Source organism: Liolophura sinensis, chromosome 1, assembly GCF_032854445.1.
Source record: "Liolophura sinensis isolate JHLJ2023 chromosome 1, CUHK_Ljap_v2, whole genome shotgun sequence".
NCBI classification, from domain to species: domain Eukaryota; kingdom Metazoa; phylum Mollusca; class Polyplacophora; order Chitonida; family Chitonidae; genus Liolophura; species Liolophura sinensis.
This window is the reverse complement of record NC_088295.1, coordinates 73,127,321-73,188,268: the sequence shown is the minus strand read 5'-3', so window position 1 is coordinate 73,188,268 and position 60,948 is coordinate 73,127,321. Positions and strand designations below refer to the sequence as shown.

General features: G+C 39.5%; 4 protein-coding genes across 6 annotated transcripts in view; 2 read left to right on the top strand and 2 right to left on the bottom strand.

Moving 5' to 3' along the window:
• The first annotated feature begins 2,311 nt into the window (after window positions 1-2,311).
• LOC135461700 (tetraspanin-9-like) lies at window positions 2,312-13,970 on the top strand. Its single transcript, XM_064738899.1, has 7 exons — window positions 2,312-2,604; window positions 4,044-4,292; window positions 4,856-4,930; window positions 6,636-6,743; window positions 7,316-7,525; window positions 11,445-11,528; window positions 13,002-13,970. The coding sequence occupies exons 1-7, from the start codon at window positions 2,548-2,550 to the stop codon at window positions 13,065-13,067; spliced, it is 849 nt and encodes a 282-aa protein (XP_064594969.1). The 5' UTR covers window positions 2,312-2,547; the 3' UTR covers window positions 13,068-13,970.
• A 2,310-nt stretch (window positions 13,971-16,280) lies between these two features.
• On the top strand, window positions 16,281-34,146 carry LOC135461354 (hemicentin-1-like). Of its 3 annotated transcripts, none has more exons than XR_010443353.1 (14): window positions 16,281-16,388; window positions 22,545-22,883; window positions 23,305-23,577; window positions 25,893-26,150; window positions 26,588-26,860; window positions 27,144-27,476; window positions 28,177-28,287; window positions 28,513-28,540; window positions 29,037-29,080; window positions 29,288-29,309; window positions 29,689-29,768; window positions 30,102-30,183; window positions 30,642-30,698; window positions 31,103-31,175. XR_010443353.1 is itself a non-coding variant. In XM_064738396.1 (14 exons), exons 1-14 carry the CDS (start codon window positions 16,352-16,354, stop codon window positions 31,183-31,185), a joined length of 1,989 nt encoding a protein of 662 aa, XP_064594466.1. In that variant the 5' UTR covers window positions 16,281-16,351; the 3' UTR covers window positions 31,186-34,146. The 3 variants fall into 3 exon arrangements, 2 of the variants coding, with proteins under 2 accessions (XP_064594466.1, XP_064594467.1); XM_064738396.1 differs by lacking the exon at window positions 30,102-30,183 and adding an exon at window positions 30,383-30,433 and having other exon boundaries at window positions 31,103-34,146; XM_064738397.1 differs by lacking the exons at window positions 29,689-29,768; window positions 30,102-30,183 and adding an exon at window positions 30,383-30,433 and having other exon boundaries at window positions 31,103-34,146.
• Window positions 34,147-35,107: 961 nt separating this feature from the next.
• LOC135476337 (hemicentin-1-like) lies at window positions 35,108-49,459 on the bottom strand. The gene is made up of 8 exons (XM_064756338.1): window positions 48,859-49,459; window positions 43,493-43,537; window positions 42,853-43,155; window positions 41,201-41,467; window positions 40,432-40,767; window positions 39,589-39,750; window positions 38,536-38,669; window positions 35,108-37,841 (listed from the first exon to the last, which is right to left on the bottom strand). The coding sequence occupies exons 1-8, from the start codon at window positions 48,893-48,895 to the stop codon at window positions 37,698-37,700; spliced, it is 1,428 nt and encodes a 475-aa protein (XP_064612408.1). The 5' UTR covers window positions 48,896-49,459; the 3' UTR covers window positions 35,108-37,697.
• Window positions 49,460-54,063: 4,604 nt separating this feature from the next.
• The window catches only part of LOC135463853 (equilibrative nucleoside transporter 4-like), a 7,228-nt gene continuing 343 nt past the window's right edge, over window positions 54,064-60,948 (bottom strand). Inside the window, exons 1-7 of the mRNA XM_064741311.1 lie at window positions 60,814-60,948; window positions 60,310-60,384; window positions 59,553-59,791; window positions 58,540-58,741; window positions 57,698-57,885; window positions 57,127-57,367; window positions 54,064-56,081 (exon numbers count right to left, since the gene is read on the bottom strand). The exon at window positions 60,814-60,948 is cut by the window's right edge and continues 343 nt beyond it. Of these exons, the coding sequence (XP_064597381.1) occupies window positions 55,927-56,081; window positions 57,127-57,367; window positions 57,698-57,885; window positions 58,540-58,741; window positions 59,553-59,791; window positions 60,310-60,384; window positions 60,814-60,948 (1,235 nt within the window). The 3' untranslated portion in view covers window positions 54,064-55,926. The remainder of the gene's footprint in view (window positions 56,082-57,126; window positions 57,368-57,697; window positions 57,886-58,539; window positions 58,742-59,552; window positions 59,792-60,309; window positions 60,385-60,813) is intronic.

Here is a 60,948-nt window from a genome sequence, read left to right as displayed (position 1 = left end):
CACGATATATTGGAATGTGAACATGTGAACAATGCTCTCTTTTAGCTAAAAGTAGATACTGAGTGAAATTATCAGATTTCCGAGGATCAGACGTTTTAAGAAAAAGTGGAAATATTGGAAGCGTAACACCCAAGTCTGACAGGTTTCTGTGAACACGGGAAACTCGGTGCAGTGTTTATGTTAAATTTCTGGTCAGCGGAAATATGATTGTGATCTGCTTCCGGCTACTGGAAACGGAAAATGTTGCGATTCCGTGGTCAAAGACGATCACTCAGGGCATAAGTAAATTTTCTTAAATAAGGTGTGCTGCATAGCATGTATCACAACTGCGAACATTGGTGTTACAAATGGTTTAGTGTGTTAGGACCATTTAACTTATCGTTGATGTCAAGACTTCGGATCTAGATCATACAGACAATTTGTCTTTAGTATCCTGCTCAGTGAGCTCGAAAAGTGAACATACCTGATTTTTCATTAAACATGAAAATGAAACAAGTCACTGAGGAACAGAGGAACTTGGAACTATTTATAGCCTTCACATATAGACCATGCCTGTTGAAGGCCTCAACGTACCAAAGAGCAAGCTGTGTGAGCTAATTATAAAACCGTGATATTTTCTTTAAGAATATCTCAACCTACGTAAACTTTTAAAAATCATAAAACTCACAGAAAGTGTAAATTGGTAGTTTACTCTTAAAAGTCATGATAACTGTGAAAACCAACTGCTGTAATGTGCTTATTAATCCCTCCCTAGATTGCACCCCAATTGGGGCATTAGGGCTATTGGTTTTCTTAACATATATATAAAGGTCCATATGCCTGCATACGCAGAATTCGTTACAAACACTGGAGCACAAATTACAGACAAATGTTAGTAGGAGGTTATAAACTTTGAACAGAGGCAGGTGTATTGATAGTAGGTAATCTACCTCAGTAAGTTAACCCCCCTAATCAGTGGAAACTAAGAAAGCAGCACTAAGGGCATAAAATGTTATACGTTTTGTAACTTTATAATCTGAATTTGGTTTAAGCGACAGGAATGATAAGAAAATGGAGAATCAAAATGTGAAATAAAAAATTTGTGGATGAATTCCCCCCATGAGGGCCTCTAGTATCCTTAAATGTTTAACGATTAGGTGAGTAGCGCCTCAAACGTAGTAGTGGATCGGGGAAACCCTGTTCCGCCTGGCATCCAGAAACTGCCACCATAATATGAAGGTTTATTTCATGTATTTTGTGTACTTTGAGCCCGATGTCCATAATCTAGCCTACACTGAATTGCTTCCACTTACAAGAATCATATGCAAATATTTTTGTCCTCTTAAAATTGTACCCTTCGTGCCGTCCTGAGTGGTCTGTGAGTGAAATAAACAATGTAGAATTGTAGTATATCGAGGAAAATGAATTAGGTGTCTAATAAGTTGCTTAAATCTGGCAATAATGTTAAATGACAAACGATAAAACGTGGACTTAAACGTGAGCATGGGATCCAATTTTCAGGTCGATATAGTAACAGCTAAAACATAATGGGTACATGTGATTTTTAATATCTTACTTATTAGGGATCGTGTTGTATACTGGGATGGCGGCACTTAAACTATCGTAAGATGCACAGCTAAAATAGCTGTTGATGTTACATCACCATGTTAACGTAAGTCTCCGATGGGAGGAATATCCTCCGCCCAGTTTTACAAAGTGGTATTCGACATTTTTTAGTGTACATTTGTTGTACGATATTATTACAGTGCTATTGTTCTATATGTGCCATTATCGTACATGTACGACGTGTTTGCGACCTGCATCCGTAATTAACGTTGTGAGGCCTTGATCCAAGATTTGCGTGTTGTTTATTAGCTTAAAACAACACGCCTATCAAGTGAAGACATCGTCCGTGATGCTAATTATTTATACTTCATCACCAAGTCCGCCAGGGTGAATTAAATCGAGACGATAGACAGCATTGGCAGTTTCATTGATTAACTTTGGAGGGTGGAACCTGCTCTTATTTGACACCTAATCCAAGGTTGTTGTATGTTAGTATGTGGATCGGACTGGAGATAGAAGAATCACTGCCTGCACTGGGGGACCTTGTTTAGGCATATGACCAAGGTTTAATACCTAAACAGAAAAGACATTGAAGTCGGTCATGGGATGTTACCATGTACAGTGTCTTTATGTTTGGCAAGGATAATTTCCTTGATATTGTGTGTAAAGGCAATCAGTACTACCTTCATGTTGGGTGTAACAGTTAAGCGCCGCTGGATTCAGCACTGGTACTAAGTGAGCAATACACATGAAACTTTGACGTGAAATACTATCGGTTGGCTTCCGTCCAACTGCCAGACAATACTGTATAAGTGGACATACAGGTTTATTATAGCGAATATACCCCCAAGGCTAGGCCATTCTGCGTGAAAAGAGTCGTACAGGTGGTAGACGATCAACAAAGTAACCGTGTCTAAGATATAAGTGTCTACCACTGTGCCATCAGCAAGGACAAAAAGCCGCCTCTTGGGTTTTAGATTTAGATTTTTGGAATATACCAAGATGGGCTGCTCCACTTGTGCCAAGATATTTCTTGTCTTGATCAACATCATCTTTGTGGTAAGTTTCTTTTCTGTGTATGTAAGTCATGGCTGATTCGTTTGGTTCTCTGAAACCATTTTAGCTGTATTTACTGTTTGGAAAATCTGTTTAGCTAGCACACTGTTCCTCTATGACGAAGGCTAAAGGGCGTTTACTTACCTTGTGCCGAGTCGTGGATGTACCTTCAACAGTGTCATATACTATGGACTCAGTTCTTGGCGGTGTTTTTACAACTAACAGATGCGTAAAAGAATTGACCAAGCTGTCAGCGCCTGGTTTTAATTTATAGCCACCGATTACAGAAATGTGGTTGGTAATACACGATTACATTTTAGATCCATACCTTTACACAACAAAAGAAAGTTTGATCGTCAGTGAGAGGCCTGTTTATCTCTTCCGATTAAGTAATTTACAAGGGAAATCTCTCTGAGTGCAGCGCAGAACTGTGCTGACATGATGTTTTAGCAGTGTTGGATTTCGCCCAGGAAGAGGCAGAGGAAATAGAACATATACACGTTTCTGATGTACATGTCTTGAGAGATTTTGAGACCAGAGTGATGATACGAAATTCATCCGATATAGCATCATCGAAAAGAAAATCCCAAAAGAAATGTTTTTTGTTGACTATTAAATTTAACGGAATCCTACCTGTTGGCTGCAATAAGCAGAAAACGTATACTACCTTGTCTTCAACAGTGCTGTGTTGGGATGTTAGGGGCACGTGTAGAGTTCCATAAACATCGTGTGGCGGGGATATGAATTTATTGTATCTCTGTAAGGATTTATGCTCAAAAAAGAGAGCAGAGTGTACCACACTATGAGACGCCTAGCAATAAGTCAAATGTAACCCCCGGGCGGCTAAACGGACGATCTTGTGAGCTCCTGATTTCGGGTTTATACAACCGCTAAGCTATCTGCGGACAGTAGGGTTTCATACTTCATGTCAAAGATAGGGGATGTTTAAAAAACACACATGGGTCTTACATCCGACCCATGTACGGCTTATGTCCTGATTCATAACAGATAACAGGAGACTGTTAGACTGCTTAGAATAGACTGTTTATTTATTTAGTTAGTTAGTTATTGTTGTTTCATGTCGTACTCAAAAACATTTCACTTATACGACAGTGACCAGCATTATGATGAGTATAAAACGGGCAAAGCCCGGGGGAAACTCAGGTTCATCCGCAGGTTGCTCGCAAACCTTCCCACGTACGGTCGGAGAGGCAACCAGAATGAGCTGGACTTGAACTCACAGCGACCGCAAAATTATTTTGTTCTCTTCCTTGAGAAGAAGGATACACTATTTTGTCTGAATTATACAGTATGTTTAAACACCTCACTTGCCAACCTGAGACTCGAATATCCCACAGAATAAAGTTATAATAAATCAGTGTTTAGATCGATCATTCATTGATGTAATGTACACACATGTCCTGTGTTTTTAATTCCTATAGCTGATCGGACTAGGTTTGTTGACTGTGGGCTGTATGCTGAAGCTTGGACAGGTCGATTTACTGAATGAGCAGCTGATGAACTTGATGAGCAGTGTTGACGGAAAAGTCATTGCTGATGGCAGCGTAGACTTGGGCAGTTTGGTCGGTAAGGCTGCAGTAGCACTAATCATATCCGGTGTCATCATCTTTATCATTGGCTTTCTTGGAATGTGCGGTGCCATGTGCACTATCAAGTGGATGCTTTGTCTGGTAAGATTTCTTCAATGTGGTCACTATTTCATTGTGAATACCAAGTTCTGTTTTCCTCGATTAAGACACAAAATACAGAATCGCCATAAATGTAATGGATTTATTTATTTATTTATTTATCTATTTATTTATTTCTTTGATTGGTGTTTTACGCCATACTCAAGAATATTTCACTTATACGACGGCGGCTAGCATTATAGTGGTAGGAAACCGGGCAAAGCCCGGGGGAAACCCACGACCATCCGCAACTTGCCGGAAGACCTTCCCACGTACGGCTGGAGAAGAAGCCGGCATGAGCTCGACTTGAACTCACAGCGCTAACGCGCTAACCAACAGAGCAGGGGGGCACCCCTGTAATGGATTTAAGATAAAGGGCTGTCATTTTAAATAGGTACTTGATAATAACAACAAATGCCATTGATAATACGAAAGCACTGCTTTAATGCCACTCCAACTCGGCTGACTTCTCGACAAGAACTTCACTCATACGCCCCCTATGTTGTCATTGTTACTGTACATCTGGGTGAATAACTATTGATGCAAGCGCTTTGTTGTATTTCCAGTACGCTGTCATCATAACAGTTATCATTTTGGCGGAAGTAGTCGGTGTAATTCTTCTTTTTACGATGACAGCTCAGGTAAGAGCAAGACCATAGCTTACGCAACCTTCTTACATCCGAGGTCAGATGCCAAAGGCTCTACCTGTACAAGTATATTCCTTATCACGTGATCTTTTTCTTTGTTGTCGCTGGTTATTTAACACCTTTCAGCCAGGTAATCAGTCCCAAGCCTCTTTCCTAATCATAGTTTATTTCTCTAATAAAGATTGTTTGTGTCATTCAGAATAGAATTATCTTGTCTAACATGCGGCAAAAACAAAGTCAATCTGATCTGATCTTTTTGTACGATTTAATCTGAAACAACTCCTAGGTTATGACATACAGATACGATCAGGGTAAGACAAATCATTTTCTACACCCTTAAACACGTTCTCAGAAAGTTACTTACTTCAAAAAAGGCTGTTTTGTGCATTTAGATCAGACAGAGTGATATTCTAAAAGAAAACCTTTCTTTAATACGGCCTAGTCCGGCGGCCAGGTTCCACGAGGATAAGTATCCTCAAACTCCCAAACTATGACAGGAGGCCAGTGCACCGAAAAAGAGGCGAGTCGAAAAAGTTTAACTAAAATTTATGGCTACAGAATGTTAATCTGTTTTGAAATGAACTGTTACTTCCATGCTAAGTGCACTCTTCTATATATGCACACTATTGGTTTTAATTTTGACCGGGGTTTTGTCACACATTTACAGCCTACTTCAAGATGAAAAATCATCATGAAAAAAAAAGCTTCATGAAAATTCACAAGGAGAGCATAAAAAATATTTGCCACCGTGTTCACCCACTAATTTATCAGATTATTTAGCGCATTTTTTCTTGTTGTTTCTGTTGTTTTCTTTTTGACATAAAAAGGTTGGAAATTACAAGTTGGCGTAGAATACATTCCTTCTGAAACTCATTGGTCGTTTGGCGGGGGTTAACATCGCGTTTAACAACATATGCCTCTTATATAAAACCAAGTGATGACAAACTACCCATGTAGTAACCGTAAACTAACAAAGTTTATCCCCTTTTAATATGTCCAGCACTGTGCGAGGAAGTACTAAGACGGCTAATTCAGAAAGCTTGTAGGTATGACGCTTGTACCGCTCTGTCACAGCAGTACGATTTTACTCCACTGAGCATTGCAATCCGACATGTGTCATATTATCGACAACTTATCGACACTATTTGAATGCTGATTTCACTCATTCACCTAGAACACTTCTTGCGTCTTTCCAACATCAGTGAAAACTGTTGACTAATTTGCTTTTCATCATTTCATTATAATTTCGTACTTCTTGTACTTTCTTAGTTCTTTCGTGGTTTGTGTCGAACGTCGTTTGAGGTATTGGTCTTGTGATTATTGACCCAGAACGTCCATTTTAGTTTACATTTTGTCTATCGACGCATAGATAAAGAAAGATATTGGAGCCATTCGACCACCACTACCATTTAAACTCGCTTATTACAGTCCGGCATGGTTAGAACCATTCTAGCCCTACTGTATTTTCAACTCGCTTATTCCAGTCCGGCATTTCGTACCTTTAAACGAGACTCTAACACCGGTTCTACTACATAACGACCTCCACTTGTCCCCACAGCCTGAGAGTAAGAGTGCCAATGCGGACAATAACTTGGGATAATTTCCAACAGATTTCTTATATATTCATGTACCATGCTGATGTATGTGTGTTTTGTACACTACTTAGTATTGTGTTATTTTGTCATTCTTATTTGTACAGATTGAAGGTTTTATACAGTCATTCCTAAGAGGCACGTTGAAGAAATCATACGCCGGGGCTAAGTCAAACGATGCCGCTTCTCTGGCCTGGAATTACGCATTCACCGAGGTGCGGACATTCCCTGCTATCTTAAGTTTGTAACGTATAATCCACTTAACACAACACTTTCATAATTTGAATTGAACGCTAAATGCTTTTGTTGAAAAAATATTATTTCCCCAATCCGTGTCTAAGAAAAAAACTACGTTAAATCTGACATATTACACATTTATACTATCGTTGTACTATGTACTATCGTTGTCTCTCACCTACAGTATATTACGGCACTAAATGAAAAATTTTCCATTTGCATATCCGCATAAGCACATATCCATGGACTCGTGTCCACCCTCCAAAAAAAACAAACAGGTTTAATACGTAAGACAGTGTCAGTGACATGGGGAAAGGGTGTGTGCAGGGAGTGGGCTGGGGTTTTGTGGGGATGAGCTGTGGATGGGCTGGGGTTTTGTGGGGAGGAGCTGTGGGTGGGGTGGGGTTTTGTGGGGATGAGCTGTGGGTAGGTTAGAGTTTTTTGGGGATCAGCCGCTGGTGGACTGGGGTTTTGTGGGAATGAGCTGTGGGTGAAGATGTCTCAATGCATTTGAAATTTATTTATTTTAACATATTCGATTACGTTTCAGTTGCAATGCTGCGGGGTTACTAATTACACGGATACTCACCTGGCCACCAAATGGAACCGGACCGTACAGGACCCTATAACTTCTGCCATTCGAAGACTGGAGACTCCTCTGACGTGCTGTAAACTTAACGGGACTTTCCCTGACTATGAGCTGCCGTCGTCCTATGACTGCGCCGTGACACCAGTTCGGCGCAATTCCAACTACGACACGGTCAGATTTTCCCTATACCCTAAAAATTTTGAGCTCCAATAGCCTTTCTGTGTACAGTTTATCTTTGTAGACAGACACGCAGTAAGTGAGTTCGAGTAACGACAACAGACTGGGTCTCCTTTTTTGTAACTTAAGATTCTTAGTTTTGCCAGCAACAGAAAGGCACTGACTGAAGTCTGTCCTAAGCTATTCGACTTCTTGACCAGCTACGGCACAAATTAAATCTCTTGGTCAACAGCGTTGTTAGGGTTCCCGCTTTTAGTGTCTTACGATTTCTGGTAGCCTGGTTGCCATGGAAGCCCAGTAGTGTTGCAGTGAAAAAAATTAGGATTAATAAGTTGAAATTTCCACTTCTAGAACATTTTTCTGGAAATTTCGACAATGACACGCTGTCAATGACACAGTTTACGGTAATACACAATGTTAATGTGGATGGCTTGCTCTTAATCGTGATACCAGCACCATGATATAAGAAAGTCGAAATTTCTACGTTTTTCCCGAAATTTCGCATTCCTGTTGGGTCAATCACACACTCTTATGACACATGGAGACATCGTATGTAGTAATACGCAAGGTATGTGTGATTGGTTTGCTCCTAGTCGCGACAGCTGCATGACACAAGAAAATCCAAAATTCGACATAGGAAACGTAGGAAAAAGTCGATTTTACCTCCATTTTTTTCATCGTGACACTAATGTTATGGAAGCCGATAGAGGACATCTCAATACGTCGCTACCTCGACCTTTGTAAAACAGGACCTGGCAGCGAGGTAACAAGGTAACAAAGTAGCGAGGTAGCGATGCGAGGCAGCGAGGTAGCGAGATTAACATAATCTAGCTAGCTTGCTGCCTTGCATCGCTACCTCGCTTCGCTATCTAGCAACCTCGCATCGATACTTTGCTGCCTCGCTGTCTTTGCGAAAAACTTTGCTGAGTGAGGTAGACAGGTAGAGAGGTAGTGAGGCAGCGAGGTGGGGAGCAGTTATTTTAATCACTTTAGTGTCAGGCTGAAGCATACACCGTGTGTAAGTTGGGTTCTTGCTCCCCGGTGCCTTATTACGCATTACATCACTTAACACGACTACATCACTCATGTTTCAGCGGCTAAGGAGGTTAGCGCGCTAGTGCTTCCACTATAATGTTGGCTACCGTCAACAAAAATCCCAGCACAACTGTGTAAATTTCCCAATATGAAGTATACAACTTAGGCAAATCACCCATTCAAGTTATATGACCAAAATATAGATGTTTGCTTAGTAATAACCCAGCTAAATTTTGCCTTCATATGTAAAACATAAACTTTATGATTAAATAGACCAAAATTAGAATGGATAATTGTTAAGATGGTATTACGTTACGTGCGGAAACTGTAACGAATTCATACGTGAGTCCTGGTTGAGAGCACATGTGATCCTCTATGTATCATTAACATTAACACGTAATGATTTTTTTTTTTGATTGGTGTTTTACGCTGTACTCAAGAATATTTCACCTATACGACGGCGGCCAGCATTATCGTGGGTGGAAACCGGGCACAGCCCGGGGGGAAAGCCACGACCATCCGCATGTTGCTGACAGACCTTCCCACTTACGGGCGGAGAGGAAGCCAAACACGTAATGCGTAGCAGAAGTATAAGACTGAAGTTAGATTTGTTATATATTTATTTAACTGATTGGTGCATAACTGCGTGCTCAAGAATTTTTTTTAGAAAGTTACATTTGTGGCAGGGTGATTTTCCCCACTCCTCAGTGTCTGATTTAAAAAAAAGAAGATATTTCAGTGTGACGGGAGTTGGCTACCATTTTTCCTTTTCATTACATATACATCTCTTTAGTATATCTTTGGAGCTTTGTAAGTCTCGTGTTTGTCTAATAATAGGAGCAGAAGTTTAAAACAGAATTGAAAAAACAAGTGGCCTTACGACTGTGTCTGCAGTTGTCACTCACAGCTATAGTCAGTTTCCCTTCTTGAGGTGCATAGTTCACTATGCACAGGTGCATGTAGCACTAGGGCCGATTCCCGCTTTACCATAACAGGTTCTTTATTTTGAAAAAAAAAAAAACAATAGATCAAATTTAAGATTCCTACCATTAACCAGTACTGAAACATAGCGTAGTCAAGATTAATTTGACGGATGGCGATATATACCCACATAAAAATGCTTTCCCAGCACCACCATACCTTCTTCACCCCAATATCCATAGTTTCCCTTCACATCTCAGGTAAGCACAAGTACTGACCAAGCTGAGACTACTATGTAATAACTCCAGGGCCTGGCAAAGTGATTATAGTGACTGCACCCAACCTCGCTACATCGCTGCTTCGCAACTTCGTTACCTTACCCTTTGCAAAGGTCGAGGCAGTCAGGTATCGATGCGAGGAAGCGAGGAAGAGAGATTATGTTTAATTTCACTACCTCGCTGTCTCGCTGCTTCGTATCGTGACCTCGCTACTTCGTTACCTCATTACCTCCCTTCGCTTCCTCGTTACCTCGCTACCTCGTTACCTCGCTTCGCTATACTTCGTTACCTCGCTGCCTCGTACTGTATTACAAACGTCGGTGCATGATAGTTACAAAAAAGAAAAATAAAAAACAAATGGTAAGAATGAACAAGGATAAACTGAATTTGAACCTGAGACTGCTAGGTTTTACAAAAACTACTTTAAAGAAAGGATACATTGGATTGGGACGCAATTGTATTGCACCGTTTGATTTCCCTTAGTTAAATCTGGGTCGGGTCATACCAAAGACTTCAAGAATAGTACTTGATTGATGTCTCGCTTGGCACTCAGCACTGACTGGTTAGAGCAAGAAAACAGGACTGGTTGGCTCGGTGTCAGAATAATGTGACTAGATGAGGTGTGATATGTGGTGTCTTCGGCATCACACTTCAATGACGGCAGTACTCTGCCCGCATGGACTCGCCCTGCCTCAAGAAGACACAGGAAATGTAGACACACCTCACGAATCCCAGTCGTCATATGGCTGAAAAACTCCTCAGTACGACGTAAAACCCTAAGCAAAAATATATTCAAGGGAATAAAAGAGAGCGCTCGACCGTTCACATATCAGTGTTAGTTTTCAGCGCACAGGACAGCATGCATTTTTTTTCAAAATAGGGAATATCTGGAAATAAACAGAACGATGTGCTTAGTGTGAACTGCACCATTGGACGTGATGACAAAAACACAAAAAATACCTTTTACACCTGCGTTGTTTTGTCTATAAAACATGCACAACATTATTTTAACTAACACCTGAAATAATTTTATTGATGAATGAGGATAAAATAGTTCCGCGCGAGGTGGTGACGAAACGTAGAGAAGTCTACGTTCATCGAACAGTTTCCAAAAAGTCAAGCTTCTCCAGTGGTGGCAGTGATGTACCGCGATCGTACAGATTTGCGCATGCTCTGTAAGGAGAATACATTCATTATTTAATATTTTGGCCTATTTTAAACTCTGCCGTGGGGTCGCTGCAAAAACGGACGTAACTGTGGCGTCGTAACGTGATAGCTCGAATTTCATGAATCACAGTCACCGTAGAACGTTTACTTGTGTCCCAAGCATTAAAAGCACATGTATATGCTGCACTTGATGTTTGTCATGGAGATTTACGCGACATTTTAGGCATAAGAGCTCTCGCTTGCTCGGACGGTTAACGTAGTGTATTGGCCTTGGACCAATTATGTCCGAATCTAGCTCACGCCGCGCTTTTTTCTTTTTCAGGTGTATGTACCCAGGAAAGAGCCGTGGTTTAATACATCGATTTCCTCCAGACATAAAACTGAACACCGCCATATTATTGATAAATAGTATAAATAAAAAATAAATGGTGACAAAACATGGTTGATTACTGTCGCATCATATAAAAACGTCAGAAATGTTTGTTACCCGTATTTATTTTGTTTCCACATAGGATTGCTACAGTGCTGTAAAAGACATCGTCCTGGGTTACAAGGGAATCTTTATCGGGGTAGGCGTCGGGATACTGGTTTTGGAGGTAATTTTATATCCACTTGAAGTTTTAAAATTTGCTGAGCAAGGTCTCATTCCACCATAATTCTGGCGAAAATCATATAAATGAAATATTCTTGAGTGCATTGTAAATCAAATAAATAAATAAATAAATAAATAAGAGAAAGATGAATTGAAAGCACGTATCCATGTCGTGTCTTTATAACGGATCTGGATTACTTGCCAGAGTTGTCACATGCATGCAAACTGAAATGAAATTACGCGCTGGCACATGCCTTGTTACAACAGTTCAATTAGCAATGACCATACAGTTAATACAGGAAAATGAAGCTTCCGGGACAACTGCGCCCACAGCATGAACCGGAAAACGAAAGTAATACAGCAAATAATTCGCAGCTTTATCATTTTCCGCTTTAAACATAATGACAGATGGATTGTGCAGATTAAATTGGATATTTAACTTTGATGATTTAATCAGCTTGGTCAAATTACTGATTACACGAATAAGTCCTGTCCCAGATTTTGGCCGACCTTGTGACCTTGAGCTTTCTCGGATCAACACAATTAACGATTTGATCCAGTTGGTTGGATGAGTTGTCATCGTATTGTAAGGTGTACATGTAATGTAGACTGGATACTCTATGCGGAGAAACAAAAAAACTGTTTTGTGATTTGATTTTGTAGCAATCCCAAGGTGGCGTAAGACTGAACAAAAATTGTATTTACATATAAACGTTGAACGATGTCCCAATTATGAAGTCTGAATATAGTAATGTTCTGGCCATAAGCTTCGGAACATATTCAATTTAACTTATGTTAGTCCACAACACTGATGAAACCAACAAAATATTCATGACTGGACATTGCTGAAAGCAAACATGGAAAAGATTTAGAATTTTTTTTCTTTATCCAGCTATATTCCGAAATGTATTTATTTATTTATTTGATTGATGGTTTACGCCGTACTCAAGAATATTTCACTTATACGACGGCGGCCAGCATTATGGTGGGAGGATACCAGGCAGAACCCGGGGAAAACCCACGACCATCCGCAGGTTGGTGGAAGACCTGCCCATTTACGGCCGGAGAGGAAGCCAGCATGAGCTAGGCTTGAACTCACAGTGACCGCATTGGTGAGTCATTACGCTTCACTAGCGCGCTAACCAGCTGAGTCCGAAATGTAGGAAACTGTAAGTCAACAGTATAGAAATGCATACAAAATCTTGTCGTTGATTCATCAGATTCATATTAAAGAATCTTTATATAAAAAAAAAAACTGAAAGAAACATTTTACGTACAGTTTTCAAATGTCTATCTGATGAGCCTTCTTCATTTTTATCTATCCTCCACTGGAATCCTTAAAATCCTACTAATGGGCTAAGGAACAAGGTAACGGAACAATTAAAGTACACATTAAAAATACTGTCACCGTATATGTATTTTGATCACAGAGTCATTATATACATTAATCCAAAACATTTCGCTTGTCTATTCTCAGCTGCTGTTGCTGATATCGAGCATACTGGCGTATAAATCGGAAGACTCCAAAGTTGGGTCCATGTAAGGTCCAAACTGACCAGCGTACACAACGTGGGTTTTTATGGTTGTTGGCCCAAACTGAACATCGTACCAGACGTGGATTTTTGTGGTTGTTGGCCCAAACTGACCACAGTACCCGACGTGGATTTTTGTGACTGTTGGCCCAAACTGACGTCGGTTTTTATGGCTGTGCATACGTCACTTACACGTAGTGTATATATATGCATATATATATCTCTTACAACGATGGATGGTCAATCTTCTTACCGAAGAAAACATGAGGTCATCCTAAGTCATATTTATTCGCATATCCAGTTTATGTAAGCAGGGTACCCTGGAAACTCCAACACACGATGCATGGCGATACATAATTTAATATTTCGGGTTTTGTTTATATCATTTTCAAAAAGGAAATCCTAAATTCTTGAAATTGGTTTACATACAGAACAAAAATACTGAATCCTGTATCGCCGTTAGTCAATTGCAGGAGCACGCCTTCTCTACTTAGTGAACTTTATTAGTGGAAATGGAAACAGCTAATATAAAATAATTTACTCTTATGTTTTGCTATACTCGGATGTGTCTTTATTTTCAGCCTTGTTCAATCCACATAAACATTGTTTTGATTTTTGGTATTTTGTACACTTCTGTACCAGAGCGAAGGCTGAACCAGAAATATATCTTAGACCAAAGGAAATCCTAAGGTATCTGATCACTTCAATCCGTTAATTTTTGACCTCTCTCATTTTTGGTCGGACTAGTTCGTGCCAAAGTCTTTTTGGTCGAATGGACCAAATCCTTGTAACAGTGTACTGTACAAAATCGCTGTGTAAATATACAACCTTTTCCTGTATTTCACGACGGATAAAATTACTGGCACTGTAAATATTTACAAATTGAGTACATCTACGAAAATGTACTGCGCAAATACACGTAACTGCCGTATGCTTAAAGTATTGACTTAACATCAAATTACGTACATTACAGCTGTAACTTTACAGCATCACTAAGTTGGTGCCTTTACTGCACTTTTTCCCACAGTGAAATAAATACATGACGCTGTAAATTTACAGCACCTAGCTGATGTTACGATTCAGCTAGTTGTAAACTTGAGAGCTGTCTGAAGGGAGCTGTTCGTCTATTGCAAAAATGCACCGTGTAACCCAAACTGCCAGCAATTGTATTGTGAAATTACACCATTATACAGGACATAGAGGGTATAGTTCTCATTAACCTAACCTTCCGTTTATTCCCCAGTTGAATCTCAGTGTATACCAAGCATTGCTGTGGCCCACGCTTCTGTACTAAGTAAAATAAGAACAGCGACGACAGTGTGATAGTTGGGAAATGATCACACGTAACAGGTGGAATACCGCGTCTCGTCAATTCACGTCAGTTAGGCTTTACTCTAATTGATCACGTATTTGATGAAATTGTGGCAGATTTCACGCTCCATAACAGCACCATTGCTTACGCAGAATTAGGTAAAAAAATGCACTGATATAAGGGTATATGAGTATACATATATACATATAGGTAAACATATACATGTGCCATTTAAAACTATGCTAATGTGTACAATACGATAACAGTTTCTGATGTCAATGGTTCGTCAAGCCTTTCAATTTTACATGTAATATTTCAGCTTTCCTTTCAGCACGGTTGCTAATCACAGACCTGCATCTAGGACTTAGTGAATCCGTTTTATCATAAACCTTTTTTGTAGATAATTTTGCTGCTAGATAAAGTATATAACCAAAAGAAGACATGACTTACACTTACGTTACGGTTAATGCATCCACAAAATTTAGTGCCAGGAAATGAGTCAAGATTTACATGACGTTACACGAAACATGCTTTCACGAAGTGTAGTTCCAGAAAATCAGTCAAGATTTACATGACATTACACGAAAAATGCCTTCACGAAGTTTAGTGCCAGGAAAAGGGTCAAGATTTACACAACGTAAGACGAAAAGTGCGTTCGCGAAGTTCGAAAATTGTGTGTATAATGTGTTTAGAGTTCCTATGTTCCATACTATGATTTTAGCACCTTAAGGTTATATGATTTACATGACGTTACGGATAATGCATTCACCTGATGACAATTTCAATGTTGTTAACAGATTATAACATTATCAGACGACATGTTTAAATGACCTTACGCTAAGTTTGGTAGGGATGTGTTTACAGTGTTTCTTCATCTGATGAATTTTCTTCAACTAGGAAAACAAAAGCATGCGTTTTAGTGTTTCGCAGGTAGTTTTCACTCAACTCACAAGATGCAATATAACATTTAATATTTTGAATTGTTGGTGGGAGAACAGAATGTATAAAAAAGCAGCTTTAAGTATCATGTCATGTAACTTAAAGAACTGTATTCAAACCTGTAGACAACACGACTATAAAATTTCTTTTCACAAAACTTCGGAAGTCATATTTCTTGTAATTCTTCTCGTAAAAGTCGTCTATAGTTTTGTTGCCATAAAGTGACGTCATTTACGGGAAAAGTTACAAAAAACTGATTTCGAACTTTTGTGGAAGTGGCTCCTGACTGGCAAATTAACTTCTGACAGGCATTGAGTATAATGAAGTCACACAAGCAACGTTAAAACAAGCAGCAACACAGAATTAGACCATTTGTCACTTTATATATACCTGAGCTAGGGTTATATTCTAACTGCTCATGTGAATGCTGAAACAGCACCAAGCTGAACGTGCCCTACACTCCAAAAATGTGTTCTATTATTACAATATAATGCTTTGTCATACCCAACATAATATCCTAACAGAATCTGTATGCAATAGCAGAATACATTCCACCATCACTCAGACAACAGGCTTTCTGTTAAAATTAACAGATTAATTTTTTGGAGTGTAGCACTATGGCTTAAGATGGTAACAAAAATGCAGTGATCTTAAGTATGGAAGCCGGATAAGGCCATCATCGTTCCATCGTGATGGAGAGATTGTACGATGGTGCAGTGATGGCCTTATCTGTCTTCCATAAATAATGCAATTTATTAGACATCATTTATACAGAATTACTCAAATTGCTGTGAGCTAGAAAACGTCTGTATGCTATGCGCATATTATACAATTTTAACGCATTTGTAAACCACAACTCATGCAGACAATGCGCTTGAAATAGGGAAGTTTCAAAACCCCTGTCACGTGATTTAGCTTGAATTGTTAATTATAATATTTGTCAGCCATTACTTTCTCAGTGCACCTAGCATGCACCAGTCGGTACGCACGCAGCCTACGGCTGACCTGATTGTTGTGAAAATAACACGGTCATAATCCAGCAATATGAAGTCATCCGCTGCGGTTTACATTCTTCATATCGGTGAGTTTTTGCTGATTCTCTTCAGAATTTTCAGAGTATCTGTAGTATAACTGTTAAAAAAAGGTATCGGAAATGTCATGGCAACAAAACATTTACTGACGCCTTCTCGTTAACATTTTAGGTTAAGGAAAGAAAAAAAGACATTTGTCTGCTATATTGGGAATTATGGGAGAAGGATCTTTAAATAGCGCCAGCCAAACGATTCCAAATTTATTCTTCCGAGAGCTGATATAAGCAACGAATACAATGTAAGGGACCTCCCACATATTGTCATGTAATTGCCAAGCAGGAACAGGGAATACCTCTTGCTTCAAAGGGGAATTCACATCGGTGGAGACTGTATTTGCAAGGCATTCTTTATTATCAACTGTTGTCCCGGCATTACCCAAGCAATCGTGTACGACAAAACAAGCCTATCCGCAGGTAGTATCAGAGTGATGCTAGAATATATTCTGTTATTGCAGCGGATTACAGTGTTAGTATAACACATATCTGTGTAATTCAACATAACCGTTTTATTAGACTAACAGAGTATTATGTTGAATAAGACACAATATTGTGTTATAATAACATTTCAACATCACCGAGACAGTTAAATTTAAGAGATTAGCTCTTTTCCTTTTTTTTTCCTTGTGTTTTACGCCGTACTCAAGAATATTTCACTTATACGACGGCGGCCAGTATTATGGTGGGCGGAAACCGGGCAGAGCCCGGGGGAAACCCACGACCATCCGCAGGGTGCTGGCAGACCTTCTCACATAAGGCCGGAGAGGAAGCCAGCATGAGCTGGACTTGAACTCACAGCGACCGCATTGGTGAGAGACTCCTGGGCCATTACGCTGCGCTAGCGCGCTAACCGACTGAGCCACGGAGGCCCCGATTAGCTCTTTGAATGGCCAACCAATAATCAAGTTGCATAATTTAGCAAGCCACCCGATCAGCTTGTACTGTATGACTAGCCTTGGTGTATGTTGTACTATCTAGGTAATGGTAATGTTCAAGCTGTGACCTACGAAAATTCATGCAATGTCCAAGTCGTAATCTGTGACTAGCTTTTTACCAAAGCCGTATAGCAAATTGCCGGGACTGTACTTTAAGACTAAGCGTTCTTCAAGTTGTACTCTAAAGCAACCAATTTCCAAGTTGTACTCATGGCAGGCCACGCAATGCCCAAGCCGAACTCTGTAACAAGTTCACGCTCAGCTAGACCATGAGCTTTGAGAGCGCGTGTTCGAAATCAGCTCTCAGGGCTTCTAAAAACGGCTTTACGTCAGGTGTTTTTGTCAGGAAGAGCGGTGATTTCCCTTGGAATCTATTCTGTTTCCTTCATCTGTTAACATGGCCGTTGTCATAAAATGAAAATTTTCCGTATACCGAACAAAAAAATCAGTAAATATAGACAGACTATTTGGCCAAGTCGTATAGATAGATAAATAAATAATGAAAGGAGATGTCAAAACGGAAAACTTTATATAACCAATGTGTTACACCCAGGATCGTCTGTAAATGTAAATAAACGACATTCACCTACAGGCAAACACACACACGTTTGAAGTTTGAAATACTCGTCACAACAGCGTATTTATTGTACAAACACACCAAAGTACTGTTAAACAGCATGGAGTAAATCCAGAGCACCACGTCTATCTGTGTTTGAATAATCAGCATTACACTTTAGCGTCTATTCCTTAACACACGCACTGCATTTTTGACCTCACTGAACCCGTTACAATGACAACAGTCAATACTTCACTGATGGAGTCTGCACAGCATTTCCACAACATTTACATCCTGGTGCAGTTCGTACTGCAGACAGCAGTCATTTAGACTATAATTAAACATTTTGAGCTCACTGAGAAACAATCAAACAAAGACTTATTCCGTGAAAAGCCCTTACGAGAACCACTCGTCTCACCGGAAGTTACTGATTCAAATGTCCGCTCGAGCCCTCTAGGTTCAACGAAATTACCGAAATGTAGATAAAAATCTCTTTCGTGGCGGGTACTTATCTGTACCGCTACCTTAGGCACTCATGTAACGTACAATCACAGTAATTACTCTTCTTACAGTTTACATACCTATAAATAAACGACATTCACCTATCAGACAAACGCACACACGTCTGTAGTTCAAAATACTCGTCACAACAGCGTGGTGCTATGGTGAATATCCTATTAAGCCACTTACAAGAGCAACGAAAACGGACTTTACAGGCATAGTGCTTTAAACTGAGCATATAACGAACAAAAATAACGGGGGTTGTGGTGGGGGTGGGGGAGGTCAACCATTTACACTGCAACAAATGCATACACTATGTCCCGCATATGGTTTGGTTTAAAGGCTGCAATGATGTATGTATATCAACCTACAAAGCTTTTATGTTATACTAAACGATCTAGGTCATGTGTAATCCCCAGTAAAAGTTCATTTGTTATGTCCGGTTTTGTTACAACAACAAATGAATAAGTTCCTGTTTTTACGATTTGATTGTGCATGTGTCTGTAAACTGACATGACAAATTATAAAGTGAAAATAATTTCACATTTCTGCGAAGTGTACTAATACATGTTCCATATACAGTTAAATGATACACGCTCAATATGCCAGCTCACTGGAACTGTGAGGCAATTTGATGGGATAATTTGTTGACATAGGAAGGGTAGAAGCAAACCCCACACCGCTATGACAAACTCCAATGCTCCAATTATACAGCCCAAAGAGAGATATTAATATCAGACTTGATGATGCGCAATGATATATAGGCACTCATTACTTGAGACAAAAAGTCGCGGTGACAGCATGCCTTGTATTCCGCATATTATTCGCCCCAACAACATCAACATATCACGTCAAAGTATACTAACACTGGGCCAGAGATCCAGTGTTTGATCTATACCCTTATGCTGAGTATGCAACCAGGAAGTACTATGTTTATTTATTAGCTTGCTGTTTAACGTCATATACAAGAATTTTTGACTTATTCCATGGTTGGCTGTTTAATGAACGGAGGAAACAGGAGGGTACGAGAGGACTACCGATTAATGGCCTTTTCCACTTATAACGGATTGAACCCCCAAGTCCTGTGTCCTATCACCTGAAAAACAGGTATCTTAATCACTCGCTCACGGCCCGCTCTCTATTGCAAATTTTAACGTCTTAAGCATGACCAGACGAGGAATGGAACCTGAGAATCTCAACCAAGAGCTTTAATTTCAAAATAGATGTCTCCGGTGTTCCATGAGAGTTGCCTGTGCTTGACAGGCTAGGTTTAGACTGCACGACGATTGAAAATGAAACGGTTTCAAAGCATTCGCGCTAGACTCAACTATGTAGGTTAGCCTAGTTAAAGTAGGCTTGGGGAGGCTGCTGAAAAAAATAATAGACGCTGTGCACAGTCAAGTATTGTCCTTGACTATAAAACTCGATGCTCATCAGTGCTCCAGCTGATAGCTGTATATACATATATTGGGCATATGTTAGTAACAGAAGTTATTTAAAACAATGCTTTCAGCACAATCCGTATCCAGGATCGCTCATCAGAAAGAACCTTCCCGGCGTTTCCTGACGGTTAAATATGACGGGTGGTGTATGGCATCACAATATGCAGTGAGATATCTAACAATATCATATCATATCATATCATGTCATACCATGTCAACAATATCATACTTCATACTTCATACCACTGATATGAAGTTATTAAAAACAATGATTTCAGCACACTCCTTATGCAGGATCGCTCCCCGTCTTTAAATATTGTATTATATGTATTCATTTCTTCTTGAGCTTATTTGGTCAAAGTTTGACCTACATTTTTCCCCTTTGTGTACCTGCAGTGTAATTCAGTCGAGCGTTCTCGAGGCTTCGGTGTTTATGAGTTTCGTGTCATTGTAAATAGGGTATATATTCTGGAAATATTATCGAGGATGTAAACATGTTTACGATCAAACCATCCAGAATTTTCTTTACGTTGGTCTATAAATATAATCGACGGAGTGAAACTCGCAGTCATTTACTCAAGTCCACCCAGAACCAGTCATTTACTCAAGTCCACTAGAGAGCAGTCATATTCACTGTCATTCAGTGTGAAGAATTTTACCGGGTTTGGAGAAATCCGCTTTCACGCTATTCGACATTCGTCATTTGTACTCCATTTTCTCTACGTAGCACTTAGTGAGGTTGTGTTTCGCTTGATAATTTTTTGAGAAATTATCTTGGAGTTTGTATCTCTCATTGTCTCATTGTGCGTTTACGTAAATTTCATTCCAGTTTACCCTAAAAGTGACTTTGTGTACATTTCCGAGGAGTGAAAGATACATCGCCAACTCGGCATCACGGACGCCACTGTCAACTCTGAGAAGTTGCAACTCCCTCTTAAATGTGGATTCTATATTTAGGGGCTGGTAGGGGCTGCGAGGCTCAGTTGGTTAGCACACTAGCGCAGCGGAGTACCCCTACGGGCCTTTTACCAATGCGGTCGTTGTGAGTTCAAGTCCAGCTCATGCTATCTTACTCTCCGGCCGTGCGTGGAAAAGTCTGTAAGGAACCTGCAAATGATCGAGGGTCCCCCCCCCCCCCCCCACCCACACCCACCCCCGCCCCGTGCTGTGCCCGGTTTGTTCCAACCGTAATGCTGGTTGCTGTCGTATAAATGAATTATGCCAGAGAACGGCGTAAAACACCAATCAAATAAATAAATAAATGAACAACTAAATAAATAAGTATATTTACGTGGACTGACTTACCTGTGGAAGCCGGAATATTCCATCCGGATTGGGACGCTGTCTTCAGTAAAACACTATATTTTTTGTAATTAATTGTATTGTTTTGTATATTATTGTCAGTTGTATTATTTGTCTTCTTATTTCAAATTATATGACTGGTACATATAGCACAGATGGTGGAGCGTCCGCTTCGGGAGCGGTAGATCCAGGGTCAATCCTGGGTCGAGTAACACCTAAGACCTTAAAAGAGGAAGTTGTAACTTCCTGGCTTGGCGTTCAGAATCAAGGGTATAGTGCAACGACTGGTTGACCCGTATCACTATAATGGCTCGGGCCGGGCAGCTTACTTGCCTTAGTTAAGGCAGTTAGTGAAGCAGCTCTAGATAAAAGAGCGGTGGAAATCCGTCCTGCAACAAGGAGGTACATCACATGTACACTAACGATTCCTTCGTTGACAATTGTTAAGTACGACGCTAAACCCCAAGCACTCCCTCAAATATATGTATTGAGCTTATTTAATCGCCTTCGTGTTTCTTTATTTGATCTTGTGTAAGGCTTATCGTAGGTCTGAGATTTGAACAAGCCAGTTGTTTATAATCTTTACTCTCTGATAGCATTCTTACGTCCATATTCAACGCGTACACATGCCCATCCACTCCCGCACATTTTTATATCCTCATTAATGTAAAAAGAATCACAGCGTGGACCCTTTCTCTGATTATAAGTTGTAGATAAATTTCATGATTGAATGACTCTGCTCAACGTTTACCTCTTTATTTCATCTCTGTCAGAAAATAAAGTTTGAAAAAAAAAACGGCGGGAAAGTTTGCACTTGTACCTTAAACATGGATATTATTATGGCATCATCATTTCTTTTAGTTATTCCTACCTCTTTCAGAAAATGCAAAAGGAAAATTTGGTTCAATGTCTTATATACATGTATTAATACATTAAATGTTATTATACCTCATTGGGTTATTTTTTGTTTCCACTGGTCGAGAGACGGTCACATGATATTCTGCAAAACATGATGTACAACGATCACGTGCCCAAGGAATGCAACGTCACGATCACGGAGTAATATCTAACGTTCACGAGGCAATATCCAACGATCTCGTGCTGATATCCTATGATCACGTGCGTTTATTCCACGGCAGTTATCTCCCTTTGTTAGCTCCCCGGCGTCTGCTTGTTCGTAAAGAAACAACGGCTTACGATTATAGCTCCGTTATCGACGTACAAACCCGATGATTTAAGCACAATCCGAAAAGGTACACTGTTTTTATCGGTATAATAAAAATGTGGTACATGCTGTGGGATGGGATATGAGAATATGACTTCTCTCAAGCTGACAATTCCCCATATCCCAATCCCACATTATGCACTATCTGTATGATATTTCTCTACGAACTGCTCTACTTGTGACTTTCAGGTATTTTGCTCTGTGACCTCATGCAGGCAGCGCCTTTCAGTAATGACTCATACATTGAGGAATATGAAGGTAAACGGGTTACTCTCGTTTGCTGGAAGGAATCGGCGACAAAACCCACTGACATAGACTGGATGAAGAAGATAAAAAATGCCGCAGATGAGCGAGTCGCCACTAAACTGCTATCCGGATGGATATCCTACTTTAGGGAATGGGATACAGGTCAGGTGACATTGCAAGATGACTACAGTCTGAAGATTGATCGTCTGACATACCCACGTGATCAGGGCACTTTCGTTTGTAATGGTTTTGAGATTTCTGCTGTTACGGTCAACATCTTGAGTAAGTTTGTTTCCCAAATGATTTCATATGGTTTTGGTCCAATTCGTCAACGATTCTTTCAAGAGCTAGACTCTTAAACACTCTTTAATACTAAGAGGGCGTCATGTGTATAATTAAGTATATAGGGGCTTGTTTAGTAGGTAAGATACCTCCTGTAGATTTGTGGAAGCGTGGGATAAAATGTATTGGCCTAAAAACTTTGAATGTATGGTCTTTTTGTATGGACAGGGATTCTCATACATGCGCATGCAAAGATGTTAGACAAGTTTAAAACGGTGAACCTGAAGAAAAATACATTATGTTTATTTTTGTTTGTTTGTTTGTTTGTTTTTTTTTTGGCTTCAACTTCTCAAAAAGCTTCCCACTCCAAGCTGATGTATTTACAACTTTCATTGAAGTATCGGTGGCAACTGGTTTTCAGGTAATCCCAAAGACGTTCAAATCCTCGGCAGTTGGATGAAACAAGGAGTCAGATATCTCAATGTCACACACAGTCAACCCATAACACTTGGCTGTTCCACCAAGGGAGGTAAGGCACCTTCTTCCTACAGATGGCGACTGGGAGATCGAGACATCACGCGGACGTCTTTCCAACAAAATTTGACTTACATCTTCAACAAATCTGACAACGGCCAGCTACTTAAGTGCATCATAGGAGGTGGGACCGAGGGGAGTGTACGTCTTAATGTTCACTGTAAGTGCCATTATACATTGAAAAAAAGACTGAAACCTTAGCTTTATGGCTGTAGGTGAATACGAAAAGTAAACGTTTTGACGGATATCACTGGTAATTGTCTGATCTTAAAAATCATTTAAAAGTAGCTTAGTTTAATCTTATTTTATTGACACTTAATCAAAGGGGCTGTATTTTACGTTCTTCAACTTATATAGTCTCTCGTTATAAACATTTTATACAAAAATTAACTGAGGATACGTTTATAATCGAATAATCTAGCAGAAAGAAAACAATGGCGGGAAAATATAACAGGAAATTATGGACAGGTGGGAAAAGTATAGGTGGAAAAAGTATGAAAAAGAGACAAAAAAATAGAAAAATGTAAAAAAAAAAAAAACCGGATAGTGCGACGTAGTTTTGGAGCGAAATGAAAGTTTGAAGATTTGATTCGATATTATCAAAATATGTCTCCCTGGCATGTTTAATCACTTAGCAGAAGTACTTCTACAGACTTTATATTTAGTTCTGTCCGAAGGTTTCATTGTTCCATTTGCATTCCTTTCCAGCCTGTCTTTTTTTTTCTCGTCATGTTTCTTAACTCTGAGTCAAAACATGGTTTGTTCAGTGGTCGAACAGTGATTCATGTATATGGAATACAATGTTTTCCTAATTCGAGCAAGTAATCCGTAAAAGCTGATGTAGTAGATTCGAAATCTAGCGAAGTGTCAAAGAAATTTTTGCAATTTATTTCTGCTAAAAGGGTATTGGATTTGTAATTCTTAATTTGTCCTTTTATGCCCTAACAATGCCTGTATTAATTTCCATAAGGAATCTTGCTCAGTGTTTAGGCTTTCAGTCAAAGCTTTTCTATTACATCGCCATTTATATTTTATTGCAATTTGTGATAAAACTTGTGGCAATTATTCTTCGCTTGGCGGTCAACTGGAATAGTCCTAGTTCTGGTCAGGGTGGTGTAAGCATACTGTTTTTATTCTATTTTTACTGCGTTATGTTCGATATAATGTTAGAACGTGTCAGCAGCTAGCAGTATATAGATCTTTTCACAGCTTGTGGGACCGTGGTGACTTACGTGTGGCCGTTGGCACAGCTTAACGTTTATAGGGAATCACTAGTTTTCCACCAATACGCATATTTGAACGGCTTCGTAACCCTTCACATGCATATTTGTAGGTAACATGCAGGAAAGTTCACCAGTAACTTGCCCAAGGTCGGTGGTTTAACCCAAAGCACACTGGGTAGCTAAAGAAAATACAAAATTCTTGACCATGGCGTGAAACAACAATTAAGTAAATAAGCAAATATAAAGATATTTGCACTGGGCCTGTCTGCTAAAGAGCTGGATATCATCATAATATCTTCAAAACAGTCTTTAAAGGCAAAGAATACATTAGCATAGAGAACATGTCAGATGAAAGGCCATTACATATTGTCCGGGCAAATAGTTTGATTTGTTATTTTAGAATATTTTTCGTCAGCTTTTTGCCACTTGACCCACAAAGACTGCTATCTTTCATCATTCAGTATGCAAAATCCATTTAGAGCTATGGATATAATTAAGACGTACAGCATAAAGAGAAAACCAGAGCAGCGACGACAGTGTGATAGCTGGCAAATGGTCACACGTAACCAATAAAATCGGGCCTTTTGTCAATTTACCTCATTTAGGGGTTTATGCTGAAGCCCTAACATTCCCTGCCTTCAACAAATGAACCTTAAAACGAACTATTTCCACCCAAATACATTGCTGTGACGTCACTGATACCTTCCGGGTCCCAAAAGACCACCATAGAATCATATGTTTTAAATGCATTTTAGTTGGTCCCAACAGACCACCATAGAATCATATGTTTTAAATGCATTTTAGTTGGTCCCAACAGACCACCATAGAATCATATGTTTTAAATGCATTTTAGTTGGTCCCAACAGACCACCATAGAATCATATGTTTTAAATGCATTTTAGTTGGTCCCAACAGACCACCATAGAATCATATGTTTTAAATGCATTTTAGTTGGTCCCAACAGACCACCATAGAATCATATGTTTTAAATGTATTTTAGTTGATCCCAACAGACCACCATAGAATCATATGTTTTAAATGCATTTTAGTCGGTTAGAGAAATTCTAAAAAAAAATAAATCAAACTATTTTCTTAAACAAAGTTTAATAGTGATTCTTCTGATGAATGCTGTATTTTAGTGTTTTCTTTGCCTTTAAGTAACATGTATAAAACCTGTTGTTCCAAGGTGTAAGCTATGGTTCTTCACGCCCAGCCTCTAAATGACCAGGATATATATGTATATATATTACAGACGCCCCCTCCACGCCAGCTATGATATCAAACAAGGGTCTTGGCCTTGAGGTGATTGAAGACGAGGACATAATCTTCAAGTGTGAATCAAGCGGTAATCCCGTTCCGTCCATTACATGGCTTCGGGATGAACAAATCATAGGTCACGGGAACGAATACACCATCAACAAAGCGAACAGATCAGTCGCAGGAACCTACACGTGTCAGGCCAGCAATGAAGTGGACGTGGCCGAAAACCATAAACAACTTGTGGTGAAATGTAACAATCAAATATTTCACTAAACCAATTAACAGAAGTAAAATAATGCCACAATTCATTTTCCTTGTTTATAAATTAGATACTTTGTTATTCGCCGACTTTAATCATTAATCCGAAAATGAGTATGTTATGTTCCAGTGGGGTTTACCAGCACTCTACTAAGTGAAGCAAACCTTGTAACTCACGGAACAACAGTGTCCTCTACCTATTTGAATAACAATGTCAACTATGCTTACTCTTGTTAGTACTGAAATCAGCTGTAGGTACTTAGGTAGCGGGCACTGCTACTGATTTGCTTCCCTTAGTTCTAACTTAGCCCGAACCGAGAGTTGGTACATATTTTTAAAAAAGGTGTCAAAATACGTATACGGGAATAACTGACTTGGGACCCGAGCATACATGTATATTGAACACCACATTCCTGTCTATAATTGCAGATCCACCGGCTGTGTCTCTCGTCTACAGGCCTGAGCACAAGCAGCTGACTTGTGAAGCTTCAAATGGGCACCCCCAACACTACAGCTTTGAACCTTGGACACATAAAGTAAACGGGAGAGAGTTTCCAACCGAAGGAATATCTAGAAAAACGGGCAAAACTCTTGTCCTAGATGTTAGTAACGTCACTTATCGCAGCTCTGGTGATTACTTTTGTTACGTCACCAATGGGGTGAAGGGACGTCAGACGTCTACAAAAGAGATTCAAGCAATAAGTAAGATATAGGTCAAAATATGGCGTTTAAATCTATTCGTTAAACGTATACAAGAAGTCCTGTAAATCCACTTCGAAAGAATATTGAAATCCGATAAGTTTAAAGCCACATTTATCGGCGAAGCGCTTCAGAATAAATAAATCTAAGAAAAGCGTAAATTTAAGGAAAAAGAAACAACAACAAAGAGAAAAAGAAAAGAAGAAACCAAAAAAAAAAAAAAAGAAAGCAGAAGAAAAGCAACCTCCTAAACGGTAGAGCTTCTAAAGTGATATTTTGTCCACAGGTGCACCAGCATTTGCCAAACAGCCCAGGGTGTTTAAGGGCAAGGTCTCAGAATCACTGGACATCCTAATACGCTTCTGGAGTAACCCTTCTCCCCAAATAATTAAGTGGCGTAAGAAAGGTGAAGGGAACAAACACGGACCCTGGGTTTCAGGCACCATCAGAAAGAAGGGTGTACAAATCGATATGGAGTTTACAGACTTTCTCGCTCCTCTGAAGGGTTACGAAGCCGTTCTAACTCTGCAGACATTTGAAGAGGCTGATGCGGGGCTGTACACAGTCTTGGTAGAGAACGCTCAAGGTTTCGCTACATATGATATCGAGATTATTATCGGTAAGTCATTTCCTACTCACTCATGTTACTATGAACAAGGGCTCTTCGTTTACAAATATATCCCTGTATTTGTTTTTGTGTGTGCCTCTTAACACATGTAACTGTACTTCAAACATTTTAATACCTTATTTAAACTGAACCATCTGGTGTTGTTGCAAGTTTATTTGGCCAGTTGTTAAATGTCTATTTTACTGTTGAATTGATGGTAAAGCCACCTTGCCCTCAATTCGTATTTGACAGCTATTTTAATGTTTTGTTAAAAGTCCGTACAAGTTATAAAAACATTATAATATTTTGCGGATAACAGAGTATTGTCGATTCGTATTTTATCCATGGGAACCTCCGTGGCTCAGTTGGTTAGCGCGCTAGCGCCTCTGATCCAGAAGCCTCTCACCAATGCGGTCGCTGTGAGTTCAAGTCCAGCTCATGTTGGCTTCCTCTCCGGCCGTACGTGGGAAGGTCTGCCACCAACTTGCCGATGGTCGTGGGTTTCCCCCGGGCACTGCCCCGTTTCCTCCCACCATAATGCTGGCCGCCATCGTATAAGTGAAATATTCTTGAGTACGGCGTAAAACATCGATCAAATAAATAAATAAATATTTTATCAGTAAGCTTTAGCTGAAACTGTAATGAAATCAGCTATGGATTATCCCGCTGGTGATTTTTACATCGAAGTCTACATGTTGTCTAATTTACACAGAAGGAGATGATGTAGCCCTTACGTTGATTAGCATGTTGTGCGCTGCGAGTCTCATCATAATGTTCATTACGCTGAAAGTACTAGTGAGCTGTGGAGTTATTTCCTGTCCAGGTTAGTTCAGAACTAAGCTAACTTTGAGCTATTCTGACGAACAAATCAAAAAGTGTGCTATACGTTCTGATCTTAAATAGTTATTTCTGGTAAAGCATGAAGAAAATTGCAGCTTAGTAATACTCTGTATGTATTTGTTATGACCATAATTTCGGTACGAATTTGTTATTTTTTAGGCCTGTTTCTGTTCGTTTTATTACTAATTGCTAGTTTTGTTTATTTCAGACTGCAAGTGTTGCAAACGTACTCAGGCGTAAGTCTCTCGTTTCTCAAACCTCATACATTTATGAATACCAGAAAATCGGTTTAATCTTAGAAGATTTGACTCCAGATCGGCTCGTGGTCTATTGGTTATAGGCGTTTACGATTCAGGACACAGGAGGTATGGTTTCAAAACCCCGGCGTTGGACAAATTTTTTTTAGATTCTCTACTGTCATACATAAATAAAAAAATGCATCCGCATTTTCATTCTTGACGAGTGTGTCTAATATAAAAAGAACCCGCCTAAAATAAGTCTGTGGAAGCGTTGCACCGGTTTGCACTTTTCTGTAATACTTCAGATTATCTGTATGCTTGTTTTCGTACATAGAGTAAACTGATAGTTCACAATCACGACAGCTTACAACAGAGATCGGTGTGTTTGTAGTCAGCTTAGAACGGACTTGTTTGGACAACAAATTATACACATCACGTATTGGGCAAATAACAAAAATGATAACCTTGGCAATTTTCCATTTCCTTCCCACAGACCAACACCCGAGCGCACCGCCAAACATCCCGATTTTGATACCGGTAATAATGATATTTCTTCTGTTTTCTACTTTGTTTCGTCAAATTTAAGAGCACCTAATTATTTTCATCCCATTCATCTTGATATGTATCTTGCCAAATTATTTAAAGTTAGTCTTTTTTACAAAAAACAAAATAACACTACAATGTACGTAATTTTTAAACCGTCCTTTTCTTTGTTCTATGGCTCATTATTTTTTTCTTTTCCAGGTCAAATAAGACACGCTGACCCGTAAGTACATTTGACACACATATCTTTTTGTCTCGCACGACTCCCTCCATTTACAGCTTATCTTGCTTCCCTATGCCGATTATTAATCATAACAAGTAGGCAGCTGTGAGCTGTTTTACTAATTTGATTAGTTATATGATTGTTGTTTAATGCCATACTGAAAACTTTAGTGGTCATTTCCATGCGTGGACATAGCTGCGGTGCCTGGAGTAAACGACTGAACTTTGGCGAGTTACCGACGAACTTCTCGACGTGTGACATTTAAGTAGGCAGTAAGTTAACTACTCGGTCACGACACGCTCCCTTTTCTCATGTATTATGCGCTCTGGAGAGATATCAATACACAATCTGCTTTATGAAATCTTTCCATTTCTTTTAGATGCCCTAGTCATCCTAGACAGTCAGTGCAGATTACCTTACCAAAAGACCTTAGTATCAGGGTCAACGAAGACAGCTCAGGTAAACACCGTTATAACAGTTAGCCATTCTTCATGAGCTCTTGTGTTCAGAGCCGTCGTTACGTATGGCAAACTTACAAATTATTGATCTGTGCTACGGCATGCCCTTCTTGCAGCGCATGTTTCTGGCGGACTCTGATAGGATTGTGCGGACATGCCAACATTTTAAAGACACTTGTAAACGTTACTTCCTATTGCTTTTTTTCGAAAAGCAATACAGCATATTGCTGCATGATAATTTTGAAAACGCAATCAGCTTGCTATAAAGTTCGGTTCGCTATATCATGGCATTACCTCTCTTGTGACATTACTTCTTTGTTATCGTATGTTAAAGACAGCAACCTACACCTACAGTCTCCTACATCTTCATGAAATTGTACTTGGTCGCCTAGAAGCTGTTAGGCCTGTCTAACAAGGTAATTTGTCCATTAACGTACTATATATGAAAATGACATACGGCTTGTAGAAAAATCTGTGGAATGGTCACCAGTGATAGGTATCTCCAACGTCAAACCCAAAAATGTCTTGCATTTAGAACATCAACAACATCCCGTTATGGAATTTCAGTACAGTAATTTGCTTACAGTGCTAAGTTAACTTGTACCTCTTCCACAGACCAGAGGTATATGCCTATGGGATCGCCCCCTGCTACCCCAGTCTTACCAGGTACGTTGCGTTCATCTGTATGCATAGGATTGCTTGTAGATTGGCACAAAAATGAGTTCTTGCCACTTGTGAAGATATGCCACAGGGCAATAAATTTTCATTGTGAGTTGTAGTTTGTACCTCAGTATGTTACCCATCAAGTTTTAGTTAATTTTCGACAGTGATTTGTATTTTGTGACATTAACTGATTAATGTTTAATTACTTCAGATTCCGCTCAACGCTTGTGTGACATTGTAGATTACGTCAGAGCCAGTACAACCCAAGGTACGTGGACAATCTATATATTTTATTGTCTTCCTTACTCAGTTTTATTAATGTTTTTAAGCCACGGTGCCACGGGGTCTGTACGTTGCTACTATTTAAACATTTACATGAACGATTAGAATAAATTACTAACTGAGGTAAATTAAAGAGAGGTAAGATTTCACTGGTTATACGTGTGACCATTAGCCAACTACCACAGCGTCGTCGCTGATCTGATTTTGCCCTCTATTCTGTAGTATTTTATATTTTCAAATGGCACAAGAAAATGATAAATGATTTTTCTAAAGCAACAAGTACCTGCCTAGTTCAAGTGTCAGAAAACGACACGCCCGTGTGATAGTAGCCATGAATTTTTACCTCATATAAGACTGACTCGTTGTTTGTTCTTCTGTTCCTGTTTATAGCTTCCGCTCCCCCGATCACCGAACTCACAGAATCTGCCTATGAAGATGTAGTGTATGCTAATGAAGCTGGATTGATGAAGTAAGAAGGGTGTAGCTTCCGGTGGCAATGTATATATCCAGTGAGAAACAATCTTGGTGAATGACGAGTCAATATAAGGTCTACTGTTGAGAGAAGAGTTTCCTCTCTTGAAGGATGTAACAATATCGGCATATCTGTAAACGCAAAATGACATTTTAGCATCATTTTTCGGAGCACGGTAGGAATGCAGAAAACAAGTATTCATAAACACAAAATTCCCCACTCGAGAGAAGGAAAATTTTTTTAGTCAAGGGTCAAGCTAACTTGTAAGCGTTAATTCTTCTTGAGAGTTGAAATTCATGTCCCAAAATTGAATAAAAGAGGAGTCTCGTTGTGTACATATGGCCGTAAGAGCCGTACTTAGTTGTTAACTACATTCACCATATTCAAATGAAGTAGTACCTTCATGTCAGGATATTGGCAGCACTGGTATGTGCACTGCAATCCAAATATGTTTCCAAAGAATTAGATGAGTTCTTCTCAGGGGTGATGTAAGTTTCGTGAACGTGAAACCATTATAAGCACATGTTTATCTTTAGTACTGTGAGTTTGAAGGAGTCACTCCATAGTGACTGATGTTAAATCCACCAAAAGTAACGAAAGAAAAGAACAAATATGTCACTGTATCGGCTTAAGAAGATATAGTATGTTTATTGCAGACAGGTAGAGATGAATGACAGGTATTAGAAAATTAGGTCAAAAGGTTTTGCCATTGCTGTAAGAATGAATGAATGAATGAATGAATGATTATGGTTTAATGCCACTTTGGCAGAATTGCAGCCATATCGTGGCGACCATTGCTGTAAGAAAACAGAAAGCATATTCACGCCAGATGAGCGTAAAACCAGCAATACATGATTACAACTGCATATAAGCGTTCGGATGTGAGAGAAGTAAGTTACACCGACATGCTGACTAAGACTCTAACGTGGACTTCATAGCTGTAGGCCTCACACACCACATTCATAACAACTGCAAATAATTCAAACTCTATTCCTGAGTGGGTTAATTGCATTTCGCAAGTTCGAAATACGGGACAGTGTGACCTTTCTCTGAATGGAAAAAAAATCACATTGCTTAATGAATATAATTAAAGACGTTGCAGCATAGAGGGAAAAGCCAGAGCAGCAACGACAGTGAGATATCAGACAAATGGTCACAAGTAGACGTTCATATTTATTAGATGCCACTGGTCTAGAATTACTCAGTATGCTGAGTTGTATTCACATTTAACCTGCCATAACATTAAACATTGCAAAGGGGCCAGGCCTCGGAGTGCTGAGTCAACCAGAATCATGCTTTTTGCAGGAATACAATATGGTTTAGACGTACAGCATAGACAGAAAAAAACAAGAGCAGCGACGACAGTGTGATAGCTGGAAAATATGATCACACGTAAGCGGTGAAATAAGGCCTTTTGCTAATTTACCTTGGTAACAATTCATGTTACAATGAACCATAAATAAACGTTTCGCATGGCGAGGATTGTTGAGGTGCATGTTTTCGTAATGTATAAATTACTTCCCTTTTCATGGATTATCCCCCCTGATGGTTGGTATCAAGTCAACTATCCAGTGCTGTTAGCATTTGAGAGTACCGGGGTGATCAACCACAGGGATTAACTGAGTCTAATCCGTTTGTAAAATTTCTTGTAAATTTAACCACTTTTCAGTCGTTGCAATTTGCTTCTGTACACTGGAAAACTGACAAAATATTCAGCAATATGTTCCATAATGCCATGAGCTTTAATACTGAAATAAAGGACAGATGCCTACCCTCAAAGGGAATAAATCGTTGAAAAGTGAAGTAGTTTATGTATTACGAAAATACGGAATAGCCTAATGTAAAAATCCTGTATCCTTATTATTGGGGCCCAAGAAGTATAATTGAAAGGTCACATGATTCTGTCAAAGGGGATAACAGTATCAAAGTATTAATATAGGGAGTAGTCAAAGTGTAATTAGATTCAGATAACGCCTACAGTTTGTTTTGTAATTGATATATGTTTTCCTTTTCGACAAAACAAACTATATTTTTATGCGTTCGACTGTATATACATGTGATTTACTGTGGCGACACAATCAGAAGTGTACAAGTGAAAGCTGATACATTGTAAAATGACCAATATGACTGAAAAGGCATCGTCTTAGATTAAATTTTGCCGCGTCCTGAAAACAATTTTTGTTGTAATGGTGTTGTCATGCCAAAGCTGTGTAACAGTATGTTTTTAACCTGTCTACTTTAATAGTTGGTTTTCACATGAAAACAACAGCTCATTACTTTCAAATCTGTGAAAACAAACACATTTATGGATATCGGAAACGATCATATATTGTACTCAAGAGAAACGATGGGTTTTGAGTAATTGTTTTTAGCCAATAAGCTCATTTTACTTTACCGAATTTGTTTTTGGCGAATTAATTTGAAAGGCCCTATTTTTTTACTCAGTTCGCTACCTTGAATGACTTTTTTAATGTTGCCAATTACTTGTTTTTAAGTGCATATTCTGATGTTGTAATATATGTATTTTGTCGTGATGTGTACATCTACCTTACCTATATATTTTATCTGTTCTTTTGGTGTGTCAGTAGTATGTATTGTTTGCTTTTAAGTTTGACACTTTGTGATATACATCCTCGCATATTGGTCGACGGGCATGAACAGACTGGCGTACTTCGGGCAGCATGTGATTAGTGTACAGATACAATGTGGAGAAAGAGAAGCAAATTTCTCAAAACTGTCGCAGGCCGGACCTGTTACGTAATGACCTAAATCACAGCGAACGTATATATGACGTCAGCCAGATACAGGTATGCCTAGTGCGTGACGTCTGCGGATGGACGTGGGTTTGCCCAGGGTTCTGCCCGGTTCCTCCCACCATAATGCTGGCCGCTGTCGCATAAGTGAAATAAGTACAAAAGCTGAAGCATGGTATATGTGCGTATTGCCCAATAAATCATTTGTTAAATTGTTAAAATTGAGTATGATTTTACTTACTACAAATGAGATGTCAATCGTTAAGATATTGGCTTCGTTTTCAATTTTACATGCTAAGGTCTGTCGTGGGTCCCACCCAGGCTCTGACAGGTTTCCTAATCCCACCATGTTGGCAGTTGTCGTTTAAATGAAGTATTCTTGGGTACGATGTAAAAGGCTAATCAATTAAATAAACAAACAGGACACACGAGATGCGGATTCAAATCTTGCCTTGGACAGGCAATTTGTGAATTCCCCCGCCTTCACTGCATGTGGAGCCTTGGCGAAAATAAGTAGTCGTCAACGCTGGTGTGTCTAACGTTCTTTGGAGACCACTGTCTTTCACTAATATCTTGTGTATATATGTACGCCACATGTGGGAAAGTTCGTCCAATTTCCTTCACCCATAAAACTGACAGCCATTGTATGAGAATAAATTCTTAAGGATGGTCTTAAAGAGCAATGAAACACAAAAGTAGGTAAAATATACAAGTGGGGAACTTCGAGGAAAGCCCTGTCTCCAAAATGTCTAATTACGGGTTAACATGATCTGTCTGAATTACTCTGCGATCGCCATAAGCCAATGGTAACAGTTTGACAATCACTACCGGATGGTGGTAACATTTTGATAATTACCATGGGGTTATGGTAATATTTTAATTACCACCACCCATTATAGTGGTAACATTTTGATAATCACCACAGTGTAATGGTATTTTCACGGTAACAACACAGAATGTCTTCTGTGATTGTAAACAAAAACAACCGTGTAACTGGCAGGAAGAATGTCTTTATTCTGAAGTCATGTAGAAAAATAGCGTGGCTTCTTAAAGCAAGGCATACAAAAACAATACTATAGTTGAACACAAGAGACAATGTATCAACGATGCTAAAATGACAAAATGATAATGTTAATCAGCATAACACCCGACATAAACCCTCAACTTCTTTGGTACTACATATAGAGTAACCATCGTGGATTTACTGAGTAAAAGGCTATTTCGAAAATGGTCAGATTATTACAAATAAAAACTCATTAGAGCATCTGGTTTCCTTTCATTATACTCACAGACGGTAAAATGTACACAAAACGCTACGGTGCATTTATATGCAACAGTCACGCGTACCCAAACTGTCCAGTTTAACAAGATTTGGCCATTTTGTTTCAAGTCAAAACTTCTAACTTCATATATCTTTCACCCTTTGAAATCTGATGAATTTAATCACGTGACGCTCTACATGTACATATACAATTGTTTAACTGTATTGGAAGCTGTGTAAGTCTGATTTGGATTCAGTTTCAACTTAAGCAACGCGAGGATGACTGTTCTTGCTAATGGGTCGGCAAAATGCACGACAAGCTAACATTAAAACTTTGATACAAACGGCAAATTCTTGTTTCAGTGTTTCCGTGATCTTGTTTCTCCTTTGTAATGTGTGTTACTTGAGTATCTGATCTAGTTTTTACCAAAGAGGTTCATTCATGCACTTGATAGTCTTGTCGGCTTTAACGTTGTAAAATAACTATTAATATTATAGGGACCGAGTATTCGTCTTATTTTACACTATCTCATGCAGGTAAAGCCTATATAAACATGAATCCGCTTTAACTAAAAAGACATTTAAAATCACCGAGCATACATACACATATATTATGGCTCCTCAGGTTTAAGATCCATCACGTTGTCCACAAGATCCACGAATGTATCCATGACAAGATTATCTAGTTCAGGATATCCACATGCACATGGGCGCATGTGTGAAGTTTAAAATAAATCTCCAACTCTTTTGGAGAAGTAATGTTGACAAGAGTGTAACAGCTAAGTCTTGGGTTTGAGTAGGTCAAAAGACAGAAGGGGTTTCCAAAATGTAAGCTTGTCAGTGAGTGCATTTTTTAAAATAAATAAAATTTGGTCCAACAATTTTGGAAACATGGCAGAAAATACGGGTGCTATATACAGTGGGGAGTTACTCTGTAATCTGATATCAAAAGTAATTTATCCTGTGCCTAGGTAAACAATGCAGTTTACCACATTTAATAAAATAACATGGATTCTTTATGAAGATTTGTGGTTAACGGACGGGGTCGTACATCACTGCGACAATACAATGGGGGCAAACATGGTAGAGGGATAAATATTTGTAAGACAATGTCAACACATAAAAGAAACCAGTAGATTTTAAATAAAAACACGACCAGATTGCAAGCATATTGACAAAAGCACCATGAGCATAAAGATCTGTGTGAGGAATTGCCGGACTTAACTAACGTTATATATATAGCTTTAATCGTCAGTATTACCCACCATGGGAATGATTCCATGGTTTACACGGTTGCCGTTCCATCAACTAGGCTGTGTATTCATGCTAGGAGTTATGTACTCTGATTATATGTTATCTCTCTATATGGTAGATTCTAAACTTACGCGCAGATATCTACAGCTAATTACACGCTGTGATTTTGTTTAAGCAATTCAGTGTGACACGTCAAAGGCACAAGAACGTATAATGACCCACAGTTACAGAATCATGGAGTTTTAAACCCACAAGACAGGACTACGAAATTCAGCAACGTATATGGGACTACATGCATGTAAAAAACAGACTAAGATATTTAAGGCCATGGAGAATTCTACAAACATTTTGGGCTATGTTCCTGTAATTATCCTGAGGGCAAATAGGTTAAATCGTTTGTGACAACGGAGAAGTCAGTCAAATATCAATGTCAACACGGACCTTTACAGGTATATGTTGCAATTTCTTTAGATCATATCACTCAGAACAAAAAACGTTCGCTATAATGAAGGCGTAGCAATGTCTTCCCACGCTGTCATCTTACGCTAAAATAGGCACAATCGTTCGTAATATAATGAAGATGGAATCTGCTCACATCCTATCATTCCTGCAGATTCAAACGTTCATAGCAATGGGTAAGTTACAATGACTTTAGATCCTAGACCCCAGAAATGTTGTCGCCAGCAGCAGTAGAGGCGCTGTAATGTTTTCACAACGTATCATCTTAAGACACACACACACACAAGCATTCATAATAACGAATACTTTGCGATGTCTTTACAACATGGATCTTTTTCATATTCCATCATTTCCAGAACAAAACAGATACAAAGAATGATGAAGTCACCATGTCTTCAGATCATCCAAGTAGGAGAGCGACACAAACGTTCATAATACCCAAGACGCTGCTGTCCTTCCTGCTCAGTATCTAAGGCCAAAATAAACACAAACGTTCATGATACCAAAGACGTAGCAATGTCTTCACAACCTCGAATTTCTGTCACCTCTCTACATTCCAAGATAAAACAGATACACATCTTCATAACAACAAAGGCATTGCAATGTCTTCAGGTCGTATCATTCCAGGCCATAATAAGACGTTACAATGTCTTCACGACCTGGCATTCCTTCACATCCTATCTTTTCGGGATAAAACACATTCACAGAATAAAAATACCAAAACACAGCTCAAAGTCTCTGGATCACACGTTGTGTTCACAGACGGGTCACGGATTTGTTCACATCTCAGGAGGCCTCAGGGGAACAGGATGGTCTGCTGAAGTCAATCCAGGCGTACTCTGTGGGTGGGTCTTTCCTGATCACGCTGTTCCCTTTATTCTTGTTCTTAATGTGCCCGAAATCTAACTCTGCATAGTGTCCTTTGACACCCTGAAAACCAACAATACTTTTACTAACACTTTTGCTTCATATATTTCAAAATTTCATGTGCTTGTATGATCATTGTTGATTCAATAAAACGACGGAATTCAACCTTGTGGAAAATAAAACAAATCGATCACGGGAGAGAGAAGAAAATCCGTCTAACCCTGTAAACCATACATCTGACGTGGGATTGAACCGCGTGTTTTCTGTTAAATCTCTCCCATTATATTTTCGATTTTGTACACACTTATGTTATTTATAGATGAAAGATGTAGAAAATCCTTCACAACATCTATCCGTCCACGAAAATGAGCACACCCATCCACTTCTGGATTGACCAGACAATTTAGTTATAAAATTTGTCATCCACCAAGAACGCAATAAACGTTTGTGCATATTCTCTTACCATAGGCACCATACGTAATTCTTCTGAAAGGAGAACTCACTCTCTCTAGCAGTTTATAAATTGCATTTTGCGAAACTGAGTGGAGAAGGGAGAATGTTTCGGCGATCAAAAGGCGATTTGAAACCGATGGAGATGGACCCCAAACAGTGTTATAACAAGGGAGATAACTAAGGGGAGAGGTACTGGAATACCAACTCGTAGGCGATGCATGATTAATCGCCATCGCCAGAACGAGAAGTAGATTACACTGCAGTTTATGTCCAAACTGCTTTAGATGGGGAAGGTTTCTCTTACCAGATGTGCAGCCTGTGGTCTGACTCGCCCGGCAGATGTGGTCCGGCGAGGTGGTGTGGGCGGGAAGGCAGAACCATTGTCGGGCACACCTGGTAAAAACTTGGTCCTCTCACGTGACCCTTCCTGAATTTTAGCTGTAACAAGATCCCCATACACCATGAAAGAATTTATGCAAATACTATGTATGCAAAATTTTCAAATCGTTAAATCTGTTCTAAAAGATCTTTACTGTTCATGTTGTTGAATGCTTTTCAAAGATGTTAATACAAGAATTTCGTTTGGAATTTGGTGTTTTACTTGGTAAAATGACGACAGTTCGACACACGGGAGTTCAAAATCAGTCATTTCAGAGTAATAACTCACACAATTCTTAATAATCCTGTCCTATGGATCACGAAGCTGTCTTAAGCTGAAGTCAGAAATAGTCTTAACTTGCGGCAATATTTATCAAATTATATTTGAAATTGAACGCAAATTTTTAATTTTGTCACAAATGTCTTAGACAATAACTTTAAGTATTAGAAAAAAGTTTTCTACGCTAGGCCACAATTTTACCGCAGTAAAATTGCTTTGAAGCTAAGAGAACAACTAACTTAAGTTTAAAATATCTTCTTGATTCTTGATATACAGTCCATCTGGGATTTCTTATGTACGTACGCTTAAATAATGCTTTAAAGGTGTCAAAAGTTGAACTATCACATATTGTAACCCAAACTATGTGAGTTTTGTCAAAGAAAACCGTGGCCCAAAGTCCAACAAAGTGTTCAGTGTATAGCTAGGAAAATACAACATCTTCCATACGACAAATACGTGAAAATTGTCTTACAGCATTATTTAATGTCTTTTAACATTCATGTCGGTTGTCAAACAGGGCTATAGGGCAAATTAGAAACCGTTGTTCTTTAAAGAGCAATAAACATTTCGGTGCTTCAAAACGGTTACCATGAATTGGTATGCAGAAGTCAGGGCAAAAAGTCGAATTATTCAAATGATTACGAAATATTGAAAGGACACCTTCTGAAGTAGGAGGAAGTTTTGAATCCTCACGCTTACCATTTGCATTTCTCTTGGATATTCTTCTGGAGCGCCAAAAAATGATGCCAACACAAACAATAACATTGACAATGATAACAATAATGAGAACGATAATTCCTGTTCTCGGGCCGCTCTCCAGCATGATAGGTCCGGGGGTGGAGGTAGGCGGTCCCCAGCTAACTGCAACATAAACATACACATGCTGGATATTCTGAACAGAGGAAATGAATAGTACTTAAGGTAAAATTAATTTTAAAATAGAACGGTAATAGGTGTACTTGAAGTCATACTTTCTCAGAACATTCGGTTAGCTGTTACCTTTATCGTTATGGGTATTCAAGCAGTCATAGTGATACGCTAAAACACCAAACAGTAATTCTTAAATGGTATATTTATTCATTTGATTGGTGTTTTACCGTACTCAAGAATATTTCATATTATACGACGGCGGCCAGCAATGTGGTGGAGCCGGAGAGGAAGCCAGCATGAGTTGGACTTGAACTCACAGCGATCGCATAGGTGGGAGGCTCCTGGGTCATTGCGCCGTGCTGGCGTGCTAACCCCCTCGGCCATGGAGGTCCCTACACGGTTTAATGTGTCATAGACAAAACAATAGGTTTGAACATTTCATTACTGACACTGCTCTTGGAAACTGAAGACTTTCAAACAATGTTAACAGATCACATTTCGAATATCAAACAAACTTTTAATTCCATGCATCCATCTCTTCATAGACATGGTGACGGACTTGATCACAAAAAAATGAAATGTGAAGGAAATTTCGGACATCGGTATTACGCCACAAACAAACAATACAGGCCCAATTCAAGACAAACAAGTACAAGGTGCTCATTGACTTACCTTCCTCTAAAATCAAGAGAGTGAAGTCTTGTTTACTGTACTGTCCAATCTTCGTGTACAAGAACAGACTGTAGTTACCCGCCATGTCTAAGGTAACATTCGTCAGCTGTACAGAGACAGTTCGTCCCGGAACATGTATGGAATTATCTCTGAGCGACAACGTAACGTTTGTGTCTGTGAACTCTGTATCAATGTCCCAGTCTGCAAACGCCGTCCCGTGTCTCCTCCATTCGTATTTCACGACGTCAGGAGAAGAATAAAAGTCAAAGCTGATGGTGATGTTTGATTCTAAATATGCGGTGTAATTTGATGTAGTATCAATGAAAACAGGAGGCCCTGGGAGAAGAAAGACAATATTCTTAAAAAAGGTTAATGAGTATTTATTGGCATATTTTAATAGTTAGGTTCGTAACAATTTGTTCATGGTTAAACTTCCACCAGACGTCATTTAAAAACATGGCAAGCGATATACTAATACAACTACGAATAAGGGTTATCATTTTATTAGATAAAAGACACAAATTTAAGAAATATCATTTTAACAGTGTTTAAAAATCTTTGACATGTTAAGAATAATAATCCTTTTAGATTCGAGGAACGCGAAAATGGAGACAGCAACGAGAAGAGATAAAATACAAAAGAACGCTTATTTTTGAGAGATAAAGAGAGAAACAGGTTAAATTAAAGAATAAAGATGATGTTTAGGGTGATCATTTGATATACATCATTATTGTCGCTTTCGTCTGCAGCTACACCGTATAGGACTCACCCCAGGGACAAATTAACTTCTGGCCTGAACCTTTTCCTATTTGGTTAGACACGGAGCACGTGTAGTAGCCAGTGTCCTGAAGATTGCCCTCGGGAAGCGGTAAGCCCCAGCTGACGTCAGACAACTTCGTAGATGACGTTACGGGGAGAGTTTCATTGCCCACTGTCCGATGCCAGTGCAGGAAGGTAAAGATTCTTGGGTTCCCTTGTGCTTCACAAACAACCATCTTCTTTTTCGAATTGTACCGTACTGTGACATATGGTGGATCTGCATGAAGAAATAAAACCCCATTTTTATGGCAAGTTACACTCTGTCTTAATAAACTTTGCAACTGATGCAGTTAAAAATGCTTTGCTGACAGTATTGCCTTATACAGTCAAATATGTCAAACTATGGAACGTATACAAACTCTCAGCATAACAAAAAGAGAAAGAAGCCGGCTAAGCCCGCTCAATTAATGGCCAAGCAGCACCAAGCAGTTCAAAATCCGAAACCGTGAACTCATGTATCTGGTCGCATTTGTATTTCCATCTGCAAAATGACAACTTGTCAACACCCAATATATTTGATTGACGAAACAGGTTGTCTGTCACGACAGTTTCGGCGAGGCACGCTGCACTAGATCAAGGCCCGGATTAAAGGAGAAGAAAATTCAAATATCAATCAAATACCATTGAAAAGAGTATGCATTTCCTCGTAGGTGCATGCCATAAAAAAATCTAATATGTACCTCAAGGTGAAAAATTATCAATAAAGTCCGCGCCAACATCCGCTGTGGGCGACTCCATTTTGCCTAAGAACTAGTCCTGAAGTCTTCTGTGTTAGGAGAAGAATTGCTGTCGGAAACCGCCGAAGTGCAGTTCGTACATTTCCGGTTGAACTCTTCTTCCCAGAAGGTAGCGAACAGTACAGTTCGTTTTCCGCTTGACAATCGGGAAACCGGAATGTTGGACGTAGGTTCCGAGCTTACACGAACAAGCCGGCAGTTTTAATGACTCTCACTGGTTGAGAGGCAACACGCCTCCAGCATAAATTACCGGGTGTTAAAGATGGCAGACGCGATCGACTCAGCGATTTATGCCAGCTTTGCTCTATTCAGGCTTTATGACGAGGAAAAATCGCAAATTATGCAGCAGGCACCACCAGATAGAAAACAATGTGCTCTTTTCAGCCTATAGTGTCATGTTTTTAAGTTTTCTTCTCCTTTAACAAAACTTTCTAAGTTCAGTTCATTGCTTATGTCGGTAGTGTTTTGCCTAAGTTCAACATAGAGTGACACTTCAAAATGAAGTACATACGAATATGGTACTTAAGCAAAACACGTTTGGTTAAGCAATAAAAATTAGGAAGTTTCGTGAAACCGGGCCCAAGTACACGTCTTTCACGTTTACATTTACTACGAGGAATATTTAACTTCTACGACGTCGGCCAACATTATGGCGGGAGGAAAACCTACAGAGCCAAGGGGGAAACCCACGACCTTGCCCACGTTGCTACCTGACCTTCCCACGTTTGATCGTAGGGAGAACGCCAGTTTGTGCGTAAAACACTAATCAAACAGATGAACAAATACATTCGTGGGGATTGCTGATCACTTGTCGACCACTTGTCATACATATAATCGAGAACCTTGCCCTGCATGGGAAACTTACACCGAACTGTTAAGGTTGTACTGACTGTGACGGGATCGCCAACACCATTGTGAGCTTCGCATACCAGAGGCCTCTTATCCATTTCCCTGTACATGACCACGTCCAGCGTCCCTCTGACAGAGGAAACTCCAAAGTATAGATTCTGACTGGCGTTTTTCACCGGTTCTGTGTCTATGTACCATTTAATCTTTGGCTGAGGAACACCACCGTGGGCGATACACACAAATACTGCTTCATTCCCCGCTACAAAGGACGAATTTCCGTACGAAGACCTGAAGATCAGATTGGAAACCGGAGATCTGTCTGTAACGGAAAATCACCAAATTTATTTCGATAATTGCAACCTAACATTACATCCCAGCCCTTACCGAGAGAGCTATTTAAACAGAGACACAAGTGACACCAACTATGTATTGTTTGTTAATCACACTTTTTTTTCACTCACAATTTCACATCATTCCGACTAATTAACACGTCAACCAGTCGCCCACAGTGATAGAAGCATACATGTACTTAAGTTTCTAGGTCACAAACTAGAACTATTGACCAATTTCAAAGCTGTGTACGAAAGATAACTCAAAAGCTGAATAAGTCAATATTGTTATCATTAAATGATTGTTTTTTTACAGGAAAAATGTACCTTTCTGGCCATCTGTCGTAGGGCACAGTGTCAAGAACAATGTACCTATGAGGAGAAAACACACAGTATTTAGAGCATTAATATGGGAGATAATATCAAGAACCAGTCAGCCTTGGCAATGCAAAGTTTAAAATCACTACACGGTACACGATTCACCAATGAAATATCATTAGCTGGAATATATTTTCGTCTAGACCTTGCATTTCTTTACACGAAACAGACCTAAAGTGGATATTTTCTCATAAATAAAACATAAGTGAAAAGCTTGAGAACTGCGATGCCCACAATTAAATAAACAAAATAACAATAAAAACATGCACTTTACATTCCAGGCACATCCAATATGTATGGAAAGTCAGTGGCGCCCACGATTAGCGTTTGCCTAGAAATATTAATGGAAATGAGTACAGGATATGCACGTCTTGGAACCAGAAAGGTTTCAAACGGATGGAATTCACATGGAAACGCAAATTTAGGCACACGTGACTAGGACCGATAATTATCGTTAATACGGTGAACCGCCGAGTGACAATTACAATCGGTGTGATAAGATCACGTGTTTGGAAATGTTACCAAACATCAGCGACACAGATGGCTCCAGTAGCCATGGCAGCACGCGACCCTCTTTGCTATTCGCTTACAGCATTCATTAACGCCATACTTTGGCATCAGAGTGAGTGACAGTATTCTAGTAAAACATGTAAACATTTTACAGAAAGAAATGGTATCTTCTCAACCAGAGTATGTGACATGTGATGTAGAGATATTTCGTTTTTTATCATCATTTCAGTAAACAATTCGTTATGCGTTTGGGAAGCCAGTTTCACAGCTGGGGCTAACTGTACAACTCGAATTTTACACGACATGAGCACCGATGAGTAGAAAAGAAGTTGCAGAAGTTGTAGCATCAAATGACAAGGTTCTATAGGAATCTATGATTCTGATGGTTTTATTCTTTTAGCATGTTGACGTGAGATCTTCTGTATACCAGGGAAGCGTATATGAGTCATCTTCACGGAGAAAAAATACCCAAAGATTTGGAGACTAAAATCAACACTGAAGCGTAAAAATAACCAGATCCTCCGTCATTTGCGCATTATGAACATAGTTGAAGTGTAATCTACGCACTGCAACCTCACAGAATAAAACGATGAGTAGTGTCATTTGAACGAACTGTGTAGCTAGTCCTCGAGTCCCTCAGGAAAAGGGGACCTCCGTGGTTAGAGCGATAGCGCAGCGTAAAGACCCAGGAGCCTCTCACCAATGCGGTCGCTTGGAGTTCGAGTCCAGCTCAGGCTGGCTTTCTCTCCGGTCGTACGTGGGAAGGTCTGTCAACAACCTGCGGATGGTTGCGGGTTTCCTCCCAGACTCTGTTCGCTTTCCACCCACAATAATGCTGGCCGCCCTCGTATAAGTGAAATATTCTTGAGTACGGCGTAAAACACCAATCAAATAAATAAATAAATCTCAGGAAAATTAACCTTATCACGAGAAGGGGTCGCGGGCAAGCAGGAAGGGACAATGTTATCTCCATTAAAACTTCCCGTGATATGATTTATCGCGGTTTATGGACAACTAAGTACAGTTATACACGGTAGAACTATATCAAAAGTGTACCGATATCTAGTCTCTCAACTGTTACGTCTTGCCAAATCATTATAAGTTTACTATACTGCGCTATTAATTTCAGTGTCAAATCAGAATAAAAATATGACAATTCAAAACATAATACATTATATATTTAACTTATAATACTCACTGTACAACTTTGAGTCCAGACGGATAAAGCAAAGGATGATCGAATCGATATCTGTTTTGAAGAAGGTAAACTGGGCGTCAAGAAGTTCTCATGCGTGTTACTTAGGTGTACATACATGTTGGTAGTTCAGTCAAACACTGGGATAAACCCAGGTGACCCAATACATCCTACCGTTCAACTGAATGCATATACAGAAATCGCGCTACCAGTTCTGATCATATCGTAATCAGAATAGAATGCGTGGATCTGAAGAAATTGTTCTACATGCAAGTGTGTAAGTAAATGGCTTTTCATACACTGCGCTCAAGTTATTCTGACTAGTATTCTGACTAGTATTCAGACACTCCTTGATCCCTACGTCACTGAATCTCCATTTCTGGATGCAACAATTCAATAATTTTGGCATCGATAAGACAGATCATGGAAAACGTGCAGTGTGCATGTTTACCCACAAACGCATCGTGTGCATGTTTACAAACCCACGTATCGTGTGCATGTTTACAAACAAACGTGCCGTGTGCATGTTTACAAACAAACGTACCCTGCACATGTTTGGAGACAAACGAAAAGTGGTACGGTTGCTGAAGTCATGTAGTTGCAATACGATTTCACATTAGACAGTTGCCATTTGCTACAAATAATATCAATGGAGTATTATAGCTCACGAAATAAATTATCTTGGACAACGCAATTCTGAGTTAAGCTTTACAACAATACTTTACTCATGTGGCGGTGTTAAAGTCACGGAGTAAGAACCCACGTACTGCATTCACTTTTTCCGACTTCATGCCGCAGCTGAAAAAATTAACGGGAGCTGGATTTGAACCTGTGTCCTAACTGCAGAATTACAAGGTCTGCACTCAACACACTTGTTTCCTACACAATAACAACTTAAATGAGGAATGCAATAATTGCATTTTGTTTAATTGTTGAGGCTGATGAAGCCGGGTTATCACCCGTAATACAATTCCTCCAACATGCATGATGATGCTCGGTGTCTCTGTATTTAGGACGAGTGCGAATCGTCTAGGACTTCGAGCAGTGACTGAGCGGTATACATACTGCCGGATGTGTATAATTGAGCATCCAATATAATTGAGTATTGCCATCTCGCTTGATGGATCTTTACAGCGTTATTTTCAGATAATTACACTGTTTGACTGATTTCCTACACTGGCCAAAATTGCGTCCAGTCGGGTTCACCGGTGTAGAGTAGAGCATAACATGTAGACGTACCCACAAAAGCAGCCATTGGGAGGCCGCTAATGGACGACTGTATACAGGATGTATATACATGCATATAGCACATATATAATACATGTCATCTGGAATCAAACCCAATCCATATTAAGGCATTATAACGTTGGTTTTATCTTACAGTAGAGCCTTATACATTTATTATCAACTATATTACCAACTACTGCATACATTTGTTATGAACACCCCAGAACTAACGACACAATGGGATAAGCTCTGCATATTAAAATTAATACATATACGCGTACACCATGAAGTGTCAATTACACTGCTTAGGAGCCAGAATGTGTTAGCACTCTGGTTTCCTCGATAGAAAAAAATGACTGTCCATACTAAGCAAACAAGTGAATGTCTAATAAATGTAGATCATTTAATGCGATGTTCAAACATGACCATACACTATATACCAACATAATGTCGTCTACGCCACCTTACATATGTAACTCTTACATCGTATATCAAGATATAATTCTGTCGCATTTGCATGCATAAGGATTAAGAAACTAAACGCTATGATTCATCCTTAATGTTTCACTATATATTGACTGCGATTTGAAACATCTATCTATACCATGCTAATTGCCATACTGGATGTCAGTAAGTTTTATAAGGACATTACAATTAAGATCCATATCGAGGCATCACTAACCAGTAAACCCAAGAGCTGACCTCCATAAACTGGTGCCCACGCTTGCTGTTCTATTACATAATAATAAAGTTTCTTAATGTCCCGTAAAGAAACAAATTTAACGGTTAAAATATTAATGACGCAAAACAGTTCTTTGATTGGACAATATGCATGTAATACAATACAATACAACAACATACACGTAATACAACTATCCTCCACTCAATCAAACAAACAAAAAAACCTTTAGAGGTCTCTCTAGCTTCAGTAGTTTAACTGGGATATACACGTGCATGAGATTTGGATATACACATATATGAGGTAGGATATACACTTGTGTGAGTTCAGGATATACACGTGTATGAACTTTGGATATAAACGTGTATGAGTTTAGGATATACACGTATGTGAGTTTAGGATATACACGTGTGTGAGTTTAGGATACACACGTGTATGTTTTTAGGATATACACGTGTATGAGTTTAGGATATACACGTGTATGAGTTTAGGATATACACGTGTATGAGTTTAGGATATACACGAATATACACGTCCATGATTCCAGGCTACATGAAGCAACATACACACACCGGCTTGACATTCGAACGTATAACCTATTGTATGTATGCATGTATGTATGTATGCATGTATGTATGTATGTATGTATGTATGCTTGAGGTTTTACGTCGTATTTAACACTTTTAGTCATAACGAACGCAAGTAATTGAGATGTAGATCAGACAGATTGAACTGAAGTATGACCAAGCTTGGCCTACCGCATGTTCAACATAGAAGGAGCTAGTTTTTTTCTTCTTCAGAGCGACAGTTTTATACATATGGTTTAATTGTCTGGCTCACTGTTGTATGTTAGGGTATTTTTAGCCTGTTTATTTAAAATGGACATGTTTGTGAGACTGTCGCCTTAAATTTACACGAACATACCACATGAGCGATGTCTAACATATAAACAGATAGGAGACAAGGTTGTATTTCAAGGAACTGAGTTAAACAGGTGTAATAAACCGTTACAAGTAGGTGCAGCCTTCTGATCTGCGGTGTTGTGATACAGGTTACATACAGGGGCACTCCAGAGACCTGTGATTCACTGGTATCCAGGGTCGTCCAATCTGTATAAAGGCGAGGACGTGAGTCACGTGTGGCGTGAATCTGCCGTACAGACACACAAATGGGACACAAATTTTATACCGTCTTAATACAGAAGACACTTCTCCACTCGAACAAGTAGTCAAGTACATGCAACACCATGGCACACCAGACCGGATTTTCAGAACTAAGTACTGACATATTGCTCGCTATTATAAGACAAAACACGAAGGCCCTGATACTATAACAGTGCAAATATTCTGCTGTAATCTCAAACAGTAAACAAAGCCGGGTCACCGCGACTTGACAATAAAATATGTGTGGTTTTTAGTTGGTTTTAATGTTTGATGCAATTCTATTTATAGGCCATGTCTAAGCCACCACACAGTGCAATAGCTGTGTATGTACATGGGGTGCACACAACTGCCTGAATTGACTATCTGTACGTTACCCCACATAACCACATCAGCTGGCTTTGTTTACGTGACTTGTCGACATGTCCCGGGGGTGGGAGATATAGAGCATGGCAGGGAGCGGTACTGCCCTGTGAGGGACACGCTCACAACAACAGGCCAGTGACACACGAGTTTCTACAGGAGTAATCACTGGGACACTTACCATAGACGACGGTTAGGTAGATGACATACATGTCCATGGCGACAGTCAATCGGCCTTCTCTGTCTAGCTGCTAAGGCACACTATAGCTTCCCCAGGCTCTCTCCTCAAGTTTTCAGACACACCATGCCCTTTGTGTGTTCTTCCCTGACACTGTTGTCACTTTCCGGGGCATGGCTTACCGGTACTCAGCTCCCACGGTCGAGAACTACACGTATATGCGGAAGAATACCTGGCGTTCAGAAATCTTTCAGGTGTGGTAAGAGACTCGTTTCCGGATTCACCTCCAATAATACGCTCTGTGACGTAAAGCTCTGTCGGTGTCTTTCTCCTTTTTTCAGAATACTGGTAAGCTTGTCGCAGTCACCTGGCGGTTGGATGTGGCGGGTCAGCTGGGTACGGTGTGTACGCTGATCCCATATGCCTGTAAAATACAGCCCTGCCAGGGGAACCGTGGATACAAGCTCGGCACGTCACGGATCGCTAACACACGCTGGCGCGACCGCGGGAACAATGATAAATGCCAGCAGTACAGTCGTCGGCGGTCGGCATGGTTTGGCCTTGTGTCCCACAATACACACAAATCAATTAGCGTGGACAGTCATTAAGCCGGCTCGAGCAACAGAGCCACGTATACATGTATAAGGTTCAGAGGTGAATCAAATCCGGTGCGCGTACCACAGCTGATCGCACATACATGTATGTAATTGTGTACCTATGGGTTTACCTTGCGCGAATGGCAGTAACTGTATTACCGATAATATGCTTTACATACATGGGATTTAAATTTTCCATGCTCTGTCAGATATATCCATGACACTAGTTACTAAACCAAATAAAGCAGTTATCAGGATTGAACTCCTGTACATTGTGCTGTGCTGTATAATCTATATGTAGTGCATACAAACGCTCGACATTTTCACACAGAAATGGACCGGATCAGCTAGTTATAGTGGACGTATACCCAAAGCCTCTTGAGTAACAACTTATTTATCAAGTGAGGTAGCACCTGAGATTTCTTTGCAAACTGATATCTCCATCGTAAAACCACTTCATATCATCCGAAAGGAGTTTTATTTATCCAGGATTGTATCATACGTTCATACTCGCACACTGATAGGCTTTTACCTTCATTTAATGGTAGGAGTCTAATACAAATTTCACCGTTCTCCCAAGGGGCCCCAAACATGCACTCTCACAGGCCTGATATGTATCGTCTTGTAATGAAGTGTGACATTGGCTTACACCCTGTCCAGTTTGAAAGGTTTTTCATTTTAATTATAAAATTGTGATGTAATCGGTGGAAAACTTGCTAAGTTTTTCTATCTTATTTAAAACACTTCTATAAAACGTATAATACCCCTCCCCCCAACCCAGCCCCCACACACCACGTGATCCCACTGTAATTATAATTTGGCTTATTACACAAATGACATACAATGACTTCATCACAGTTATTTACAGCTGTAGGTACGACCGTAATTTACTGTCATTTTCATAGATAACTGCACCCTATTTCAGTCTGTTAGACTAAATGTGTGGTATTCCACTTGTACTTCATGACGTGTAGGAGGGTATTTCAAAAATAACATACATTAAAATATTGTATTAATATACATGCGCCAAGAGATTTTGTCTGGTAAAACGTTATAGACTGCAACATATATATGAAACGAACTTCAGACTTAAAACGCAACTTGGAGTGCTTTATGTATGCATGTGTCAAATGACCAATTATTAATTTACTGTAGTCTGTTTCTTTTAGACTGTCGCCTGTTTTCAGCTGTCTGTAAAATCAGTCATACTTGATACCAAAATTGCCTTTAGCCAGTGACACGTAACAACACAAACACTACACATTGACATGTTTGAAGTTGACATTACTTCAGGGAAAGTGAAGTTAGAGCACTTTTTCTAATTCATTATGTTAAAGCCCATAAGCTCGGTTCAACGGCAAGAACCATTACTTCGAGTGACGTCATAATTATTAAAAAACTAGCAGCATGCTGGATATTGAGCGGAGTTCATCATGTTTTGACGTAGGGCGACACCAGTTACCTAAACTGCTATCGATTTTACTCTAATCTCTGTTTCTGAGACTCTCATGTATTTGAAGTTGTTTCCACGTTCTAGTATAATATAACCTTAATAAATGAATTTTAATTTTATCATTAATTTTATTATTTTAGTTGTATATGATCTTACGGCAGTATGGTTTTAAAGCTAGATAATAGGAAATTTTGTTATATAAAAGAATGTAGTCCATTCGCTGAGAGTGTAGTGTAGTTGTATTACTGCGTGTAGTTTCTTCCCACGGCATGTTGGTGCAACTATTGTAAAACAAATTACTCTCCACGCCCATTTCCCAGCATACCACTTGTTTTTGAATAATTAAATTGGAAATTTGAATAAATAATGAAGTCACCTTAGGCAATGAGTTCTATGAATTAGAAAAAAGTGTTCTGACTTGATTTTTCTTTGGAAGAGAACCGAACTTCCAACATATCCATGTGTAGAGTTTGTTTTGTTACATATCCCTGAGTGAAGGCAATTTTGGTGGCGAGCATGACTGATTTTACAGACAGCTAGATGTAGGCAACCCTCTAAAAGAAATAGACTACAGAACACCACTTCGGCGACCTTATGGTTGGAATGTCCGCCTCGAAGTTGGGAGACCCAGGATCAAACCCGGGTCGGGTCATACTAAAGACTTTAAAAATGGTACTAGTTGCTGACTTGCTTGTCCCTCAGCACTAAGAGGTTAGAGCAAAGAAACAGGACTGGTTGTTCCAGTGTCAGTATAATGTGACTGGTGGGTTGGGTGTCATTAGCTAGGTGTCTTTGGCATGATACTTCATTGGCAACAGCACTTCGGCGGAATGGGCTCGCCCTGCCACAAGAAGACACAGTCGATGCTCACACATCTAATGATCTCTCGCCCTCATTTGACTGGAAAATTTCCAAGTATGTATGACGGTAAACTCCAAGCATACATTCATTGATTTACTGGATTGGTGTCTAGCGTGTACTTTACTCATATAAATGACGGCGGTCAGGTTTATAGATGGAGGAATCCGGTGTGCCCTGAGGAATCCATCGCCTTTACCAAAAGCCTGGAAACCTCCTAACCTAAAACAACCTCGATCGAACCAGTTATCATCGAACTTGCGATTTTCTGTGATGAGAATAATGGTATAGCCAGAAGCCCTAGTGACAGACCTTTTTTAACATGTCCTCTATATTCTGTGTACAGAGGGCCTCAGTGGCCGAGGTGGTTGCACGCCAGAGCTGCACTATGGCCAAGAAGAGACTCACCAACGCGGTCGCAGTGAGTTCGTCCAATTAATTCTGGCTTTCTCTCCGGTCGGGCCGTACGTGGGCAGGTCTGCCTCCCCCCCCCCCCTTCCCAACCATAACGCTGGTCACCGTCTTATAAGTGAAACAACAATCAAATAAATAAATAAATAAGTAAATATTCTGTTTTTAAAATCACTCAGTTTACACGAGTGAACAGCGGAGTACTCAGTGTTAGCCAAAAATCCAGCAAAAACCTAAGCGAAAGAGTACACACTTCGTAGTGGAATGGGTCTTGGGACAATATGAATGTCTAACATAGAAACAGGACGTGTGTGTCGATGAAATTAATTTTCTGGAAAGGTGACCAAAAAGAAATTCAGATTTCCACAGCTTTACACGCATGCATTAGAGACAGTGTCTACTTGAAGCACATATGTTTTGTTTTTTTTACACCAAAGACAAGAGGGGAACAAATCTGGCGTTGCCGCTATTGCTTTACAACTACTACTTTCGGTTAGGGCTTAGTACAGTTGTTTCGGTTGGGTAATCCAAATCTCGTCCACACCACATCACGTTTTTCTGCCGGGGTCAGCATAGGACCAAGATAACTGAGCCCTGTCTGAGGAGAGTGTTCAAACATCTTCATCCTAAGTTTCTTAAGTATTAGAATGAGTATAATTCTCTTGTAAGTAAATATGTACACAGCTTCCAAAATTTCCGGCACTTGTTGCTGCCTCGCTTAGTGCTCAACACTGAGTGATTAGAGGAAGGAAACAGGGCTGGTTGACCCGGTGTTAGTATAATCGGTGGGGTGTCATATCTGCTGTCTTCGGCATGATACTTCAGTGGCCGTAGCACTTTGGTGGGGGGTTTCACTCTGCCACAAGGGGACACATTATATGTACACACATCTATTGACTCCCCGTAGTCATGTGACTGAAAAATCGCTAAGTACGACGTTAAACCTCAAGCATTCATTCCTTCAGTTTATTCTGTCACCTTAAACGATTTGCATGAATGATTTCACTCATTCACATGGAACACACCTTGCGCTTCTCCAACGTCACTGAAAACACTCTTGACTGCTTCTCTTTGAATGTTCTATTTTCGAACTTTAGATACTTTCTTAACTCTTTGGTGTTGTGTGTTAAACGTCGTCTTAGGAATTGTTTTTGCGATTATTGACGTGAAACGTCCTTATTGGTTGACGGCTGGTAGACGAATGTTTGTTTCGACGCATTGACTCCTCAATATACGTGGCACACACTCTCACTTATAGGCACTTCAGACGGCATTCTTGTGTCATTTATGGCGCCAAATAAATTTCTATTTCTGTGACAATTTAATCCATCAGGTTTTAATTACTATTTTCAATACATACGCATGTCATAACCAATACGTGATACGAAACAGATTTTGTTTTTAAACGTTACATAAATGGGATAGTTTCTATTACCAGTTCAAATAATACTGGCGTCATATCCGGCCAGGAGCTTACGGATCGTCGTGGGTTTCCCCCGGACTCTGTCCGGTTTCCTCCCACCACAATGATTGCCGCCGTCGTATAAGTGAAATATTCTTGCGTAGGTCTAAATAAATACATATTACCACTTCGTTAAAATGAACATGGTTTAATGGATGGATTAAATGACTGCTAATACTGACACAGAATGCGCGTACAACGTAATAAAATCTGCCATAGCCACAATCATAAGTCTTCGTAACAGTAAAAATCATTTCCTGTGGTTAGACAAGCATTACAGAGACGAACATGACAATCAATTGCTTGATATTTTATAACAGACCGTAGGGTTTATTTTTGTCAGCATACATTTGGCCTACACAACTGTATATTTTGGCATTATAACAATAACAATCACTGACAAAAGGGCATACCCCCCCCCCCCCCCGCGATATGTACATCAGAAGGCAGTTACATAGGAAACGTTGTTGCGTAGCAACTGTCAACTGGGATAGAGTTCTTAACGTGTACATCAGATGTGATGGCGGTTTAGTAGAACCATTCGCAGGTTAAACTATAACTGGAGGCCTTTCAAATATGCAGAGCACGCGGTATTTATGAATAAGCTTTTGGCAATGTGTTGACCAAATGAGATAGAAATTACAGTGCATCAGGAAGTTTATTTTACATCGACAGAAGCTAACGTATGTTAAATAGTACACTCGTGTTTCCAGCAGAATATATCGGGAGAATATCAAAAACAAATTATCAGTAAGTGAAACAAATATCTTGGCTCCATTTAATTTCGTTTCGTTACATTTCTTACACCGTTTAAGAATAAAAATAAATAAATTTATTTTACGAAACGCCATGGAAACACTGTAACACACTTTTTCCACCGTTGTAATTAATTTTTTGCTTATTTCTTTTGTTCCTTTTACCGCTCTATACGTTCTTGAATGTATTTCAATATTGCGGGGAATTTGTATATATTTCTTATGTAACCATTGATTGAGAAAAATATTTATGTTAGATTCTAGAATTCCATACGTGACGTCATGATCAAAAATTGCTGGAGTGTCTGCTTGTACAAATCCCCACTGAGGTCTATGTGAATGTAAGCTATTAATCCCAAGTATTTACATTTTATGTACCACTATGTCTTAAAAATTGATACCAGGATACTTTGCCCAAAGCATCTTTGCCACATCACGAAATGCGTGCGCATTGCAAAAAAACATAAATGGGTATACTCAAAGAACAAGTCAACAAAGGATACTATTGACACGTACTTGATTCCACGCAATGTCCGTGATATTCATGCACAGTCCCCAGTAACAACTTCCAGTGATGTAAGCATCGATTAGATGCATTTTATGAATTTTGTCACTACTGCCCGACTTTCCAACACTGTACGGAATATTAAAAAAACAAGGTCAAAATGTTGCGAGCAATGGTTTCACGAAACATATGAACTTGATGGTGAATGGCAATGGCTGCCGACCTATTCCACAGGCTCGTCTGCTGGTTGAGGGAGGTAACTCGTACGGTTTTGCGTACAATGTAAAACCTGGAAATTACATTTGAAAAGTCTTTGCTTTTTAACACTTCAACATAATTTATGTTAGGTGTGCTATTACAATATGTACTTAAGTAAAACTGTGAAATTCATCATATTTTTGGCATTGTTTATTTAATCCGTCAAACCAAAGGTTTTGCAAATATCCGGTGACACTGGAACCAAATAGATAATATGTTGCTATCAACACGAATCCAAATTTATATCCCCCAGGTACGTCTACAGTGTTTATCGCGAAGTTTATCCAATCACGCTTTGGATTATTTTACTGGGGTGCTTTCTTCTTCTGTGTTCATCTTGTGAAGAAAGCCCATTAAGAAGAGAGTCTTGAAATGATGTCACGTTCAACATTGGCGTGTTTTCCAGTGACTTTTAACATTATGATTTTGACAGGTTTAACAAACAAACCGGTGCTGATGTTGTTGGGAGGCAATTTCCTATTTTTTTTTGTTTTATTTTGGCAGGCAAAATTCCGGAAAACTTTATCTTCCCCTGAAAACCTTTATCGGTGTTAAATGGAATCAGAAGATTTTGTCTTACAGGTATTCTGCAAAGACCACATGTCCCGGTACACGAAATCGCCTCCGTGGTTTACTTCCAAAGAAAAAAGCAAAAAGGAATTGCGTTTTCTCCGGTGGAAAGCTAACGCCACTGCCAGTATGCCATCGGAACCATCTGGTAAATGTGATGTAGTCCACCACAGATCCGCTCATGGCATCAATTCTCTTTTCAATTACAGACCTATCAATGTCAAATTGCCCGCCTGTGTGATGTTCAGAGGTGCACATGGGCTCACAGTCAGTGGTGCCCCGAGCCAGGCGTCTAGTAAATAAGCCACCGCCGACCCCGTGGTCAGGCCTATGCTATAGGACAGCATCATAATGTTACCTATTGGAGGAAAAGATAACTATAATAAACAGCTGCACAACTCAGCTGGTATATGTCTACAATGACGGTATATGAGTTTGAAATTAAGCTGTGATAGTATGCCTTGAATACTATACATATCCTCGAGCAAAGCGCCCTGGGTTTGAGAAGAATTTTGGCTGACAACTGGATATCCAAAAGAGGCATGAGCGCCAAAAATCCAAAAGAAAGGGATTACATTATAAATATTTGATAAGTAATAATCAAGACTTTTAAGAGTCCTTCCCACTCTTTCGAAATTCGTATTTACATCTATATTTATCTTCTTATATTATATCAAGCTTTCCTCTTGTGCTGTTTGACGTATTAACTTCAACAAATCCAACAGAACAGGAATGAAATGACTGTGGATTGATTCTAGTCGAAAGTTGCATGGAAATCGTATGATCAAGATTTTGTCCTACTTTTGTTCGTCGAGTCTGCGCGACAAATCGTACATGTAAACTGTTCATATATCTTAATATTTTATCGCTGCAGTAAATATTTTTCCACTTTTATGTTGGCTGTCAGGTTTGTAGGCGGAAGAAACCGACGTCTCGGAGACAAGTTAAGGCTGGGAGTCAGTTACCAAGACAAACCTCCTGACAAAACCAGCGGCAGCTAAACAGCCGAGAAGTGGATTCGAGCCAACGATCTCACTGACATCAGGAGTGGATTGGCTGCAGTAAGAGGTACGTTTTATGAGGCCGCAAGACCATTTCTGTAATACACTGTACTGCAAGGTGGTAAAGGTGATAGGAACTCCAAGGAGTTGGAAGAATATTTCAGGATTAGAAAAAAGCCAAATTCCGAGAAATGTCTTTGATCAGAAACCTATACATGTGATATGCATGAAACAGATTTATACTCAATAGAAGCCTGTGGCCAGCGCCCGTTGTTCATAACACCACTGAAGTTGAGTCAAGCATACATACCGTAAACTTTGCGCACATCATTCGATAAAATGGAGTCACCATGAAACTAAACTCATTATCATCATACAATATGTACAAGATGATCGTATTACCTGTCAACTCTTTCTGTCCCTCTGGTACCTTTGCCGGGGCCAGTATCATCGGAACACTTCCAAAGTAACCATTGGTAATGCCCAAGATGCCGGATAACATCATACTCCAGCCTTCCTCTTTGAGAATGGGGTCCTCTCTGGGAGTGGCACAGATCATCATTAAGGGGACAATTAGCAGACGACAAAAGGTAAAGAATACCAGGCGACCGGTGGGCCAGTCGTAACGTATAGACGCTATTATCTGAAACAGGTCAAGTGATACAGACTCATCGTTAGCTCCGCGGTAAAAAGGAAATTGAGACCCTTATAAGGGATATCGAAAAATTTTGGTCGCAGATTGGAACAATTCCATCCATTAAAAATGTATCCAGCTAAGAGGCACAGTTTTTTCGATCAATAGATTCATTTAAGTTTGGTGATACAAATAGCCAGTACGAGTGGATTGCTGGCTACGTCAAACATTGGACAGATTGTGCGTGTATTAGGCATGCAAATACATGTAATATTATACATTTATATATAATAGTGTCACAAACAACACAGGCCCATTATGGGATATACAATATCATACCTTGCCTATAAAGTCACAGAGGTTAAAAATAGCCATAAGAATGACCGGCATCCAGCTATGTAAGGAACAACTGATCACTTCCGACTCGATTCCAGGGAAGAGACAGAGAGTGACGAAATAGGCCAGACCTATAGACACCATGTAGGGCCACACTGACTTGGCCGCCAAGTATCTCAAATACAACCCATCTGTAAAGCGAGAACAAGTCATAAGTCAAGCATGTACAGCGTGTCCAGATTAAAGATATCTGTGGACAAAGGCAACACTGTGGCTGGGAGTTTAAACAAACACTATTGTGAACGAGACGAACTGTGAAGGGACATAATTCGGAGGCCATTGTAATAAAACAGTGGGCTTGTTTCACTCACGTAAATATTGAATTCATTTATTTCTTTGATTATTGCTTAACGTCGTACTCTGGAATTGTTAACACGCTACCTAAATGGACAAAGGTCTGACAATGGCATCAATACAGCACTTTACTGTCTTAGGGAGCAGGCATATTGTTATCTTTCAATCTTGAAAACGTCCGAAACGGTGTAATGTCACCAGTTATTTTTTTCATGTATTTAAAGTCTCTTGTAAAACTAAGTAGGCTTTCTGTGTAATAAAGTTATTTTTGGAAATAACTGTGTAAACTAATACAACTCTTCAACCAGATGTAAGAATACATCGTTAAATGTCGTACTAGACCTAAAACCACACAGCAATTTCATGAAAACATGTCACCGGTACATACATGATTCCTTACAAATGGCTTTTTTAAAGTTTATCACCATGTACTTCATCTTCATTTGTTTGGCTAAGATTGAAATCCGAACCAAATTATATTAATGACTTACTTTTAATGGCAAAGCATATGCCTGTGTAAGATGTTACCCCCCGACCGTGGAAGCCCACAGTTGGTTGGGTGAGGTCAGCAGCTGAGGGGGCCGGGGAGGGGGCCGCGGGGGCCTCACGGAGCACTGGAGCCGAGGACGTAGGTGACTGGATAGCCAGAACACCATATCGACCCCGTCCGGTCGACGTATCAACTATATCCACCTATAGAGGAGAGCGGTGGAGTAAAGTATCTGTGTGGAATGATGTTCTTAGAGTAACGACATGAGAGAGAAAAGTCAGCATATCACTCACAAAATATACGAATAGAACTGAAGTTATGAGTTTAAGAATTTTTCAGATTCTTCTTTCAACAGTTACACATGATAGTTTCACAAAAATCAAATAATTTATCCTCAACCTCGATTTTTAAATCCTTAGAATATATGAAAAACTTCCTTTTTGTGGTCGACACCTATCTCTTCATTGTTGGAATCCTCAAACCACATATGGGAAGTCCTCATGAACAATTGTCTCGTGTGACAAAACAACAAGAGATACACATTAAATTTACTTATAATGCGATAACTTCGCAGTTTACAACCACTAATAGTGGATAAACTATGACAATGCTTTGTCTATATCAGCTTTGAATAAAGCTATATATATCCATGTATCGCCATTTCCAAATGCATCATTCCACTTTGACATTTGTCATATAGAACTGTTAAAAACAACTTGATATAAAACTGCAAAACGAAAACTTCTTTTGTCAACCATCATACAAACTTATGTTTGCATACAGCGTGGTCATCATTCTTTCATTAACAATACATAATCTGCTTGAACAAATTAAAAAAACAAACAAACAAAAAACATTGAAATTATCAACCAGTTGCGCATGCCTTCAATAATCTAACCAACCAATCAAAAGCCAACCGGGTGTAGTCAACCCATCGATCAGGAAGCCAAAAGGCGCCTGTAATAAGTAGTTGGCATGCAATGAGAAGAAGTGCTGGCGGCTTACTAAGCTTACTTCTTCCGGACACATTCCGCCGCTGGTGATTGGTCGCTGGTCCTCTACCATTAGCGTCATCTGACATTGCCGGATGTAGAACTGGACAAACTTGCTCTTCCTTGACAGGTGAAAGACAATGAAACACACCAAAAGCATCCCCATGGATAAGCAGAAAAATATCATGGTGTTAATTTTCTTGTTGGTCAGCATAGCCTTTGTCAGGATTCTGTTGATGGAAATAATCAACCCAGCAGCACCTGATAGATACAAATAGGAAAAACAAATTCTCAATGATCTTATTATTATTATTATTATTCTCAATGATCTTATTATTTTTTGTTAGTATATAATCCAATTTGTGTTTCTTAGCGTCTGCTCAATTAATTTTACGTGCATGGGTTGAAAACTTCTGTGACTGAAGCTTGTTCAGTAATCTGTGAAGACAAGAATGTGCTAAAACAACTCGTACAAATTTGAAACATACCATAATTGTTCCTTTTGTATCAAAAATCATCCTTTGAATATTATTCATGATTTATTTTCAACTCAACAAATGTATCAACATGTGATCAAACTCTGGCAGGCATAAGCATTGCCTGGACAGCGTGGAAAATGATTATATACCACAATCCAGATGTGCCAGTCTAATACAAACCGTCTCAGTTGTAATACCCCGATATTACAAGGTACATGGACCGTATGTTATCAACTCCTCAAACTATTAAGGTTGAAGACACGAAGTGAGCATATATAACCACGTATCCACTACACTTACTTTCTCCTGTCATGACAGCTTGTGTGTACCGAGCTGGCAGCATGCTTGTGTAACCATAGAAACTAGACTGTTGAGCTGCAATATAGAGACCATGAATTTCAGGATGGAGCCCTCATTTTAAACCGGACATTCTCTTATAGGATGTTCTCTTTGGAGGTTCAAACAGAATGAAAGGGCGATATACGGTGTAATGTATGCAAACTACAGAAGACATGTTTCTAGAATAGACAAGATTGTATGAAGAAAAGAATTATAAAGCATGGATGAGATTGGATAAATGATCAATATATAACTAACTTGTATACAAGTAATTTGAGTATGGCGTAAAATACCGTCAAATAAATCAACATACATCACATATCTGTGATGTTTTTGTGCACTAAAATATACAAGTTTCACATTATTTGGTGTAGAATGTTCTCCTCTGCAGGAAATTTACATTTAAATGGCCATGTATGGCCAACACAAGAATGTGTTAAAACAACTTGTACAAATTTTATTTACCCGTGCTTCCGAAGGCGACAACGGCCACAGCGAGGAGAGTGAGTCTGTAGGCGACATCGTCCGGAAAAAGGTTATACCAGATATCGCACAATGTCACAGTAAGAAGCGTGAAGAACGCTAAGATGTAACCAAACG

Coding starts and splice junctions, on each gene's coding strand:
- LOC135461700 (XM_064738899.1), top strand. CDS start 2,548: ATGGGCTGCTCCACTTGTGCCAAGATATTTCTTGTCTTGATCAACATC. Junction 7,526..11,444: donor GCAATTCCAACTACGACACG/GTCAGATTTTCC, acceptor GTTTCCACATAG/GATTGCTACAGTGCTGTAAA. Junction 11,529..13,001: donor TCGGGATACTGGTTTTGGAG/GTAATTTTATAT, acceptor GTCTATTCTCAG/CTGCTGTTGCTGATATCGAG.
- LOC135461354 (XM_064738396.1), top strand. CDS start 16,352: ATGAAGTCATCCGCTGCGGTTTACATTCTTCATATCG. Junction 16,389..22,544: donor GGTTTACATTCTTCATATCG/GTGAGTTTTTGC, acceptor TGTGACTTTCAG/GTATTTTGCTCTGTGACCTC. Junction 26,861..27,143: donor AAAAGAGATTCAAGCAATAA/GTAAGATATAGG, acceptor TTTTGTCCACAG/GTGCACCAGCATTTGCCAAA.
- LOC135476337 (XM_064756338.1), bottom strand. CDS start 48,895: ATGGACATGTATGTCATCTACCTAACCGTCGTCTATG. Junction 43,538..48,858: donor CTACCTAACCGTCGTCTATG/GTAAGTGTCCCA, acceptor TTCTCCTCATAG/GTACATTGTTCTTGACACTG. Junction 43,156..43,492: donor TACGACAGATGGCCAGAAAG/GTACATTTTTCC, acceptor TTTCCGTTACAG/ACAGATCTCCGGTTTCCAAT.